This window comes from Gigantopelta aegis, chromosome 12 (assembly GCF_016097555.1).
Source record: "Gigantopelta aegis isolate Gae_Host chromosome 12, Gae_host_genome, whole genome shotgun sequence".
NCBI lineage: Eukaryota > Metazoa > Mollusca > Gastropoda > Neomphalida > Peltospiridae > Gigantopelta > Gigantopelta aegis.
This window is the reverse complement of record NC_054710.1, coordinates 51778788-51850876: the sequence shown is the minus strand read 5'-3', so window position 1 is coordinate 51850876 and position 72089 is coordinate 51778788. Positions and strand designations below refer to the sequence as shown.

General features: G+C 38.4%; 1 protein-coding gene across 1 annotated transcript; it reads right to left on the bottom strand.

Annotated features, from left to right (window-relative positions):
• Positions 1–21326: 21326 nt before the first annotated feature.
• LOC121386148 (ficolin-2-like) lies at positions 21327–35575 on the bottom strand. The gene is made up of 4 exons (XM_041516947.1): positions 35525–35575; positions 31855–31951; positions 22952–23116; positions 21327–21580 (listed from the first exon to the last, which is right to left on the bottom strand). The coding sequence occupies exons 1-4, from the start codon at positions 35573–35575 to the stop codon at positions 21327–21329; spliced, it is 567 nt and encodes a 188-aa protein (XP_041372881.1).
• Positions 35576–72089: the final 36514 nt, after the last annotated feature.

Below are 72089 nucleotides of genomic sequence, written 5' to 3'. Positions count from 1 at the left end.
AATTAGTAAAAAGGTTAATAGTATAATTTAAAAAAATAAAAAAATAAAAAAATTACAAGCCAAAAAAAAAAGAAGAAAAGAATTGACTGCTCGGCCGAATATTTATATAATTTGGAGCATTTTAGAAGGACAGTCCAAAAATAAATAAGAGAAAGAAGAGAGGATCGGACTATTTAATAATATTTAAAAAAAAAAGTAATTTCGACATAAAATTTGGAACGAAGATCTAAATGTTTAAAGTCCAATCTATATGTCCACGTGAGTGGCCTCGTTAAGGCCGTTAGGGTGTGGAGGTTGGCCTACGGCGAACTGATGAGCGGAGAACCGGCAAAGGCGGGGATGAAGTGCTTCCATCTCTGGTCGGCGAGGATGGTTATAACACTCCGGTAGTCGTTGCCGAAAAGGGTCTTGACGATCCTGTGGATGGTATGGCTATCCATCTCTCTAACTAGGACCGCTTGTCGGTAGACTCCTTCTCGGCGCTGAGTTAGTACCAACCCCGTCTTGCCGGCTGTAGACTTGATGGTGTGTAGCTCGTAAGCGCTTCCATCAGGCAGTTGTTTCAGCTCTGGTTCCACTAGTCCGCCCATCAGTAATGCCGGATCCGAGGTGTCCCCCTGCACGAACTTCAGGAAGCCGGACCTGATTTTCCCGATCTGAACTTTCCAGACGGCTTCCGAGTCGGAGGGGGACGGTGCCTGTGAAGGTGGAGGCCTTGCCTTGTCAGGCTGGTCGCTTGTCTTTTTGAGACGGCCCCTGGAAGACGGAATGGTTGAGTGGGCGATCATGTGACGCAACGTCACGATATAGGTCAGCGAACTTAGAATTCTGCTGTCCGGAGTTTGCCGAAGCTTAGCTGAATGTGAGTGCTGTCGGGTTTCTTTCTGTAGTGTGTTTATTAGTGATTGATATCTGATTTTTTTTTTTTAATTAAGCAACTCGAAAATGGTCGATGTAAATGTATTTGACGTCAAACATAGGATTGTTGTGTTTTAGAGCGGAAGTCTTTGACAGCTTTTTGGTTGTCGGCAATTGCCAAAAAAAATACATAGCTTGGTCTCTGACTGTGATGAGCGCGTATTTATGTCCAAATGTCCGTCTAGCTCTCTTACAGTCAGAGTACTCGGGCTAGCTGTCATCCAGATACGGTGTACCATACTATACTATACTATGCTATGCTAAGCTAAGCTATGCTATGCTATAATGAGGTTTCTTCTGTAATATTCCTCTTGGTTCAGGGCAGGCGCATTGCGGCGACGTTGTTGTACATAACAGCTTCTCGGAACCATTGGACCGACAGAAATGCTATTAGCCAATTTAACAGCTTTGTTGCACCAATGTTTGCTGAATTTCTTGACATCGTCACGCACACTTTGAACGGAAATAATATGTTGGTAGCCTTTCACAATGTCAACTGATCTGCCCTGAAGACAGACGGTCAAGATTAGTATGCATGCCACGCAGGACATTGCCACAATGAGTGTCATGATGAATTCGAATTGTGTCATTGCAAGAAAATATCAACCAGCACCATTGATGGTGTCACGATTCCAATCCTTCGGTGAAGTTCTCATCTCGTCTAAGCATCCGTCATTACTTCAAATGCGTCATGCCTTTCAACCCATCGAGTTCGGCAAAGTTCGGCACTGGTGTGGTATGTTTGGGGTTTTTGTGGTTGTTTTTTTTTGTTTTTTTTAATTTCAAAGCGGGGAAAACTGTTTCCGAATGAGTAACTGTTGTCAGCAATTGCCGAAAATTAGCGAACGTGAAAATACGACTTACGACATAAAGCGAAGTGTCCGATATGAAAAATGATACATTGTCGTAAATTTGACTCTTTACTTTGCTTAGTGGATGATGAATAATAATTTCTAAAAAGCCATTTGAAAAGGGCACATCAAAGTACATGTGTGTGTGTGTGGGGGGGGGGGGGGGTGGTACGGAAATTTGTGACCCCCCTCCCCGATCCGCCAATGATCTTTGTTTTGTGGATGATGAATTCATAAAAAGGTCACATTAAAGGATGAGGGTTGGTCACGGGACCTCTGTGATCCCCCCTCCCCCTCCCCCCCCCCCCGGATCCGCCAATGATTTTTTCCAAAATTATGAAAACTAAAAAGATACCATTTTCTGCTTGTTATAGACATTTGGCAGAGGTCAAGGTTAAAAGACCAGTTTTTATTTTAATGTGGCGAAGCGTTGTAATAATATGCCTAAGTTTGAACTATTCTAATGACGTCACTTACAATAACCATATACTGGGTACATGACGTTTCCGTTTTAAGAATTCTGGAAAAATTTGGGGTATACCGGAGGGGGTAATACAACACTGGTATATTATTGCTCTGGCGCCAGCTTTATGCTGGTATTTTATAAACCGCCCCCCCCCCCCCCCCCCCCCCCGGCAGTTTTATACCGGTATAATATTACCGGGGAGGCAGGACTTTGGGGGACAATGCAAAACCTTTACACATGGGTAATAAAATGTTGGGTTTTTTTGCTACATTTTTGCAAAATAGTCTAAGTAGACAAAAAAAACCAACAACAACAAAAAAACAAAAACAAAAAAACAACACCCAAACAAACAAACCAAAACAACAACAAAAAACAAAAAACAACAACAACAACAACATTTATTTAAAAGGTAATATCTAAACTGAACAAATATTAAAATTTCCGGTTAAATAAATATTTAAAAAAAAAAAATAATAATAAAAAAATTCCGGTTTCAAGATAGTTATGTAAATAAATTCCGGATTATAATTTGGAAAGTATTTTATTGTTGTGGTCCATTTGTTTTGGGTCTGTAGCAAAAAACAAACAGTTTGTTCTGTTATGCTTCAAGGATTTAATTAAATACCACATTGCAAAAGAAGTTCTACAGTCTCTTTAGAATAACCAACAATGAAAAGAAAATTAATATTTGTATTACAACACGTCAGCACATTCTAAATTTGGTATTCAACATCAGTGTTTCAGTAAAACAGCATTCATAATTTCCCCCCATGGTCATTTTGACACTTGACCTAGATACTGATTCACAGAAGGTAAACTCATGGCCACCACACAGGCTACACCTACCCGTTACTTTAATTTCAGCATTTTGAATTTCATTTGAGTTAGGCTATTTGATTACACCACCATCACAGCATCCTTTGTTAGTGTTTTTGTGAGTAATTTCAGATATGCTTAGTGTAAAAAAGAAAATGCATCCTACATACATATTACATCTTAGAATAGAAGAGACTAGATGTTTAACGACATCCCAGCACGAAAAATACATCGGTTATTGGGTCTTATAAAACAGATACCCAACTAGTATAGACCGATTAACAAAGGAATAATCAAATATAGATTTTAACAAATGAAGAAAATACAATTTCAGTCTGCCTTGTGCCTAAACACCTGTTTTCGGGAACATGGCAACACACATTAGGTAGGCCAGTCTATTTTTTTTTAAACATTTTTAATTTTTTAAATTATTTTTACTAATTTGTACTCCTTTTATCCAAAAAATAATTATGGGAAACCCCCCACCCCCTTACGCCTTAATGGACACACCACATTTTTTATTAAACATAGTCTAGGTTAAATATTAGTCTTCAAATTGTATATTTGGGGCTGCGGAACAGATATAACATGCACTCCCCCTTTTCCCTGTTAGCAAACTGTATTATATTTAACAGAAGGTAGTATTTCAAGTTAGTGTTGAAAATGGGCAGAATTTTGAAAATAGCAATTAGTAAAAAGGTTAATACTATAATTTAAAAAACAAAAAACAAAAACAATTTACAAGCCAAAACAAAAAGAAGAAAAGAATTGACTGCTCGGCCGAATATTTATATAATTTGGAGCATTTTAGAAGGACAGTCCAAAAATAAATAAGAGAAAGAAGAGAGGATCGGACTATTTAATAATATTTAAAAAAAAAAGTAATTTCGACATAAAATTTTGAACGAAGATCGAAATGTTTAAAGTCCAATCTATATGTCCACGTGAGTGGCCTCGTTAAGGCCGTTAGGGTGTGGAGGTTGGCCTACGGCGAACTGATGAGCGGAGAACCGGCAAAGGCGGGGATGAAGTGCTTCCATCTCTGGTCGGCGAGGATGGTTATAACACTCCGGTAGTCGTTGCCGAAAAGGGTCTTGACGATCCTGTGGATGGTATGGTATTACATTTTTATATAGTGAGACAATAGCATTAAACATTCGACCCTTGAAGTTAGACTCGAGTAACTTCGTCCAAAGAATATTTCTATCTATACAGTCATACGCTTTTCTAAAGTCGATAAACGCCACATATGTAGATTTCTTCATACGTTTTCTGGTTTCTATTATAGATGTTACACTTGAGACGTGTTCTGTTGTGGATCTTCCCCTTATAAATCCATTTTGACAATCACTAATAATTGGATTGTCTTCGGTATATTGCATAAGCCTGGAGTTCAAAACACTGCAGTATAATTTACTGGTAGCACTGGCTAGTGTAATACCTCTATAAGACATAGGGTCTCTTTGATCATTAACAGTAGATTTAGGGATGGGGTTGATGATTCCTTTTCCCCACGCAGTGGGGGAAACACCTTTATCAAAACACAAATTAAAAAGTTTATGAAGGAAGTACACTGAATTATGATCCCGGAGTGCCTCGACTGGGATACCGTCGAAACCAGGGGACTTTCCATTCTTAGCTTGTACCATGGCTTTTCGTATCTCACTTACTGTTATGTCTACATTCATTTCTGTCATTCTATCACCATTTTCTTGATATATTACAATCTCCTCAGAGCCTTTATTACAATTCAACAGGTCTGAATATGCTTTCTTCCACATTTCTAGCACAACATCCTGTTCTGTACTAACCGACCCATCTGCTAATGTAACCTCCATAGGTATTGCCCATCTCCTTTCCCATCCTACTCCTACTTCCCCTATCTGTTTCCAAAACTCATGCTTATCAGTCTCACATAAACGTTCTAGATCTTCTAAAGTTCTACGAATGTGCGTCCGTTTGGCTCGCTGTGTTGCCCTATCAAAGCATTTTCGTTTAGTTACATAGACAGCTTTAAGACGTTTTTTCTGCGGCCAGTTACATTTACACCAGTTTTTCTCAGCTAGGCACATACCTTTCCATAGGTTATCTAAATGCTCGTTCCACTATTCCTTTTTTCGTCGACTTTTCTTATGTCTCATCGAATCATATTTAAAAGTTCTAGTTGGTAGCGATGAATGCATATCCTCCAAGACATACTTGGCAAACGTATGAAAAGCACCATCAACATCATTCTGTTCTTTATCGGATGCTTCTAATCTGTCAATTATACTGTTGATATTTTGTAAACAATCTGCTTATGAGAAGAAATCCCCATTTATCTGGGACGTATCACATTTTATTATGGTGGTGGAGAGATAATTAGACTCATTACATAATGCAGGGGTACCATCAAAATCAACTCTCACATCCCAGATTAGAAATGAATGATCTAATTTCAAAATTGTACTAGGGTCAAATTTCCCAACACAGCCTGCTATATCTACAAAAATGTTCGGTCTTAACACTTCAAAATTACTAAAGTGATGTAGGGTTTCATAAGGACCGATACAATAATCTACAACAGAGATAACCCTCGACGCTAGAAAAGTAAAGTCATTCAATTTGTTATGTCTTCCATTCAACATACAACAATTTGCATTAATAAGGAAATCGATAAACATGCGACCATTAGCGTTAACTGTAACATCTATACTGTCACTAGCAGGTATAACGTCAACACCCTCAATATAATCAATGAGGTCTCCACATCTACTGTTAAAATCACGACACACATATGTAAGTCCTCGACGATAGTAATTATGTATATGCATTAAAAGAGTATCAAAGAAGTCCGTTGCATCAACCGGTCTTGACGAATTGTCCGGTGGAAGATAACACACACATGTAATAAAACTATCATTTTGGTTCAGCCTACTAACAAACTTCAGCCATAAAATACCCTCATAACTATTATCTAAAACGGTAACATTAAAACACTTAATCAATGCACTTTTTACTAAAAACCCAATACCACCGGACCCACGTTTAGCCTTAATATGACGCTGTACTCTGTTTTGGCCAAACCACACATAGCCATTAACATTTAGCGATTTGTCACCAATAAGATGCGTTTCACAAATACCTATAATGTCTAAATTAGAAGAAAGAATACATGATTCACGTAACTGGTAGTTCTCTGAAGGTGGATCACTTGACCAACCCCCAACATTCCAAAACCCACATGGTACCTATTGCGAATTCTGATTGGCTGACCTAGGTAGACCTCTGCTCTGATTATGCGAACCTGCACGTTCGTGCTGACGCCGGTCTCGACGATTGGTCTGCCAGCCACGGTCACATGGGCTGTGTTGATCAACAGAAGCATGTGCATCGCTGTTCCGACGCTCTCGGTGGTTGAAATGCACTCCGTTGTCACCTGGGCTATGCTGATCAACAGAAGCACGTGTACCTCTGTCGCGGTTTCTATCCGGGGTGCGTTGTTCACGTCTGTTGTTTCTGTAACTCCTGCGGTCACTGTCTCTGCCCCATGTTTCGCGCCTGTAGTTGCCTTCAGCTCTGTATAAGCGCCCTCCTGTCAATCTCAGCTGATCCTTGCCTATGGTATCTGCCAACACTTTCATATTTGACTCGTAAATGCGTTGATGAACCGGCTTGTCACTTGTAATGTATATATCCTTGAAATTCTTACTGTCTCTCAGTTTCTGTTTAGCAAGCAGGATAGCCTTTTTATCATCGATCGATTTACATTTGGCAACAATCACTCCTGGATATCTGTTGTTTCGATTCTCTTTTCTTTCTGCACTTTCAACTTGTATATCGCGAATTTTCAAGCCATTTTTTATTAACCCATTCACTTTGTTTACTATATGTTCCGCACTTGATTCAGGCAGGTTCTTTATAACAATGTTTAAAGCGGTATTATCGGTTCTCACAGCATCAGAATAAGACAGACTATGTCTTAATTCTGCAATATCTCGGCCAAGATCATCCTTCACCTTTGAATGATTGCCTTTAAGTGACGTCATCTCTCTGTTTACACTTTGCCTCTAATTGCCATTATCTATTGCACTTTTCATGTTTGTTAGAAGTCTTTCTTCAATATTATCAAACTTAGTGTCGAAATAAACAGTGAGGTCCTTGATGGCTTTCAACACATCACTGACATTTTTTACACATTGTGGGAAATGTTCAGAATTTTAGTTTCTTCGGATTCATCACATTGCTCACTTTTCTTTTTCTTGTTGAGATTTTCCGTAACATCATCGGCAACTGTGAAATGTCGTTTTCGGCTCTCAGACGGATGATTTTCTTTCACTACGCTCTGGGTCACCTTTCTCGTGCTTTCTTCCGCCATTACTGAGTTCACGAAATCTTGTGAGGAGGCAATATCCATCGTCATCACATGAAGCAGAGCATCCAAAGTCCTTTTTTTCTTGTGTCTGCACTAACTCTAGCCAAGCTTTGGAAGACTATGAGCACAGAGATATCTCTCAAACAGACTAAAAAACTAACTTACACTAATAAAAAAGCGCAAAAACATATAGAGCAACAAAAATGTCAGCCTTTACCTCTCACACATGCGCATTTACCTCGGGGAGGGGAATATGTAACCAGGTGTTAAATTATTAATTATCAAAGATTTCAATTAAATATTAATTATAATATATTAAGTATTTTTAAAAACTAATTTGTAGGAGTCGATCTTTAAATATAAAATAGTTAAAGAAAGGTGTGTTGTCTATTTCATCTTTTGTGTTAGAAGTGGAATGTATTATGCTCTACCATTCCAAATGATCAAATGTTTTGTATGGGAGAGCAGCGCTCTACGAAGTGCGATAATATGAACATCCCCATTCTGCAACCACTGCCGGTAGGAGCACTATATCTCAAGTGAAGTTATATCCCGGGGCTGTAGATCCATGCACCAATGGTTGCGACAGAGGAGAAAACCCCCATTCTGCAGCCACTGCCGGTAGGAGCACTATATCTCAAGTGAAGCTATATCCCGGGGCTGTAGATCCATGCACCAATGGTTGCGACAGAGGAGAAAACCCCCATTCTACAGCCACTGCCGGTAGGAGCACTATATCTCAAGTGAAGCTATATCCCGGGGCTGTAGATCAATGCACCAATGGTTGCGACAGAGGAGAAAACCCCCATTCTACAGCCACTGCCGGTAGGAGCACTATATCTCAAGTGAAGCAATATCTCGGGGCTGTAGATACATGCACCAATGGTTGCGACAGAGGAGAAAACCCCCATTCTACAGCCACTGCCGGTAGGAGCACTATATCTCAAGTGAAGCTATATTCCGGGGCTGTAGATCCATGCACCAATGGTTGCGACAGATGCCTAAAGAGAAAATCTTCTACCAATTATTCAAGCACCTTAAGTGAACATCAGCCGTTGGAATTGCTGTGAATGGATTATCAATCTAATTAACAATAGCTCCACTATTACATGTGGATCTAACATCAGCCGTTGGAATTGCTGTGAATGGATTATCCATCTAATTAACAATAGCTCCACTATTACATGTGGATCTAACATCAGCCGTTGGAATTGCTGTGAATGGATTATCAATCTAATTAACAATAGCTCCACTATTACATGTGGATCTAACATCAGCCGTTGGAATTGCTGTGAATGGATTATCAATCTATTTAACAATAGCAACTATTACATGTGGATCTAACATCAGCCGTTGGAATTGCTGTGAATGGATTATCAATCTAATTGACAATAGCTCCACTATTACATGTGGATCTAACATCAGCCGTTGGAATTGCTGTGAATGGATTATCAATCTAATTAACAATAGCTCCACTATTACATGTGGATCTAACATCAGCCGTTGGAATTGCTGTGAATGGATTATCAATCTAATTAACAATAGCTCCACTATTACATGTGGATCTAACAACAGCCAGTTGGAGCTCATGTCCACGAATTAAAACCTTACTTGCAGAATCATGCCAGTGATTTTAAAATAATTTGAAAACATTCCGAATTATCCTGAGGGTATATGATGTGTTTCATGTGAATTACGAATGCCTTATTTAGACCAGTAGAACTAATTTTAATATCCAATATCCAGGTAACATTTCGTGTGTAAATAATAATTTAAATATTGAGCAATCACACTTCGCCTTTTGTAACGTTATTTGGGAGCATATAAATTCTAAAAATATCGGGCGAGTCTATTTTAGTGGCCGCAGTACAGCGAACCATACCAATACGTACGGGATGGGTTATCAGTCTTCAATTTTACATTAAACATTATTTTTATATATATATATATATATATATATATATATATATATATATATATATATATATATAAATCAGTCTTCAGTTTTACATTATAAATTATTTATTTTTATAAAATAAAATATGTTTTAAGGCATTCATAATTCACACGGAACGTCGTATACCCTCAGGATAATTCGGAATGTTTTCAAATTATTTTTAAATCACTGGCATGATTCTGCAAGTAAGGTTTTGATTGGTGGACATGAGCTCCAACTGGCTGCTGTTAGATCCACATGTAATAGTGGAGCTAATTTTAATTAGATTGATGGATTATTTAATTCTGGAAACTTTGAAAGATGATTTCCAAAATGTTTACAGTGTGTGGTTTCCCTTTGTGTTGTTTTAACCAATTATTCGAGCGCCTTTGGTGAACAATCAAACCAGCCATCCATTGGAATTGCTGTGGATAGATTATTGAACTCTGGAAACTTCCAAAGTATTAACACAATGTAGGGTTTTCCTTTGTGTTGTTCTACCGGAATGTTACATGAGAAGTTGACTTGCAGGTTCCTAATGTTCTTTCCACCATGAATCATGGTTAATAAAGTGGTTATACAGATGATGTAGGTATCAGCTCTTGGGTGAATGACGCTCAGGTCTCCCGACAGAGTTGACATTGCGACTGAGAACCTCAAGGGTTAGGGTCAGCTCTTGGGTGAATGACACTCAGGTCTCCCGATAGAGTTGACATCGCGACTGTGAACCCCAAGGGTTAGGGTCAGCTCTTGGGTGAATGACACACAGGTCTCCCGATAGAGTTGATATTGCGACTGAGAACCTCAAGGGTTAGGGTCAGCTCTTGGGTGAATGACACACAGGTATCCCGATAGAGTTGACATCGCGACTGAGAACCTCAAGGGTATGAACAGCAGAGCTGCTCTCCATGGGTCTCTCTTCCATGTATAGATAACGAATATTTATAAGATACATATATTTTTGGACACATAATTGCTATGATTTATAGTCCTTAGCTGTTAACACTTAAAATCAATAGTTTCAAACAAGCTGGTCTGATTGCTAGCCACTAATTAACTAAAAGCTACATTATTGCAGGTGACTGAATAACACTTAAAATCAATAGTTTCAAACAAGCTGGTCCGATTGCTAGCCACTAATTAACTAAAAGCTACATTATTGCAGGTGACTGAATAACACTTAAAATCAATAGTTTCAAACAAGCTGGTCCGATTGCTAGCCACTAATTAACTAAAAGCTACATTATTGTAGGTGACTGAATAACACTTAAAATCAATAGTTTCAAACAAGCTGGTCTGATTGCTAGCCACTAATTAACTAAAAGTTACATTATTGCACAAATGGCAGGTGACTGAATAATAATTAAATGAATCGTACATGTACAGCTAATTATTTGAATTGCATTTGAATATAGCTAAGTGTTGCACTGTGACAATAGTTTTGGTTATCACCGAAGAACCAGCCAGCAGAGTGTATTTATATGTGTCTGATGACTGTTTATGTGTACTTGTGAATGTACATCTATTTTAATAATGGAATTTTTATGTGTAAGGTGTGTGTCACGATTTTTATGCTATTCTCCGAAATAAAGAAGCTGAACTAAAATTCTTCACCTAGACCAGTTGTCTGTTCGGGTGAACTGTGCGTCTGTTCGGGTGAACTGTGTGTCTGTTGGGTGAACTGACATGCATATTGCCATAAACGTTCAGTAATAATACAAGTTTGTTTTTCGATTTACTATATCCTATAGGAAACTTAAACATTCATCATATAACCAGCCAGGGTCTCCATGATCTGAGAATTGACTTGGAAGACTTTGACGGACAGACCAGGTTTGCTCAGTATAACAACTTCTCTCTGACCTCAGCACAAGACTTCTTCCGGTTGACAATTGGTCAGTACAGCGGGGATGCAGGTGAGATTTGTATACGGGATCTCATCTGTGTGTATCGCGGGGTGGGGTGGTGTGGGGGTGGAGTGAATTTTGCCAGGTACGTGTTGTATAAAGACGTCTTGCTAATCGCCAGCCAAACACTTGTTCCAGTTGTTATGATAATCTGGTTTTAAGTTAAATCTGGCTTTGGGTTATGTAATATGGACGTTTTTATCGTCGGGTGAAAATTCAAGTAAAAATATGGAAGATTATGTGTTTCGCTGGCTGGAGAAAATAAAATATAACTGTGGCGGACATATCTCATTATGTCCTATCATGTGTTTAAACAACGACGGCGTGCTGAAATAATAAAATAATGACTTACCTGGAGAGCAAACATGTGTTCGGCAAGGTGGCTGACATTTTGTTTTTGTCTGTTCGTATAGCCAGACCGTGATCTGTGGAGCACCTGTCTGGTGGCTTTTCGTTTTTGGAATGATTTGATTGGTCGGCGAATTAATTTACATCGTAAGTTATGAGTTCTGCACGATGTTCTTGTGGAGTGCATTCTGTTGCACACGTCTTCAGATGCCTATATAAACTGGGAATCAACGCACAATCTTCAGAACTCGAAGTTAGAGTATCTCCTGTCCAGCACCGTCAGAAGTTACCACGTCAACAAAGCATGAAGGAGCGGCGACCGGTCATCTTGTTTAGCAGCCCTTGGCAGTCGTGCATTGAACTTTTCGTGATGGACTGATTTTCGTTTGGTGACTATTAGTTAATAACTTAAACGCCAGAATTCTGTGGGAAAACTTTATGTATTTAAACATATATATTTTATATATAAAACATTTAAACACTTGCTACTTGTTATGTAATTTTGTCAAGAACGTGTGTGCTCAATGTTTTAGCTATTTAGTCAATTTATTAATCGGGCAATTAGTTTATTGCATTGAATAATGTGATATTAAATATCACACAGTCTATATCTAATAATTGTATTTAATTGCATGTGATAACCTGTACACATGGCAATTGTTTAGTACCATGATTGGATAATTCGGATTTATCAATCTTGGTACACGTGACTTCTGCGGTCTATTAAAGTTTTTAATCCAGTTAGTGGTTATTGTGGATCGGGAAGGTCACAAATGGGGGCTCGTCCGGGATCTTTCTTGTAATATATATCATTGGATGGTATTAGGAGATTACAAATTGATCTATTTTGATTATTAGAATAGAGGATAATAGTTGACTAGTTAGAGTTTTATTTTGAGCACACGTTTTGACAATTACATAATCAAGTTCACATGGATAGCATATGGTCAGTAGAACAAGTAGTTGATAATTTTATATCTAGTTTAGATGAAACTGAGATAAATTATTTAACTGTAGCACGGTTGAAAGAAATTGCTGAACACGTAGGATTAGAGTTGGACATTGGTTTGAAGAAAGCTGAAATAAAATCGTTGGTGATAGATTTCTTAAGAAATATGGCAGAAAGTAAAATTCAGTTAGATTCAAAGGTGTATACTGGTAGGGAAATTGGTAGTGTTGAACTTGATAATGAAGATAGTTTAGCTATGTTGAAACTTAAGTTGGACTTTCAGAGAGAACAATTAATGTATGAGAGGGAACAAAGAAATTTGGAGAGAGAAAATGAGAGGGAACAAAGAAATTTGGAGAGAGAAGATAGAGAAAAACATAGAGAATGGGAGACAACACAAAGATCTCTCGATAGGGATATTAAAAGTAGAGAGTTGGATAACTATAGCAAGTTTGATCCACAAAGATATATTAGGATGGTTCCTATTTTTAATGAAAATCAAGTTGATGAATTTTTTGATTGTTTTGAAAAGATAGCTCTTGGGGCTGAATGGCCAAAACGGTATTGGTGTTTATTGTTGCAATCTGCTTTGAAAGGTAAAGCACAAATGGCTTATGCAGCGCTTTCTGTTGATGATTCTTCGTCATATGACTTAGTTAAAGCTGCTATTTTAAGAGCTTATGAAAAGGTGCCTGAGGTGTACCAACAAGATTTTCGAAATCTTAGGATTTCAGGTGGACAATCTTATTTAGAGTTTGCCAAAGAAAAAGAAAGGTTATTTCGGAAATGGTGTAGTTCAAAGTCTGTGAATAATGATTGTGAGAAATTAGAAGAACTCATTCTTATAGAAGAGTTTATGAGAGGTTTGCCATCAGAAGTGGTAATTCACTTACAGGTGCTTGAACCAAGTACATTAGCTGAGGCAGCTATAATGGCTGATAAATTTGTTTTAGCAAACCGTAAACCTGATTTCAGTAATAAACCGAAGTCACAAAGTTATACTTTCAAACAAAGTGGAAGCAGTAGAGATGGTTCAGTTAGGAATAATAATACACCGCGAGATATGGGTAAATCTCAAGATCAGAAAAATTCGGGATCACTCCAGTGTTTTTATTGTAAAAGAATGGGTCACATTAGACGTGATTGCCGGAAATTGAAATATGATCTTGGAAGTGGCAATCGTTCTGGGCACACACATTTTGTATCTCAGTTGTCTGAACCTTTGAATTCAAAATGTCAAATTAAAGATGCGTTATCTAGGGGGGTTAAGAAAAGAAATCCAAGGTTTGAACCATTTCTGACTTCTGGTCATGTGGTTACATCACACGATGGTGATGTGAAACAATCTATAGTGATTTTGCGAGATACTGGTGCTGAACGAACAATCTTACTTGAAAAAGAATTGTTAGATAAGGACAACACATTTTTGGGCGAGTATATTACTTTGTCCACAGTTGAAGGTACTATATCTAGTCCGTTACATACTGTCGAGTTGGATAGTGATTTGGTTAAAGGCAGTATTGTGGTAGCAGCGGTTAGCCATATACCAATTGCGGGTGTATCATTATTGTTAGGGAATGATGTAGCTCAGGAAAGGGTTATTCCTGTACCCATTATGACTGAAATTCCTGAAACTGATGTTGAAACAGAAAAGTTATCTGATGTGATTGATAACATCTTTCCCGCATGTGTTACAACTCGGTCTCAAAACAAAAAGTTGCACAGGAAAATTAGGGTTGAGAATGAGGTTGCCAATAAAAATTGGGATATTTCTGATTTAGGTGATACTTTTATTGGTCATGATTCTGCGCCCGAATTAGGTTCAAATCTGGAAAATGGTTCAGATCGGGAAAAATGTTTTGACCATGAAGTAGGTAACCCAGAAGAAGAAAAAATATTGCAACAGTTACCAGATGACAATGATAGGTTAATTTTAAATCTTAACCATGATCAGTTTATTCTTGAGCAACAAGCTGATAGTGAATTACAAATCCTTTCAAAGGAAGTGTTAGAAAAATCCGAGTTGGATGAAGAACCAGTTGGCTATTATTTCGAAAATGGTGTTTTAATGAGAAAGTTTCGAGATAAACATTCACAGAATAATGATTGGCAGGTGATGCATCAAATCGTTGTTCCTAAAAGTTGTCGGAAAACTGTGTTGAGTTTAGCTCATGATGGTCCATTAGCAGGGCATTCAGGGGTACGTAAAACGTATCAAAGGATTTTGAAACAATTTCATTGGCCGCATTTACATCGTGATGTTGTTTTAGGTATTGTTTAACCTGTAAAACATGTCAGATTGTTGGTAAACCCAATCAAAGTATTAAACCAGCTAGTTTGATACCCATTCCCGCAGTTAATGAAGCTTTCAGTGAGGTTATAGTTGATTGCGTTGGTCCTTTACCTCGCACTGTTCATGGTAAAGAATACTTATTGACCGTTCTTTGCAAAAATACACGGTTTCCTGAAGCCATACCTCTGAGCAATATTAGGGCTAAAACAGTTGTTGAGGAATTGATTAAAATCTTTACTCGATATGGATTTCCGAAATTCATTCAAACTGATCAAGGTAGCAATTTCACTTCGAAATTGTTTTCAGCAAGTGATGGATGAATTGGCCATTAAACATCATTTTTCTTCTGCTTATCATCCTGAAACCCAAGGTGCGTTGGAACGATTTCATGGAACTTTGAAATCCATGATTCGAAAGTTTTGCCTGGAAAAGGGTAAAGACTGGGATGAAGGTATTCATTTGCTGATGTTTGCGATTAGAGAGATACTTATCACGAATCCATGGGATTCACTCCTTTTGAAATGTTATATGGACATTCAGTTCGTGGTCCATTACAAATGTTACACGAGTTTTGGACAAACTCGGAGGTAAAAAGTGAAACTAGTGTGTTGAAATATGCGATTGATTTGCGGGAAAAATTGCAAACAGTTAGAGAAATATCCCGAAATGTGTTATCCGATAGTCAAGATAAAATGAAAACATGGTTTGATAAAAGAGCTAGAGATAGATCTTTCGATGCCGGGGAAGAAGTGTTAGTTTTGTTTCCTTTGGTTAATCAACCATTAAGTGCAAAATTTCAAGGACCGTATATTGTTGAAAAAAAAATCAGTGCGGTTGATTATGTCATCCGTACTCCTGATCGTAAAAAGAAAACTCAGCTTTGCCATGTTAATATGCTTAAAAAATATTATAATCGGGAAAACGTCTTGGCTAATACAATAATTCTTTCAGGGATAGATTCTGATGTTAAGATGAAAGATGATAATTTTAATCCAGTTGAGCCGAAATTGGTAAATTCGAGGATATTGTTTAATCTTCATTTAAAAATCAGCCATTTAAGTGAAAAACAACAAAGTGATGTTCAACAAATCATTTCTGAATTTAGCCAAATTTTCCCAGATGTTCCCAGTCGAACAAATGTTATTAAACATGATGTTGATGTTGGTGATTCCAAGTCAATTAAGCAACATGCTTATCGAGTTAATCCACAAAAACAGGAACTTATCCGAAAAGAAATAGATTATATGCTTGAGAACGGCATTATTCAACCTAGTTTTAGTAACTGGAGTTCTCCTTGTTTACTTGTTCCTAAACCTGATGGTAGTGTACGGTTCTGTACAGATTTTCGCAAAGTTAATGCTGTGACCAAATCAGATTCGTTTCCTATCCCACGAATTGATGACTGCATTGATAAATTAGGAACTGCTAAGTATATTAGCAAGTTTGACCTTTTGAAAGGTTACTGGCAAATACCATTAACTAAACGGGCCAGAGAAATCTCTGCGTTTGTAACCGCTGATGGGTTATTCGAATATCTGGTTTGTCCATTTGGAATGAAAAATTCTCAGGCTACATTCCAAAGAATGATTAATCAGGTCATTTCTGGAGTAGAACAATGTCAGGCTTATGTTGATGATATTGTTGTTTATAGTCATAGTTGGAATCAGCATATTAGTCAAATCAAGGAACTGTTTGGTAGACTTTCTAAAGCCCGGTTGACTGTGAACTTGGGTAAAAGTGATTTTGCTAAAGCTACTGTTGTTTTTCTTGGACATGTGGTTGGTCAAGGGCAAGTAAGGCCACTTGAGGCCAAAGTTGAAAGCATTGATGCATTCGGCGTACCTAAAACAAGAAAACAGTTGATGAGATTTTTAGGAATGGCTGGGTATTATAGGAAATTTTGTAAAAATTTCAGTATAATTACTTTCCCTTTAACAAATTTACTCAAACAAAATGTTAAATACATTTGGACCAAAGAATGTCAAGATGCGTTCAATAGTGTGAAAAACATATTGAAAAGTAAACCTGTGCTTATGGCACCCGATTTTAGGAAACCTTTTCAATTGACTGTAGATGCTAGCGATATTGGAGCTGGTGCAGTTTTGTCACAATGCAATGAACAAGGAGTATTTCATCCTGTCGCTTACTTTTCTAGAAAGTTCAATAGTCATCAAAATAAATATTCAACTGTTGAAAAGGAAACATTATCACTGTTGTTGGCCTTGGATCATTTTGAGGTTTACGTGTGTAACCCAATTGAATCAATTATCGTTTGGACTGATCATAATCCCCTTGTGTTTTTACATAAAATGAAAAATAAAAATCAAAGATTGTTAAGGTGGTCTTTGCAGTTACAGGAATACGATCTTCAGATATGCCATATAAAGGGAAAGGAAAATGTGGTAGCAGATGCTTTATCTAGAATGGAATAAATAATTGAGATAATTGTTAGGTTAGTGGAAAATATAAGCATTAAGAAGATTAGTGTTATGCAATTCCTATAGTGTGTAAGGTTTTGTATATAGATAAGAATTACTGTAGGAATGTGTATATAGTTATTTTATGATATGGTATTTATAATATTGACCATATGAATGTGTTCCCAAGTGTGTATAATGAATAAAAAATATTGTTTTATTAAAACAATATTTTTGAAAAATTGGGGGGAGATGTTATGATAATCTGGTTTTAAGTTAAATCTGGCTTTGGGTTATGTAATATGGACGTTTTTATCGTCGGGTGAAAATTCAAGTAAAAATATGGAAGATTATGTGTTTCGCTGGCTGGAGAAAATAAAATATAACTGTGGCGGACATATCTCATTATGTCCTATCATGTGTTTAAAAACAACGACGGCGTGCTGAAATAATAAAATAATGACTTACCTGGAGAGCAAACATGTGTTCGGCAAGGTGGCTGACATTTTGTTTTTGTCTGTTCGTATAGCCAGACCGTGATCTGTGGAGCACCTGTCTGGTGGCTTTTCGTTTTTTGGAATGATTTGATTGGTCGGCGAATTAATTTACATCGTAAGTTATGAGTTCTGCACGATGTTCTTGTGGAGTGCATTCTGTTGCACACGTCTTCAGATGCCTATATAAACTGGGAATCAACGCACAATCTTCAGAACTCGAAGTTAGAGTATCTCCTGTCCAGCACCGTCAGAAGTTACCACGTCAACAAAGCATGAAGGAGCGGCGACCGGTCATCTTGTTTAGCAGCCCTTGGCAGTCGTGCATTGAACTTTTCGTGATGGACTGATTTTCGTTTGGTAACTATTAGTTAATAACTTAAACGCCAGAATTCTGTGGGAAAACTTTATGTATTTAAACATATATATTTTATATAAAAACATTTAAACACTTGCTACTTGTTATGTAATTTTGTCAAGAACGTGTGTGCTCAATGTTTTAGCTATTTAGTCAATTTATTAATCGGGCAATTAGTTTATTGCATTGAATAATGTGATATTAAATATCACACAGTCTATATCTAATAATTGTATTTAATTGCATGTGATAACCTGTACACATGGCAATTGTTTAGTACCATGATTGGATAATTCGGATTTATCAATCTTGGTACACGTGACTTCTGCGGTCTATTAAAGTTTTTAATCCAGTTAGTGGTTATTGTGGATCGGGAAGGTCACACAGTTGACAGTGGGGATGGAGGTAAGATGTCTACCAGCTGTTCCAGCATCCATGGGTATACTAGCCTTCATGTGTGTGCATAGGGGAAGCAGGGTTTTTGATAACTGATTCATACTTTATTTAGATTTTATGGTTCAGATTATTCATTTCCGTACATTCGAAGTGTTTATGGCCATCCTGGTGTTTTTAATATCACAAAATGCATTTCTCACATTAGTAAAAATGCACGTGCGTCTGAGAAGTGCCAGTTATGGAGACGAGTTTTAGTCTATTTTTAGACGGCATTTCACAATTTCAAAGTCACAATTTCAAGACTCATGTTTCACTCAATTATAACTTTATCCAAATAAATGTGTTACAGGTCTGTAGATTAATTAAACTTAGTGTTAATGTTCACGTGTTGAAACTAGGGTCTGTCCCTTTAACTAAACTTGTGTTAATTTTCACGTGTTGAAACTAGGGTCTGTCCCTTTAATTGATAACACCCCTATCTGAGGAACAACAATTATTCATATTGCATTGCACGGTCGAAAACGAATTACCAAGTTAAATACATAGATGCTGATGGGTTTCTTCCTGTAGTGTATGTATTAGTGATTAATATGTCAAATATCAATGAACTCGAAAATTATCAATGTAATTATATGTAGTATAAAATATAGAGTTATTGTTGTATTAGAGCGGGCATCTTTGCATAACCCGGTGGTGATTCGGTGTTCTCGCTATACAGTTATCTTTGACGGCAGAGAGCATCATAACGGTCCACATGTCCCTCTAACTGTCAAACAGCACAATTTGTTTTACTACTCCACAAACTGTTGCTGCTTAAATGATTACGAGGTGGCAAGTAAACCGAAACTAGAGTAATAGTTTTATGAGCTGTAACGTTTACAGCAACAGCTTGTAAATTAGTATTTAATGTCACCCTACTCTGAGGAATGTATCCCAGCTGATCTGCTTTCAGTTTCGTGAAATGTATGAGGTTAAATCCTCCATTGGTAATATGATAAGATGGTTTCTTGAAGACAAACTGCAATGTTATTGAATTAAAAATCTTAATTCATCAAAATTGGGCCTAAGCGCATGGAAGATCCACTGTATGAGTGAATTAACCATAGCGGAAGTACGGGTATTAGCATTTTTTTTTTCTTTGGATGTGGTTGTGATATTTGTGATTGCGAGTGTTGTGATGAATCACAACTCTCAACACTCACTTCCAAATCCACAGGATGAAAGGAATTACGGATTTCGATGGTACGACCGATCTTCCTTATTTTTACTTGTGGTACCTTTTCTTGACAAAGGTTTTCTAAGACCTGGCTCCTCACCAGATGAACCTTTTGACTACTACCAGTATTATTATTATTATTACTATTACTAATAATACTAGTATTGCTCTATTACTACTGTTTCGGTTACTATCAATTACTATCACCTAAAAAGTAAATACATATATTATGCATCAATATATTTTATTATTTCATATCTCCTGTAAACCATCTTGTCATGTTATTATTCCATACCTCCTGTAAACCATCTTGTCATGTTATTATTTCATACCTCCTGTAAACCATATTGTCATTTTATTATGTAATACCTCCTGTAAACCAGCTTGTCATTTTATTATTTCATACCTCCTGTAAACCATCTTGTCATTTTTATTATTTCATACCTCCTGTAAACCATCTTGTCATTTTTATTATTTCGACCTCCTGTAAACCAGCTTGTCATTTTTATTTCATACCTCCTGTAAACCATCTTGCCATTTTAATTCTATTTACTGTGTATTCTCCTCTAATGCCTGTGGAACGTCCTGCATGTTCTATCCTGCATGTTCTGTCCTGCATGTAATAAAGTTCTGTTCTGTTTAACGATATGCCAGCACGAAAGATCCATCGGGTATTCATTGTCAAACATATATGATTTAACACCAAACGATGTCACCTCTTTGTAGATTGTCTTAGTGATGTTACACCGGCCTCGGTGGCGTCGTGGCAGGCCATCGGTCTACAGGCTGGTAGGTACTGGGTTCGGATCCCAGTCGAGGCATGGGATTTTTTAATCCAGATACCGACTCCAAACCCTGAGTTAGTGCTCCGCAAGGCTCAATGGGTAGGTGTAAACCACTTGCACCCACCAGTGATCCATAACTGGTTCAACAAAGGCCATGTTTTGTGCTATCCTGCCTGTGGGAAGCGCAAATAAAAGATCCCTTGCTGCCAATCGGAAGAGTAGCCCATGTAGTGGCGACAGCGGGTTTTCTCTCAAAATCTGTGTGGTCCTTAACCATTTGTCTGACGCCATATAACCGTAAATAAAATGTGTTGAGTGCGTTGTTAAATAAAACATTTCTTTCTTTCTTTTAGTGATGTTTCAATAAAGCAATTGAAAATTGATCGGTCTGGCTCTTGCGATATGTTGATCGATTATACGTGTCCTTAGTCAATTGCGTGTGAACATGTGTCCATAGTCAAGTGTGCGTGAACATGTTAGCTGATTGTTTCTCCAGTTTAGATGATGGATTCGATATGTTGGGGTTGGTGTTGTTTCCATGTGCACATAAAGAGAAAAATATGTTAGATAGTTATTAAGGTTAAACTTAGGAATGTGTAAGGTATTATCCCGGAGAACACGACACTAGGTGCTTATAATTAAAAGTATTATTATGTTCCCATAATTTTAACCGATTGTGTAAATGAAAGTTGATCAGTTTTGGTCAAACAATTATAACGATGGTCGATTATGGAATCCCAATCGACTCCCAGCAATATAATTGTGAAATCGAAAGTATATCGGTTTAGGCCAAACGATTATAACAATGGTCGATGGTTTGTCTCAGATCTGCGTGGGTCTGATCTTCATAACTGTTTTCTTCAGTGAGTAGAACGCACCTCGCCAAGTGATCCAGATCAGCCCTTGTGCATACGACGAATGGTTCGCCGTCAGGAACTCGCCGTTCAGGTTGGAGGCCACGCAGCCCCGGAACCACCAAGCTCCTTTAAACACTTCGGCGCAGTTTTCAGCACTGGAATCCAGGTCATGGCCTCTCGCCGAGAACTGGTACCCACGGTGCGTGTTCAGGCTGTCCCCTAGAATGAAAGCAGCAACAGTTTGTGGAGTAGTAAAACAAATTGTGCTGTTTGACAGTTAGAGGGACATGTGGACCGTTATGATGCTCTCTGCCGTCAAAGATAACTGTATAGCGAGAACACCGAATCACCACCGGGTTATGCAAAGATGCCCGCTCTAATACAACAATAACTCTATATTTTATACTACATATAATTACATTGATAATTTTCGAGTTCATTGATATTTGACATATTAATCACTAATACATACACTACAGGAAGAAACCCATCAGCATCTATGTATTTAACTTGGTAATTCGTTTTCGACCGTGCAATGCAATATGAATAATTGTTGTTCCTCAGATAGGGGTGTTATCAATTAAAGGGACAGACCCTAGTTTCAACACGTGAAAATTAACACAAGTTTAGTTAAAGGGACAGACCCTAGTTTCAACACGTGGACATTAACACTAAGTTTAGTTAAAGGGACAGACCCTAGTTTCAACACGTGGACATTAACACTAAGTTTAGTTAAAGGGACAGACCCTAGTTTCAACACGTGGACATTAACACTAAGTTTAGTTAAAGGGACAGACCCTAGTTTCAACACGTGGACATTAACACTAAGTTTAGTTAAAGGGACAGACCCTAGTTTCAACACGTGAACATTAACACTAAGTTTAGTTAAAGGGGCAGACCCTAGTTTCAACACGTGGACATTAACACTAAGTTTAGTTAAAGGGACAGACCCTAGTTTCAACACGTGGACATTAACACTAAGTTTAGTTAAAGGGACAGACCCTAGTTTCAACACGTGGACATTAACACTAAGTTTAGTTAAAGGGACAGACCCTAGTTTCAACACGTGAACATTAACACTAAGTTTAATTAATCTACAGACCTGTAACACATTTATTTGGATAAAGTTATAATTGAGTGAAACATGAGTCTTGAAATTGTGACTTTGAAATTGTGAAATGCCGTCTAAAAATAGACTAAAACTCGTCTCCATAACTGGCACTTCTCAGACGCACGTGCATTTTTACTAATATGAGAAATGCATTTTGTGATATTAAAAACACCAGGATGGCCATAAACACTTCGAATGTACGGAAATGAATAATCTGAACCATAAAATCTAAATAAAGTATGAATCAGTTATCAAAAACCCCTGCTTCCCCTATGCACACACATGAAGGCTAGTATACCCATGGATGCTGGAACAGCTGGTAGACATCTTACCTCCATCCCCACTGTCAACTGGAACAAGTGTTTGGCTGGCGATTAGCAAGACGTCTTTATACAGCACGTACCTGGCAAAATTCACTCCACCCCCACACCACCCCACCCCGCGATACACACAGATGATATCCCGTATACAAATCTCACCTGCATCCCCGCTGTACTGACCAATTGTCAACCGAAAGAAGTCTTGTGCTGAGGTCTGAGAGAAGTTCTTATACTGAGCAAACCTGGTCTGTCCGTCAAAGTCTTCCAAGTCAATTCTCAGATCATGGAGACCCTGGCTGGTTATATGATGAATGTTTAAGTTTCCTATAGGATATAGTCAATCGAAAAACAAACTTGTATTATTACTGAACGTTTATGGCAATATGCATGTCAGTTCACCCAACAGACACACAGTTCACCCGAACAGACGCACAGTTCACCCGAACAGACAACTGGTCTAGGTGAAGAATTTTAGTTAAGCTTCTTTATTTCGGAGAATAGCATAAAAATCGTGACACACACCTTACACATAAAAATTCCATAAGACACATATAAATACACTCTGCTGGCTGGTTCTTCGGATATAACCAAAACTATTGTCACAGTGCAACACTTAGAACTATATTCAAATGCAATTCATATAATTAGCTGTACATGTACGATTCATTTAATTGTTATTCAGTCACCTGCCATTTGTGCAATAATGTAGCGTTTAGTTAATTAGTGTCTAGCAATCAGACCAGCTTGTTTGAAACTATTGATTTTAAGTGCTATTCAGTCACCTGCAATAATGTAGCTTTTAGTTAATTAGTGGCTAGCAATCAGACCAGCTTGTTTGAAACTATTGATTTTAAGTGTTATTCAGTCACCTGCAATAATGTAGCTTTTAGTTAATTAGTGGCTAGCAATCAGACCAGCTTGTTTGAAACTATTGATTTTAAGTGTTATTCAGTCACCTGCAATAATGTAGCTTTTAGTTAATTAGTGGCTAGCAATCAGACCAGCTTACTATTGATTTTAAGTGTTATTCAGTCACCTGCAATAATGTAGCTTTTAGTTAATTAGTGGCTAGCAATCAGACCAGCTTGTTTGAAACTATTGATTTTAAGTGTTGTCCTCAACTTAATAGCTAAGGACTATAAATCATAGCAATTATGTGTCCAAAAATATATGTATCTTATAAATATTCGTTATCTATACATGAAAGAGAGACCCATGGAGAGCAGCTCTGCTGTTCATACCCTTGAGGTTCTCAGTCGCGATGTCAACTCTATCGGGAGGCCTGTGTGTCATTCACCCAAGAGCTGATCCTAACCCTTGAGGTTCTCAGTCGCGATGTCAACTCTATCGGGATACCTGTGTGTCATTCACCCAAGAGCTGATCCTAACCCTTGAGGTTCTCAGTCGCGATGTCAACTCTATCGGGATACCTGTGTGTCATTCACCCAAGAGCTGATCCTAACCCTTGAGGTTCTCAGTCGCGATGTCAACTCTATCGGGATACCTGTGTGTCATTCACCCAAGAGCTGATCCTAACCCTTGAGGTTCTCAGTCGCGATGTCAACTCTATCGGGATACCTGTGTGTCATTCACCCAAGAGCTGATCCTAACCCTTGAGGTTCTCAGTCGCGATGTCAACTCTATCGGGATACCTGTGTGTCATTCACCCAAGAGCTGATCCTAACCCTTGAGGTTCTCAGTCGCGATGTCAACTCTATCGGGATACCTGTGTGTCATTCACCCAAGAGCTGATCCTAACCCTTGAGTTTCTCAGTCGCGATGTCAACTCTATCGGGAGGCCTGTGTGTCATTCACCCAAGAGCTGACACTAACCCTTGAGGTTCTCAGTCGCGATGTCAACTCTATCGGGAGGCCTGTGTGTCATTCACCCAAGAGCTGACCCTAACCCTTGAGGTTCTCAGTCGCGATGTCAACTCTATCGGGATACCTGTGTGTCATTCACCCAAGAGCTGATCCTAACCCTTGAGGTTCTCAGTCGCGATGTCAACTCTATCGGGATACCTGTGTGTCATTCACCCAAGAGCTGATCCTAACCCTTGAGGTTCTCAGTCGCGATGTCAACTCTATCGGGATACCTGTGTGTCATTCACCCAAGAGCTGATCCTAACCCATGAGGTTCTCAGTCGCGATGTCAACTCTATCGGGAGGCCTGTGTGTCATTCACCCAAGAGCTGATCCTAACCCTTGAGTTTCTCAGTCGCGATGTCAACTCTATCGGGAGGCCTGTGTGTCATTCACCCAAGAGCTGACACTAACCCTTGAGGTTCTCAGTCGCGATGTCAACTCTATCGGGAGGCCTGTGTGTCATTCACCCAAGAGCTGACCCTAACCCTTGAGGTTCTCAGTCGCGATGTCAACTCTATCGGGATACCTGTGTGTCATTCACCCAAGAGCTGATCCTAACCCTTGAGGTTCTCAGTCGCGATGTCAACTCTATCGGGATACCTGTGTGTCATTCACCCAAGAGCTGACGCTAACCCTTGGGGTGCACAGTCGCGATGTCAACTCTGTCGGGAGACCTGAGTGTCATTCACCCAAGAGTTGACTCTAACCCTTGAGGTTCTCAGTCGCAATGTCAACTCTATCGGGAGACCTGAGTGTCATTCACCCAAGAGCTGATACCTACATCATCTGTATAACCACTTTATTAACCATGATTCATGTTGGAAATAACATTAGGAACCTACAAGTCAACTTCTCATTTAACATTCCGGAAGAACAACACAAAGGGAAACCCTACACTGTGTTAATATTTTGGAAGTTTCCAGAGTTAAATAATCTATCCACAGCAATTCCAATGGCTGGCTGGTTTGATTGTTCACCAAAGGTGCTCGAATATTTGGTTAAAACAACACAAAGGGAAACCCCACACTGTGTAAACATTTTGGAAATAATCTTTCAAAGTTTCCAGAGTTAAATAATCCATCAATCTAATTAAAATTAGCTCCACTATTACATGTGGATCTAACAGCAGCTAGTTGGAGCTCATGTCCACCAATAAAAACCTTACTTGCAGAATCATGCCAGTGATTAAAAAATAATTTGAAAACATTCCAAATTATCATGAGGGTATACGACGTTTCGTGTGAATTACGAATGCCTTAAAACATGTTTTATTTTATAAAATAAATAATTTGTAATGTAAAACTGAAGACTGATAACCCATCCCGTACGTATTGGTATGGTTCGCTGTACTGCGGCCACTAAAACAGACTCGCCCGATATTTTTAGAATTTATATGCTCCCAAATAACGTTATAAAAGGCGAAGTGTGATTGCTCAATATTTAAATTATTATTTACAGACGAAATGTTACCTGGACATTGGAGACTACGCAGTTGTGTTAGCAATCTGATTAAAATTAGTTCTACTGGTCTAAATAAGGCATTCGTAATTCACATGAAACATATCGTATACACTCAGGATAATTCGGAATGTTTTCAAATTATTTTCAAATCACTGGCATCATTCTGCAAGTAAGGTTTTGATTCGTGGACATGAGCTCCAACTGGCTGCTGTTAGATCCACATGTAATAGTGGAGCTATTGTTAATTAGATTGATAAACCATTCACAGCAATTCCAACGGCTGATGTATGGAGAAACAGGTCAAATGCCGATTCGTTTACAAATATATAAAAGGATAATATCATATTGGTGTAAAATTATTTTGGATAAGGATAATAAATTAATCTCTATTTTATATAAGAATTTATTATATAAATATTGTAACGGATATATGTCTCCTTGGTTAGATAATGTTAAACGTATTTTAGATAACTGTGGGCTGAGTTTTGTGTGGCAACAACAAGGTTTCTCAAGTAAGGGATGGTTGATATCTTTAATAGAAACAAGACTTAAAGATCAATTTCGCCAAGAATGGAATAGTAATAAGTTAAATACCTCAAAAGGTAAAATTTATAATTGTATAATTAGACTGATAATTAATCAAGAATTTTATATATTTCTGCCAAAAACTGTATGGACTTCCGTTGCTTAAATTTCGAACTGGTAACCATTCACCTGTAGAACGAGGTCGTTGGAGTAGCATCCCTTACTTGGAAAGATATTGTACATTATGCCAGAATGAGTGTGTAGGAGATGAATATCAACGGCTTTGTTTGAATGTCCACATGTTTTACAGGAAAATATTGCTAATTAAAGAATTGATAACACGACCAAACTTCTATAAGTTTTCTATGTTGTTGCAAGAGAAACGGCTGTCAAGATTACGAAAACTATTGTCTTATAATGACAAAATTTAGACATCAACAGTAAAGATCCAGACTGATAATCCATTCACAGCAATTCGAACGACTGATGTTAGATCCACATGTAATAGTGGAGCTATTGTTAATTAGACTGATAATCCATTCACAGCAATTCCAACGGCTGATGTTAGATCCACATGTAATAGTGGAGCTATTGTTAATTAGATTGATAATCCATTCACAGCAATTCCAACGGCTGATGTTAGATCCACATGTAATAGTGGAGCTATTGTTAATTAGATTGATAATCCATTCACAGCAATTCCAACGGCTGATGTTAGATCCACATGTAATAGTGGAGCTATTGTTAATTAGACTGATAATCCATTCACAGCAATTCCAACGGCTGATGTTAGATCCACATGTAATAGTGGAGCTATTGTTAATTAGACTGATAATCCATTCACAGCAATTCCAACGGCTGATGTTAGATCCACATGTAATAGTGGAGCTATTGTTAATTAGATTGATAATCCATTCACAGCAATTCCAACGGCTGATGTTAGATCCACATGTAATAGTGGAGCTAATGTTAATTAGATTGATAATCCATTCACAGCAATTCCAACGGCTGATGTTAGATCCACATGTAATAGTGGAGCTATTGTTAATTAGATTGATAATCCATTCACAGCAATTCCAACGGCTGATGTTAGATCCACATGTAATAGTGGAGCTATTGTTAATTAGATTGATAATCCATTCACAGCAATTCCAACGGCTGATGTTAGATCCACATGTAATAGTGGAGCTAATGTTAATTAGATTGATAATCCATTCACAGCAATTCCAACGGCTGATGTTAGATCCACATGTAATAGTGGAGCTATTGTTAATTAGACTGATAATCCATTCACAGCAATTCCAACGGCTGATGTTAGATCCACATGTAATAGTGGAGCTATTGTTAATTAGATTGATAATCCATTCACAGCAATTCGAACGACTGATGTTAGATCCACATGTAATAGTGGAGCTATTGTTAATTAGACTGATAATCCATTCACAGCAATTCCAACGGCTGATGTTAGATCCACATGTAATAGTGGAGCTATTGTTAATTAGACTGATAATCCATTCACAGCAATTCCAACGGCTGCTGTTAGATCCACATGTAATAGTGGAGCTATTGTTAATTAGATTGATAATCCATTCACAGCAATTCCAACGGCTGATGTTAGATCCACATGTAATAGTGGAGCTATTGTTAATTAGATTGATAATCCATTCACAGCAATTCCAACGGCTGATGTTAGATCCACATGTAATAGTGGAGCTATTGTTAATTAGATTGATAATCCATTCACAGCAATTCCAACGGCTGATGTTCACCAAAGGTGTTTGAAAAAGTGGTAGAAGATTTTCTCTTCAGGCATCTGTCGCAACCATTGGTGCATGGATCTACAGCCCCGGGATATAGCTTCACTTGAGATATAGTGCTCCTACCGGCAGTGGCTGTAGAATGGGGGTTTTCTCCTCTGTCGCAACCATTGGTGCATGGATCTACAGCCCCGGGATATAGCTTCACTTGAGATATAGTGCTCCTACCGGCAGTGGCTGTAGAATGGGGGTTTTCTCCTCTGTCGCAACCATTGGTGCATGGATCTACAGCCCCGGGATATTGCTTCACTTGAGATATAGTGCTCCTACCGGCAGTGGCTGCAGAATGGGGATTTTCGTATTATCGCACTTCGTAGAGCGCTGCTCTCCCATACAAAACATTTGATCATTTGGAATGGTAGAGCATTATACATTCCCATAATTATGAAGTGAAGTCAAAGCTGATACCACCGAGACTGGTATCACTGCTGGGGTGTAGGAACCGTGCAGTGTGATCTACTATGGTGTATATTTGCTTACTTAGGTTTAGGTATTTTAGAAATGTTTATTTTAAACGGAAGAATCGGGTTGCACAGAATAAGATGCTGATTGTTTGATTGTTTTGTTTTACCAATAAATCATTTAATGACTCTTTTTCACGAAGCATATTCTAAGAAATTGAAATGCACTTGACATCTTGTAAAGAACACATTGTACTCCATTTGTGTCCAATTTTCGTCTTTTACATCTTGAATTAATACTATTTTGCAAATACTTTTTTTTTTACAAATGAAAGGTGTGCCGTCTTTTAAAGTATTATTGCTACCAACTGTTTGTGCTTATCAAGTGTTTCTTTCTGCTGAAAGACAAGCCACCTTTGTATCTTTTCAAAAATTATGTTTGTGGGGTTTATGTTTGTTTGTTTGTTTATGTTTTTTGTTGTTGTTGTTTTTTGTTTGTTTTGTTGGGGGTTTTTTGTTGGTTTTTTTGTGTTTTTTGTGTTGTTGTTGTTGTTTTGGGTTTTTTTTTTTGGGGGGTGGGGGGTCCATTTTAGTTGAATATTATAAGACTGCATATACGCTGTCATGTCAGATGGAAAAAGTACACCCGGCATGGTGAAATTTGGAACGGGGTCAGGCTTCAGTAAATAAATTATTATTGTACATGAACAGACAAAGATGGTTGATCATTTTATTCTAAATAATCTACATTATCGTATTTGCTGTGTTTATAGCATGTGTTAAATATAACTTAACACTACAAATTAAAAAGATAGCTTGTATAATGAAGGTGTCATTATACAAAATATATATTTAAAATTATTGTCCGATGATCTCACATCACCATCTCGCATTAATATGACGTCATACTACCAACGATGTCATTTTAAGCACAAGCATGTGATATCCCATGCGGGATAGAACATTCTTACATAGCTTTCTTTCATGGGATAACTCTGGCCCATATACCTGAGGATGTGAGCAAATAATCTCCAAAGTTACTCATATTTTCTGTTGTTAACCCTATCACAGCTTGAAAATAGTTCTCCATTTCGGGTTTCATATTAAAAGCCTTCTTAACCAAACAGTTTTTAATGCAGTTGAAAAAGGTCTAATGCTTACGATTTGTCTGACTCCATTTACATAATCTTGTAGATGTACTTCTGTTGTCGTTTTCCGGTTTGCTTTGCCAAATAACATTTTAAAAACATTTTAATTGTTTGTTGTTTACTTGGTCTGGTACATTTGGTAAAATAATTAATAAATGTATGGTTTTAATTATTACGGTTTTGCTAACAAAGCCGCAGAACCAATGGAGTTAAATTTGTAGTGGAACATTGTTGTAACATTGGTTTTATCTCCATTAACTTCGGTTGAAAGTTAGTTTGAATAATGTCCTCAGTATTAGCAGAAATATGACTGAAAACATCTTTTGAATATTAGTTTTGTGTATCTAGATGACTTTTTTTTTTTCTTTTATTATTATTATTATTTTTTTAATTATTATTTTTTTTTTTTTTGTTGGGGGGGGGGGGGGAGAATTAGTAGTTGCTGTTTCAAACAATTTCAACAATTATCGCAGTAAATGATTGTTTGGAAAATTAGCAAACATCCGTCATCCATAGAATCATTTCCTATTAACCTGCCAAATTGCTGTCGTGCACAAAATTAATTTCCTAGTGACTTGATAACACATTCAAACGCCAAGGTTATTATGCTAGCAACGGAGGTGTTATCAGAGAGTGGGATAATAACACTTCAACTTATCAGATAGGCTTAGGCTTAAACTGTACTAACGTTCCTATATTAGTTTAAGGATCAGACACGTCCACATCTCCGGCATGGTCACTGGTTTATCTTGGTACAATATCAGATAGGGGTCCTTATGTCATAGGAAGCATGGTCATTGGTTTATCTTGGTACAGTATCATATAGGGGTCATCGTGTCATAGGAAGCATGACCATTGGTTTATCTTGGTACAGTATTAGATAGGGGTCATTGTGTCATGGGAAGCATGGTCATTGGTTTATCTTGGTACAGTATCAGATAGGGGTCATCGTGTCATCGGAAGCATGGCCATTTGTTTATCTTGGTACAATATCAGATGGGGATCCTCGTGTCATAGGAAGCATGGCCATTGGTTTATCTTGGTACAGTTTCAGATAGGGGTTCTCGTGCCATAGGAAGCATGACCATTGGTTTATCTTGGTACAATATCAGATGGGGGGGGGGTCCTCGTGTCATAGGAAGCATGACCATTAGTTTATCTTGGTACAGTATCAGATGGGGGCCCTCGTGTCATAGGAAGCATGACCATTAGTTTATCTTGGTACAGTATCAGATTGGGGTACTCGTGTCATAGGAAGCATGGCCATTGGTTTATCTTGGTACAATATCAGATGGGGGCTCTCGTGTCATAGGAAGCATGGTCATTGGTTTATCTTGGTACAGTATCAGATGGGGGTCCTCGTGTCATAGGAAGCATGGCCATTGGTTTATCTTGGTACAATATCAGATAGGGGTCATCGTGTCATAGGAAGCATGACCATTGGTATAGCTTGGTACAGTATCAGATAGGGGTCCTCGTGTCACAGGAAGCATGACCATTGGTTTATCTTGGTACAATATCAGATAGGGGTCCTCGTGTCACAAGAAACATGATTACAGGATAACTCCAGTTATCACATATGACATACAAGTCTAGTATATGGCATGTACGTGTGGTACGTGACGCTTGTTTACTATATGACATACAAATCTAGTATACGTCATGTACGTATGATACGTGACGCTTGTTTACTATATGCCATACAAATCTGATATGTGACTGCTATTTACTTTTGTGTAGATGAAAAGAGTAAACGGGTAGTACATTATTTTTAAAAAGCGATCGATCCTACTTAACCTTTCCCCAGCATTTTCCCGGAAACAAATAGCTCTGGCTTCTCTTACCTAACCAGAACTCATTGTTCAAGTCTCCAAATCCGTCTCTGTATTCATTCCAGGTTCTGTAGAAATCTTCAGATCCATCCGTCCGTCGTTGAATAACCTAGAAACAAAACCAAAATCGAGTCTGCGCTATTCAACATCTTTGTTTTGCGTCTAAACGTTATAATGTTAGTTCGTGGGTCTCCTGTGAAGTTGTTAAATGTAATTGAAAACAAATATATTATGACAATTACTACTAGTACTTACCAACCAGCCTTACAGTGTGTAAACAAGTGAACAGGACTATAATATTTACCAACCAGACTTCATTAGATGAAAGTTCGCAATACACGTTCATAGGGGCGCCGTTGTCACGTGGTGCAATAGTATAAACTCCACTGGTATGAGTACCTTTCATCATGACGACATAGCAGTCTGACTGAATACCGGAAAAGGCTTCTGATTCTGTAAGTTCGAAGAACCCATAGTCAGACTAATATTTCAATATCCTATCGTCCAATAAAAAAGAAGCATATCTTTTATTTCCGTCTATTTCTTTCTTCGTACACATTTCTCTATATATCTCTCCCTATCGCTTTACATGTTTCTCTCTCTCTCTCTCTCTTTCTGTATATATATTTACTGTTGCATATATCCGACTCTGTACTGTGTATGTCAGTCTATCTGTATGTCTATCTCCCTCTCGTTGTCTGTCAGCACAGTGGTAAGTATATTAGGTCATCGGGTATTGCGGAGGTCAACTTTACCCTGTTTGCCAAAACCTGACCCCACCCGACGGCAGTCAGATTTAATACAGTATTTAAAGACTACGGATGTGTCCACTTCCCAAGTTGCCTTAGCAACCTATTGCCAAAAGGTTGATGATTTGTGTCAATTAGTTTATTTTTAATGTATTACAATCTATTCGCCGGGAAGATAAACCTGCGTGTTAGGTCATCATGTACGTCATCATATATGTACCTGTTATTAAGGACTATTCAACTTTTACATAATGCACTCCCTATTGTACCAAGATAAAATGCGCGTTACGTCATCATATGTGTACCTGTTATTAAGGGCTATTCAACGTTTACATAATGCACTCCCTATTGGGGAGTATATCATGGGCCCTGTTACAGAACAAATTAGGTCATAGCAGTGTACTGTGTTGGGAAGTTTTGAATGTGCTGTCGTGTATTATAATTCTTTTTTCTTGTTTTTTACAATAATTAAATGTCTGATACATTGATTACAATATAGAGTCATCCCATTGGTCCAGCCGTAGCAACGGAAATGTGTTCATTTCTTGATGAATGTAACAATTACGTCGTTGGAGAACTTCAAACCTGGTGACGTAATTTTATAGTGGTAATTTGTCTTACTGAGCATCATTGTTTCAACCAAAGAAACAAATATCAAAATAAATAAGAACTTTTGTTATTATTAGTAAGTATATTTCAATTTTAATTGTAAGATTTGTCTGTTATTTATTTATGCCGATTCTCACAGTTTGCGGATGAGTTGTTTTCTCATACCCCAATAAGCGTAAAAGAAATAACAGACAATACTTAAATAAAGCTGATAAAAGATACGTCCATCTGTTTAATGCCGTAGATACCAGTAGCCAGTTTCATAAATAATTATAAATGGATGCGGCAGCTTAAAATAAATAAAAACATGACTATTCAATATATAAACCTTAAAACTGCGATCTCGCCCAATTATTTGTAAATAAAATCGACTGTGAATATTTGTAAACGATATTTTTATATATCTATATCTACTCTGTAATGCTATTAAAGTTACAGGATCGCAAATGCTGTTCATTCACCTTTATTAAAAATATTGATTCCCCAGTACAGTCAGCAACAGTACAAAACGCCCCACCAAAGGTACACTCAAGCGCAGTCATTTCTTAATAAACATTTAATAAACTTGCCTGCTCGTCCCTACCTTAAAGGCAATGATAGCTGAATCGTGTGACCAGGACAGCGTGCTAGAACCTTAATTGGATATAAGCACGAAAATAAGTTGAAATTAAATTAAATATGGGCAATAAAACGACACATCTCGCTGCCAAGTCTGCTTTGAATTTGCTACGTTACAGTTTTGGTATCCCCTACAGTGATTTTAAATATAATGTGACCAGTTTTTATTATTTTATATGTTCCACCTGGTAACACAATTGGGATAGAGCAGTCGGAAACAAGCTTCGTTCTGACAAGCCAGTCCTGAGAGAGTGGCAGTCATCCTGCAGGCGGTGCAGAAAGGATAACGTTATCTTGTGCCGTGCCCTTACCTGCCATACAGATCTGACGCATTGATTTCTTTTAAAAAAGGACCCTTCTCCTGAGTGAAAGGGTGCCCAGCCATGTTGGCATCAGGGGTAATGAAAAGGCAGCTTTAGCTGCCAAGTCTGCTTTGGATTTACCTCATGCCAGGGTAGGTGTGTCGTATACTGATTTTAAACATAATATAAATCAATTTATCTTTTCGACTTTTTAAAATTATTGGAACGGTGCGGTTGCTGTTAAGCCAGTCTTGAGATAGTGGCAATCCTTCTACAGACAGTGCAGGAAGGATGACATAGTTTCGTGTCGTGCTCGCAGCGGGCATCCTAACTTGATCCATTCGGTTATCGTGGAAAAGTATCTTCCACCTCGTTGTGAGCACTGCCAGTGTACTCTGACGGTGTGCCATATTTTGGTGGAGTGTAATCATCTGAACTAGAAAAATTATATTTGGTCAAAGAAATATGATGGAATCGTTTCGATTCCATCCAGAACTTTTATTGTAATTTCTTCGTGATACTGACTTTTATTCTAAAATTTAGTATTACCTATCTGTGATATTAGTATTTTTGCTCAATTCTGTACACTGTGTTTTAATTTAACTGTTGCCGTTTTAAAATTATGTTGATCATCACTTTTTTGGTGTGCATTTACCATAGTTTGACACCCAATGGTCGATGTGCTTTTGCGGTTGGGTTAAACATCTATTCTATTCTATTATATTCCTCAGTGTGAACAATGCCAGTGTGCATTGACTGTGCGCCAAAATGTTGGTTGATTGTGATCATATGAAGCCGAAGAGAAACGATATATTTGGCCCAAAAAAATGTTTTGGAATCCTTTAAATTCTACCCAGAATTAATTTTAAAACACTTTAATTTTTATACAAAGTTTTAATGTTATACCTATTTCGATATTTTTATTATATTATGCTCTTCCCCACGGCTCTTTACACTGTGGTTTTAAATAATTATGTAAAATGTATTCTTAATGTAAATACTATTTTCATATACTTACCTTTTCTGACACCCAGTAGCCGATGTGTACTTTTTTGCTGGGGTGTCGTTAAACATTCATCCTTCCATCCATTCATTCGCTCTGTCTTTGGATCTCTCACTCCCTTTCTCTCTATCTCGTTCCCACTCCCATCTCTCCTTTTCTCGGCCACTCTTTTTCTAACCCCCCCCCCCCCCCCCCCTCTCTGTAATGTTGTTTTATCATTTGTCTATTTTAAAAAAGAAAACACTAGAGCATGATGCTGTCTTACCGTATGCTTGTGTTCCAGTCTCATTCACGGATGGCATTAAAGAAAAGCTTGTACTGTACATAGAACACAGGCCGTCGTCGTGGTTGAAGACAAACCCTGTACACGTGGCGTAATTGTAACACGTTGTGGAACATACCATTCTGCTGTCAACATTCAGTTCTTTCACTGGTGTTTCTACTGGCTTCATGTTGTCGTACAGTGGCGATATTCGAAATGTTTTGAGACCACAGTTATCTTTTGGAGAAACACCAAATACTACGCACATTAAAAATGCGGTAAACATTATTTTGTTGAAAAAGGAGCACATCATTGATATGAATGTGGCCATCATCAGCTCGTCTGTCAGACTGTCAGACTGTCAGACTGTCAGACGTGGAGTACAAAGTAGAGTTCATCTCTGTTCGCAAACTGGTGAATCCGCTTACTGGTTTTAATTGTTCTGTTTCACGTGACAGATGAACAGACGAGTTTTGTTCGTTTGTATAATCATTTAATAGCACGACTATGTGATTGATCTATCTACGTGAAGACAATACGCTGAACAGATTTTGATTGCGTTATGTTTAACGAGGCAGCATTGATATGTCATTAACGTCTAGGACCATTGTTGGCATACAGGAATCGAGTTAGTTATTGTTTTTAGTAACATTACTAAAGAGAGACATCAATTCGCCGTCCCTGTGAACATATCATCACTGTCTAGGACCATTGTTGGCATACAGGAATCGAGTTAGTTATTGTTTTTAGTAACATTACTAAAGAGAGACATATTGTTTTTAGTAACGTTACTAAAGAGAGACATCAATTCGCCGTCCCTGTGAACATATCATCACTGTCTAGGACCATTGTTGGCATACAGGAATCGAGTTAGTTATTGTTTTTAGTAACATTACTAAAGAGAGACATCAATTCGCCGTCCCTGTGAACATATCATCACTGTCTAGGACCATTGTTGGCATACAGGAATCGAGTTAGTTATTGTTTTTAGTAACATTACTAAAGAGAGACATCAATTCGCCGTCCCTGTGAACATATCATCACTGTCTAGGACCATTGTTGGCATACAGGAATCGAGTTAGTTATTGTTTTTAGTAACATTACTAAAGAGAGACATCAATTCGCCGTCCCTGTGAACATATCATCACTGTCTAGGACCATTGTTGGCATACAGGAATCGAGTTAGTTATTGTTTTTAGTAACATTACTAAAGAGAGACATCAATTCGCCGTCCCTGTGAACATATCATCACTGTCTAGGACCATGTTGGCATACAGGAATCGAGTTAGTTATTGTTTTTAGTAACATTACTAAAGAGAGACATCAATTCGCCGTCCCTGTGAACATATCATCACTGTCTAGGACCATTGTTGGCATACAGGAATCGAGTTAGTTATTGTTTTTAGTAACATTACTAAAGAGAGACATCAATTCGCCGTCCCTGTGAACATATCATCACTGTCTAGGACCATTGTTGGCATACAGGAATCGAGTTAGTTATTGTTTTTAGTAACATTACTAAAGAGAGACATCAATTCGCCGTCCCTGTGAAAATATCATCACTGTCTAGGACCATTGTTGGCATACAGGAATCGAGTTAGTTATTGTTTTTAGTAACATTACTAAAGAGAGACATCAATTCGCCGTCCCTGTGAAAATATCATCACTGTCTTAAAGGGGCATTCCTGAGTTTGCTGCAATGTTTAAGATGTTATCGCCTAACAGAGACTTTTTAACGATTGTAATTACATATTAAATATATTTGTCTGCATAAAATATTAGTGGCTGTATATTAAACGTGTTTCTGATTGTTCTAATATTTGTACTGTTAATTTTCATTTTATTTCTTAAAAAGATTTGTTCGTAAGTACGAAATTATTTGAAGAAAAAATCCAGTTTGGGCTTCTTACAAACATTAAGACAACCCGAAACACACTGAATATACAGACACTGATATTCTAAACAAGAAAATATATTTAATATGTAAGTTTAATCGTAGAAATATTTTATTAGTCAGAAACATCTTACAATGGAGCAAACTCGGGAATGTCCCTTTAACCTTTTTAGAGTCTAAAAGTTCAATTTCCATAGAACAGTGTTGCTCTTAAATGCGGTGTGTTTTGGTTGTGGTTTTGTTTGTTTGTTTGTTGTTTTTCATTATGTTACCCGAAAAGTACTTTATTATGTAAGCTATATAGTCGAAACCCATTCCTCATCAATATGTTGACATATAGTTCAATTATGGTTAAGAACATTTTAATTGCATTTACATGTATGTCCAATTAAGGTTAAAACACGCTGTCCTGTGAACACACCTCAGCTCTCTGGACTGTCTGTCCAGCGTAGAGGGTCAGTGGTTAGATGTCAGTGGTTACTGTCCAGCCTAGAGGGTCAGTGGTTAGATGTTAGTGGTTACTGTCCAGCCTAGAGGGTCAGTGGTTAGATCTTAGTGGTTACTGTCCAGCGTAGAGGGTCAGTGGTTACTGTCCAGCCTAGAGGGTCAGTGGTTAGATCTTAGTGGTTACTGTCCAGCATAGAGGGTCACTGGTTACTGTCCAGCACAGAGAGTCAGTGGTTAGATGCCAGTGGTTACTGTCCAGCGTAGAGGGTCAGTGGTTAGATGCCAGTGGTTACTGTCCAGCGTAGAGGGTCAGTGGTTAGATGTCAGTGGTTACTGTCCAGCGTAGAGGGTCAGTGGTTAGATCTTAGTGGTTACTGTCCAGCATAGAGAGTCAGTGGTTAGATGCCAGTGGTTACTGTCCAGCGTAGAGGGTCAGTGGTTAGATGCCAGTGGTTACTGTCCAGCGTAGAGGGTCAGTGGTTAGATGCCAGTGGTTACTGTCCAGCATAGAGAGTCAGTGGTTAGATGCCAGTGGTTACTGTCCAGCGTAGAGGGTCAGTGGTTAGATGCCAGTGGTTACTGTCCAGCGTAGAGGGTCAGTGGTTAGATGCCAGTGGTTACTGTCCAGCGTAGAGGGTCAGTGGTTAGATCTTAGTGGTTACTGTCCAGCGTAGAGGGTCAGTGGTTAGATGCCAGTGGTTACTGTCCAGCGTAGAGGGTCAGTGGTTAGATGCCAGTGGTTACTGTCCAGCATAGAGGGTCAGTGGTTACTGTCCAGCGTAGAGGGGCAGTGGTTAGATGTTAGTGCTTACTGTCCAGCATAGAGGGTCAGTGGTTGCTGTCCAGCATTAGAGTCCAGCTGTGGTTGCTGTCCAGCATATAGAGTCTGTGGTTAGATCTTAGTGGTTACTGTCCATCATAGAGAGTCAGTGGTTAGATGTCAGTGGTTACTGTCCAGCATAGAGAGTCAGTGGTTAGATGCCAGTGGTTACTGTCCAGCGTAGAGGGTCAGTGGTTAGATGCTGGTTACTGTCCAGCGTAGAGGGTCAGTGGTTAGATGTCAGTGGTTACTGTCCAGCGTAGAGGGTCAGTGGTTAGATCTTAGTGGTTACTGTCCAGCATAGAGAGTCAGTGGTTAGATGCCAGTGGTTACTGTCCAGCGTAGAGGGTCAGTGGTTAGATGCCAGTGGTTACTGTCCAGCGTAGAGGGTCAGTGGTTAGATGTTAGTGGTTACTATCCAGCGTAGAGGGTCAGTGGTTAGATCTTAGTGGTTACTGTCCAGCATAGAGAGTCAGTGGTTAGATGCCAGTGGTTACTGTCCAGCATAGAGAGTCAGTGGTTAGATGCCAGTGGTTACTGTCCAGCGTAGAGGGTCAGTGGTTAGATGCCTATGGTTACTGTCCAGCGTAGAGGGTCAGTGGTTAGATGCCAGTGGTTACTGTCCAGCGTAGAGGGTCAGTGGTTAGATCTTAGTGGTTACTGTCCAGCGTAGAGGGTCAGTGGTTAGATGCCAGTGGTTACTGTCCAGCATAGAGAGTCAGTGGTTAGATGCCAGTGGTTACTGTCCAGCGTAGAGGGTCAGTGGTTAGATGCCTATGGTTACTGTCCAGCGTAGAGGGTCAGTGGTTAGATGCCAGTGGTTACTGTCCAGCGTAGAGGGTCAGTGGTTAGATCTTAGTGGTTACTGTCCAGCGTAGAGGGTCAGTGGTTAGATGCCAGTGGTTACTGTCCAGCATAGAGGGTCAGTGGTTAGATGCCAGTGGTTACTGTCCAGCATAGAGGGTCAGTGGTTACTGTCCAGCGTAGAGGGGCAGTGGTTAGATGTTAGTGCTTACTGTCCAGCATAGAGGGTCAGTGGTTGCTGTCCAGCATATAGAGTCTGTGGTTGCTGTCCAGCATATAGAGTCTGTGGTTAGATCTTAGTGGTTACTGTCCAGCATAGAGAGTCAGTGGTTAGATCTTAGTGGTTACTGTCCATCATAGAGAGTCAGTGGTTAGATGTCAGTGGTTACTGTCCAGCATAGAGAGTCAGTGGTTAGATGCCAGTGGTTACTGTCCAGCGTAGAGGGTCAGTGGTTAGATGCCAGTGGTTACTGTCCAGCGTAGAGGGTCAGTGGTTAGATGTCAGTGGTTACTGTCCAGCGTAGAGGGTCAGTGGTTAGATCTTAGTGGTTACTGTCCAGCGTAGAGGGTCAGTGGTTAGATGCCAGTGGTTACTGTCCAGTGTAGAGGGTCAGTGGTTAGATGTCAGTGGTTACTGACCAGCATAGAGAGTCAGTGGTTAGATGCCAGTGGTTACTGTCCAGCGTAGAGGGTCAGTGGTTAGATGCCAGTGGTTACTGTCCAGCGTAGAGGGTCAGTGGTTAGATCTTAGTGGTTACTGTCCAGCATAGAGAGTCAGTGGTTAGATGCCAGTGGTTACTGTCCAGCGTAGAGGGTCAGTGGTTAGATCGTAGTGGTTACTGTCCAGCGTAGAGGGTCAGTGGTTAGATGCCAGTGGTTACTGTCCAGCATAGAGGGTCAGTGGTTAGATGCCAGTGGTTACTGTCCAGCATAGAGGGTCAGTGGTTACTGTCCAGCGTAGAGGGGCAGTGGTTAGATGTTAGTGGTTACTGTCCAGCATAGAGGGTCAGTGGTTACTGTCCAGCATATAGAGTCTGTGGTTAGATCTTAGTGGTTACTGTCCAGCATAGAGAGTCAGTGGTTAGATCTTAGTGGTTACTGTCCATCATAGAGAGTCAGTGGTTAGATGTCAGTGGTTACTGTCCAGCATAGAGAGTCAGTGGTTAGATGCCAGTGGTTACTGTCCAGCATAGAGGGTCAGTGGTTAGATCTTAGTGGTTACTGTCCAGCATAGAGGTCAGTGGTTAGATGTCAGTGGTTACTGTCCAGCATAGAGGTCAATGGTTAGATGTTAGTGGTTACTGTCCAGCATATAGTGTCCTATCCTAAATGTTGCTACTAAATCCGTTGCTATATTTGTACTACTAAGAAAACATATTCTGTTTGATTGTCCAGTAGACTATGCGTCATAATTATTAAACATTTGACATTTAATAGCAAATGAAGACGTTAATTGGTCAATGTGCTCTAGTGTTGTCGTTAACCAAAACAACATTTCCGATAAAATAAAATAAAACAAAATATATATGTTTAATATATATCCATATATTTAGATATTTCTGACGTTGTTGACTTTTGCTTGTGAAAATAAACAAATGTATGTCATATTCACAGAAATGTTCCTAAAAATAAAGGTAAAACGAGCAAAACAATACACACGATTGAACTTAACCCACTCATTAACATGGCATGTTTCTTAATACCGTAATAACGATGGCGGCGTCACTGTCGTGTACAGTAGATAACTCGTGTACAGTAGATGCCAGCCCATAGCCAATACTGTGTATGTTAAGTAATAACGATGGCGGCGTCACTGTCGTGTACAGTAGATAACCAGCCAATAGCCAATACTATGTATGTTAAGTAATAACGATGGTGGCGTCACTGTCGTGTACAGTAGATACCAGCCCATAGCCAATACTGTGTATGCTAAGTAATAACGATGGCGGCGTCACTGTCGTGTACAATAGATAACCAGCCAATAGCCAATACTATGTATGTTAAGTAATAACGATGGCGGCGTCACTGTCGTGTACAGTAGATAACTCGTGTACAGTAGATAACTCGTGTACAGTAGATAAGCAGCCCATAGCCAATACTATGTATATTAAGTATTAACGATGGCGGCGTCACTGTCGTGTACAGTAGATAAGCAGCCCATAGCCAATACTATGTATGTTAAGTAATAACGATGACGGCGTCACTGTCGTGTACAGTAGATAACCAGCCCATAGCCAATATTGTGTATGTTAAGTAATAACGATGGCGGCATCACTGCCGTGTACAGTAGATAACCAGCCCATAGCCAATACTGTGTATGTTGAGTAATAACGATGGCAGCATCACTGCCGTGTACAGTAGATAACCAGCCCATAGCCAATATTGTGTATGTTGAGTAATAACGATGGCAGCATCACTGCCGTGTACAGTAGATAACCAGCCCATAGCCAATATTGTGTATGTTAAGTAATAACGATGGCGGCATCACTGCCGTGTACAGTAGATAACCAGCCCATAGCCAATATTGTGTATGTTAAGTAATAACGATGACGGCGTCACTGCCGTGTACAGTAGATAACCAGCCCATAGCCAATACTATGTATGTTGAGTAATAACGATGGCGGCATCACTGCCGTGTACAGTAGATAACCAGCCCATAGCCAATATTGTGTATGTTAAGTAATAACGATGACGGCGTCACTGCCGTGTACAGTAGATAACCAGCCAATAGCCAATACTATGTATGTTAAGTAATAACGATGGCGGCGTCACTGTTGTGTACAGTATATCCAGTACTGTGTATGTTAAATAGACATTCCTGAGTTTGCTCCATTATTAGATGTTTCCGACTAATAAATTAGTTCTACGATTAAACTTACATATTGAATATATTTTCTTGTTTAGAATAACAGTGTTGGATAGTCATTGCGCTTCTGGTCGTCTTAATATTTGTCAGAAGCCCAAACTGGATTTTGTCTTCAAATAATTTCGTATGCACGAAAAAAAAATATTTTAGGAAATTTAATCTAGTACAAATATTAGAACGATCAGAAACACGTTTAATGTACAGCCACTAAAGGTTTATGCAGAAAACTATATTTGATATGTAATTACAATCGTTAAAAAGTCTCTGTTAGTCGATAACATCTTAAAAATAGCAGCAAATTCAGGAATGTCCATTTAAGTAATAACGATGGCGGCCTCCATTACAGCCGTATTTATGGGATTTATTTTTGTACGCAGTACTTAGCACGTTGTGTATATTATAGCTGACTGGACCTGAGAACAACAAAACGACACATGCGATGTGCAACATTGGGTAAGTAAAAGGAAGGCGTTTCGTAGTTCAAATCAAAAGAGGTGAAGCGATCTGAACTATTGAAAACTGTAAAAAAGCCCCAGGTATTATTTTATAGATTTTCTGTCCAGTGTTGTATTGTATTATATATTAGACTATCCCATTACTACATGTATTATTCAAGGCAGAATGCAGATGATTAGAAATGTATTCGCACGTGTCTGCGTTCATGACAAGTCTGTCTTTTCAGCAGGACACTCCAGAGAATTGCAACCGCTGACATGTTCGAGATAATGCTTTTCCCCCGAATACTTATATTTTAAAAATACATCAGTTGTCAACAGGATTTTTGTTTTGTTCGATGTATTCAATTGCTTTCACAGACGAACGGATCGATCAGATGGATAGAATCAGCTTTCGCTCGTTAGATACATTTTAAAACAACTCGTTAGTAAATAGTATACCGTAGTGATGGAAATATAGTCATTAAATGCATGTTTACATTAGCTTAGTACACAATTGTATTTCTATATGTTTGCCCTTTTGATTAAACACTATTTATAGGATATTAAACGAGCTTCAATTTCCAATCATGTTTATGTCCCGAATGAAATTAAAAAAAGAGAAGATTTTCACGAGCTTCAGCGAGTGACAATACAAATGAGTTTACGAGGGACGTAAGCAGGATGCGAAACGGTAACAAGTTTAATATCATATTTATTACCCATAATCGATCTTTATATATATATATATATATATATATATATATATATATATATATATCACTGAACAGTTATTGTTTCGTTGACGTTCTTGTAAGGTTGTAGTGCTCCAATCGATGACGTCATCGTGTGACGTCAAAAGTGCTACGTCTCACTTGGCGTTCTAGTGGGACGTATCACTTTGATATGTACCAAGATATTTTTAACTATATGGGTAATACATATGGTTATGTTTTTGTTAATATGTGTTTCCTAGTATGCTATCTGACATTATCTGATATTATTTTTAAATATTAGAAAACACTAAAACCACAAGTATATGTACAGGCCCATTGTCATTATCATATTTATACTGACATGTTAAAACAAAAGTTTGTTTTGTTTAACGACACCACTAGTATGACATCTGTCGTTTGATACCAAGTGTATCTGAAATTACTGACTATTACAGTACCAATAGAATGGAGTTTTGTTGGGGATGCAAACCGTAGTTCTTACTTTTTTGTATGAAGTATGTCTGAAAACTTACCTAAATGACAGACAACATGCTAAAATATCACTAAATGGTTAGGAGTAGCCTGTGTGCCTTTGTGCTGACTGCGGGTTTCCTTTTCAAATGTTTGGCATCAAAATGGCTGTAATGTAAATGTGCTGAGGTGTTGCTATTTAAATATTAGTTTTTTCATTCTTAGTTGGTTGTATTCACGGGACTGCACAGCATGATTTGCAGTGTGTCTTAGTTGGTTGTATTCACGATACTGCAGAGCGTGATTTCCAGTGTGTCTTAGTTGGTTGTGTTCACGAGACTGCAGAGCGTGATTTCCAGTGTGTCTTAGTTGGTTGTGTTCACGAGACTGCAGAGCGTGATTTGCAGTGTGTCTTAGTTGGTTGTGTTCACGAGACTGCAGAGCGTGATTTGCAGTGCGTCTTAGTTGGTTGTGTTCACGAGACTGCAGAGCGTGATTTTCAGTGTGTCTTAGTTGGTTGTATTCACGAGACTGCAGAGCGTGATTTTCAGTATGTCTTAGTTTGTTGTATTCACGAGACTGCAGAGCGTGATCTGCAGTGTGTCTTAGTTGGTTGTATTCACGGGACTGCACAGCATGATCTGCAGTGTGTCTTAGTTGGTTGTATTCAGGAGACTGCAGAGCGTGATTTGCAGTGTGTCTTAGTTGGTTGTATTCACGAGACTGCAGAGCGTGATTTTCAGTATGTCTTAGTTTGTTGTATTCACGACACTGCAGAGCGTGATCTGCAGTGTGTCTTAGTTGGTTGTATTCACGAGACTGCACAGCATGATCTGCAGTGTGTCTTAGTTTGTTGTATTCACGAGACTGCAGAGCATGATTTGCAGTGTGTCTTAGTTGGTTGTATTCACGAGACTGCACAGCATGATCTGCAGTATGTCTTAGTTTGTTGTATTCAGGAGACTGCAGAGCGTGATTTGGTGCGATGATAACATTTGTACAATGTATTTTGCTCGTATGCTAAGACTAATAACTCAGTGGTAACATTTGTACAATGTATTTTGCCGCGAATGCTAATATTAATAACTCAGTGGTAACATTTGCACAATGTATTTTGCCGCGAATGCTAAGACTAATAACTCAGTGGTAACATTTGCACAATGTATTTTGCCGCGAATGCTAAGACTAATAACTCAGTGGTAACATTTGTACAATGCATTTTGCCGCGAATGCTAAGACTAATAACTAGGTGGTGCAATGATAACATTTGTACAATGTATTTTCCGCGAATGCTAAGACTAATAACTCAGTGGTGCAATGATAACATTTTTACAATGTATTTAGCTGCGAATGCTAACACTAATAACTCAGTGGTAACATTTGTACAATGTATTTTGCCGCGAATGCTAAGACTAATAACTAGGTGGTGCAATGATAACATTTGTACAATGTATTTTGCCGCGAATGCTAAGACTAATAACTCGGTGGTGCAATGATAACATTTGTACAGTGTATTTTGCCGCGAATGCTAAGACTAATAACTCGGTGGTGCAATGATAACATTTGTACAATGTATTTTGCCGCGAATGCTAAGACTAATAACTCGGTGGTGCAATGATAACATTTATACAATGTATTTTGCCGCGAATGCTAAGAGTAATAACTCGGTGGTGCAATCATAACATTTGTACAATGTATTTTGCCGCGAATGCTAAGTCTAATAACTCAGAAGTGCAATGATAGCATGTGTACAATGTATTTTGCTGCGAATGCTAAGACTAATAACTCAGTGGTGGAATGATAACATGTGTACAATGTATTTTGCCGCGAATGCTAAGACTAATAACTCAGTGGTAACATTTGTACAATGTATTTTGCTGCGAATTCTAAGACTAATAACTCGGTGGTGCAATCATAACATTTGTACAATGTATTTTGCCGCGAATGCTAAGTCTAATAACTCAATGATAACATTTGTACAATGTATTTTGCTGCGAATGCTAACACTAATAACTCAGTGGTAACATTTGTACAATGTATTTTGCTGCGAATGCTAAGACTAATAACTCAGTGGTAGCATTTGCAATGAAATTGCCGCGAATGCTAAGACTAATAACTCAGTGTATTTTGTAATGCATTTGGTGCAATGTATTTTGTACAATGTATTTTGCCGCGAATGCTAAGACTAATAACTCAGTGGTAACATTTGTACAATGTATTTTGCCGCGAATGCTAAGACGAATAACTCGGTGGTGCAATGATACCATTTGTACAATGTATTTTGCCGCGAATGCTAAGACTAATAACTCAGTGGTAACATTTATACAATGTATTTTGCCGGGAATGCTAAGACTAATAACTCAGTGGTAACATTTGTACAATGTATTTTGCCGCGAATGCTAAGACTAATAACTCAGTGGTATCATTTATACAATGTATTTTGCCGGGAATGCTAAGACTAATAACTCAGTGGTAACATTTGTACAATGTATTTTGCCGCGAATGCTAAGACTAATAACTAGGTGGTGCAATGATAACATTTGTACAATGTATTTTGCCGCGAATGCTAAGACTAATAACTCGGTGGTGCAATGATAACATTTGTACAATGTATTTTGCCGCGAATGCTAAGACTAATAACTCGGTGGTGCAATGATAACTTTGTAAATGTATTTTGCCGCGAATGCTAAGACAATAACTCGGTGTAATGATAACAATGTATTTTGCTGCGAATGCTAAGACTAATAACTCAGTGGTGGAATTTGTACAATGTATTTTGCCGCGAATGCTAAGTCTGTGTAATGATAGCATGTGTACAATGTATTTTGCCGCGAATGCTAAGACTAATAACTCAGTGGTATAACATTTGTACATTTGTATGTATTTTGCTGCGAATGCTAAGACTAATAACTCGGTGGTGCAATCATAACATTTGTACAATGTATTTTGCCGCGAATGCTAAGTCTAATAACTCAATGATAACATTTGTACAATGTATTTTGCTAATGCTAACACTAATAACTCAGTGGTAACATTTGTACAATGTATTTTGCCGCGAATGCTAAGACTAATAACTCAGTGGTAACATTTGTACAATGTATTTTGCCGCGAATGCTAAGACTAATAACTCAGTGGTAACATTTGTACAATGTATTTTGCCGCGAATGCTAAGACTAATAACATCAATGTATTTTGTGCGAATGCTAAGACTAATAACTCATTTTTGTACAATGTATTTTGCCGCGAATGCTAAGACTAATAACTCAGTGGTAACATTTGTACAATGTATTTTGCCGCGAATGCTAAGACTAATAACTCAGTGGTAACATTTGTACAATGTATTTTGCCGCGAATGCTAAGACGAATAACTCGGTGGTGCAATGATACCATTTGTACAATGTATTTTGCCGCGAATGCTAAGACTAATAACTCAGTGGTAACATTTATACAATGTATTTTGCCGCGAATGCTAAGACTAATAACTCAGTGGTAACATTTGTACAATGTATTTTGCCGCGAATTGTACAATAACTATTTTGCCATTTGTACGCGAATGCTAAGACTAATAACGAATGCTAAGACTAATAACTCAGTGGTATCATTTATACAATGTATTTTGCCGGGAATGCTAAGACTAATAACTCAGTGGTAACATTTGTACAATGTATTTTGCCGGGAATGCTAAGACTAATAACTCAGTGGTGCAATGATAACATGTGTACAATGTATTTAGCTGCGAATTCTACGACTAATAACTCGGTAGTGCAATGATAACATTTGTACAATGTATTTTGCCGCGAATGATACGACTAATAACTCGGTGGTGCAATGATAACATTTGTACTTTTATTTGGGAGTATTTTCACTGCATAATGCTAATTACTAAGATATCATTAAATACATGTATTGACAAAATGGGGCCGGGACGTTGCCAAGCGGTAAAGCGCTGGCTTCATGCACGGTCAGTCTAGGATCCATCCCCGTTAGAGGGGCAGGACGGGCCTAACACGTTTATGTTAGTAGAGGATTAGTGCAACGAGAATGTATGTTATATCTCCCTAGTCATTTCATACATTAAACTTCAGTCATTTGTATTAATGGTATAAATATAGGAAAACACTGAAAACACAGGTGTAATTCTGTACAGGTCCATTGTCATTATCATATTTCTACTGACATGTTAAAAAAAAAGTTTGTTTTGTTTAACGACACCACTAGACCGCATTGAAATATTAATCATCGGTTATTAAATGTCAAACATTTGGTAATTTTGACATATAGTCCTAAAAAGGAAACCCGCTATTTTTTTCTACTAATAGCAAATACTATTTTATATGCACCATCCCACAGACAGGATATCACATACCACCGACTTTGATATACCAGTCGTGGTGCACTGACTGGAATAATGAGAAGACAAAAATGTGCATATGTAACATCGTTGTACATTTCATTTGTTATAATTCGGTGGACCCATTGGGCTATTTCTCGTTCCAGCCAGTGGTATGCATTATCCTGTTTGTGGGATGGAGCATATAAAAGATCCCTTGCTGGTAATCGAAACGAGTAGCCCATGAAGTGGCGACAGCGGATTTCCTCCTCTCATATACAGGGCCGTAGCTAGCGGGGGGGGGGGGGCAAAAAAATCCGGAAAACATTATAGAAACTTAAAGAAAATTCTCTTCTTAACTGTTTAAGGAGTTTTAGACTATTAACTACTCAGTTGCCCCCCCCCCCCCCCCTAAACAAAACATTCTAGCTACGGCCCTGATATATGTGTGGTCCTTAACCATATGTCCAACGCCATATAACCGTACATAATATGTGTTTAGTGTGTCGTTAAATCAAACATGTTCTTCCTGCCTTCCTTCCTTATTAGCATTCAAATACTGTGATGTATTAGATCGTCTGCGGCTTACGATAGTGACTCAGTCTTATGGCACATTTTACATTTCACGACTATCGTGTCGTTTTATCTCCCTTGTTTAAATAGTTCTCGAATGTTTATACCTGTGAACTTTCGTCAATTTGACGTGAGTCTCACGCATTTGTACCAAAGATCACGCATTTGTACCACAGATCACGCTCTCACGCACGCGACTGTAATCTCACGCTCATTTAAAACGAAAAACTGAATTCGTGGTTTGTATTTTAGAGCCGAATGGAATTGCATGCTGATTAAGCAGGTCTCTGTAGTCATTATCTACTAATAGTTGTACAGCATATTGAGCCTGCTCTCTGTTCAGTACCACATTACCTACTAATAGTTGTACAGCATATCGAACCTGTCCTCTGTTCGGTATCACATTACCTAATGGCTGTACAGCATATCGAACCTGTCCTCTGTTCGGTACCACATTACCTACTAATGGCTGTACAGCATATCGAACCTGTCCTCTGTTCGGTACCACATTACCTACTAGTAGTTGTACAGCATATCGAACCTGCCCTCTGTTCGGTACCACATTACCTACTAGTAGTTGTACAGCATATCGAACCTGCCCTCTGTTCGGTACCACATTACCTACTAGTAGTTGTACAGCATATCGAACCTGCCCTCTGTTCGGTACCCCATTACCTACTAGTAGTTGTACAGCATATCGAACCTGCCCTCTGTTCGGTACCACATTACCTACTAGTAGTTGTACAGCATATCGAACCTACCCTCTGTACGGTACCACATTACCTACTAGTAGCTGTACAGCATATCGAACCTGCCCCCTGTTCGGTACCACATTACCTAATGGCTGTATAGCATATCGAACCTGTCCTCTGTTCGGTACCACATTACCTACTAATGGCTGTACAGCATATCAAACCTGTCCTCTGTTCGGTACCACATTACTTACTAATAGTTGTACAGCATATCGAACCTGCCCTCTGTTCGGTACCACATTACCTACTATTATCCTGTTCAATTATTTAGACCCAATTTTTTTGCAAATGTTACGTTTATTTCCTATTCGATATTTGTTTTCTTTGCATTTACATGAAAACAAACCCAAACCCCGACAGGTTTTATATACAAATCATCATATAAAATGCACGAAGTTGACTTAATTCCACTTTTTAAAAATCTCTGTGTGTTCGGAATGCACGTTATTTCTCCTATAAATAACTTAGGTCATTTGCATATCAAAAGATTGGGATCTGAGGCTACGTGAAGGCCATTATAGCTTGTTTCACTAAATCAAGGTTATTATTGTTTTGCAGTGTGTAACAGCATTGCATTGTCTAATCTTTCCGTTAAACATAGATGTAAACAAACAGAACATGTAACCCTTTCTTGTAGGTGCATTATATTTAATCAATGTAGCTAATGTATTATGTATTTTTATTTTATTATATCAATTATATATTAGCATACCATACCTAACCTAACACAACTGAGGTGTAGCACAGTAATAAACACAAATCACCTCACACACCGCAGAAATGTGCTTTCCAAATTTATAAATAAATTTAATGCAGGGCCGGACCCAGAAGACCAGGGAGGGGGGGGGGGGGAATAAAATGTCAAAGGCCACCAACATCAAATAATAATAAAAATGTTATTTAATTTGCTAAATTGGGAACTCATACGTATATATATATATATATATATATATATATATATATATATATATATAGTATTTATGGTGGTGCTAGGGGCTGGGGTTTGGGGGTGGGGTGTTACATTTGTAATGCAAAAAACCAAAGGGCTATTGTTCGGACTCGTATGGGTTCAACCACTTTTTCATCCCGCAGACACAGCCCTGAATGTCCAAAATACGATAGCATTGCTTGGTCAATAACATCATTATTTCGATCTATGACTGCACGTGCTATTGTAGCAATGTGTAAACCACGTACAATACAAGTTAGGTAGGGTATATAAATTCATTGAAAATGTATTAGTCGACATTCTTGTTATTGTTATTTGAGGAAAAATATGGGTAAATCGAAAAACACTTCAGTTGATGTAAAATCGTGTATTAAGAACGTTTTCGATTATTGTGAAGATGAATATCAGCGCGGTAGACCTAGGTATGCTTCTTATCGAATTGTCGATCGAGTTGCCGCTGCACTTAAAGTTTCGGTTTCAACAGTAAAAAGAACTGTGAAAAATCTAAGCTCTACGAATCCGAGCACAGAAATCACTGTTAAAAAACGCGACCGAAAACTCATCGATTTATTTGATAAAGATGTTATTAGACGACGAGTATACAGATTTTATAGAGAGGGCGAATTACCTACATTACATAAGATTAACGTGGCTTTAAGGGAGGAATGTGGAATCAACATATCCATATCAACTTTACGAAGAACACTCCATGACCTCGATTTTAAATACCAACATATGTCTACAACCGGAAAAGTGATTTTTGAGGACGCCAATATATCAGACAGGAGACTGTCTTATCTCCATGAAATATCCAGTTTACGAGAACAGGGGTATTTAATAGTGTATCAAGATGAGACCTGGGTGAATGTCAGCCACACAACATCCCACCACTGGACAGATATCCACCCGAGCACAAGTACCGCCAATCACCTGCCGAAATCAGACGCTGCTGATAGAGTTCCTAAACTCTGTTCGGTGACTGGGAAGGGAAAAAGACTTATTATTTGTCATGCTGGCTGTGATAAATATGGATTGATAGATGGCTGTGAATTGATCTTTGAGGCTAAAAAACACAGACGGAGACTATCATGGTGAGATGAATCACGACAATTTCATCAAATGGTTTGAAGAACAACTTATGCCTTCTCTACCAGAACCTTCTGTTATCGTCATGGATAACGCAAGCTACCACAACAAATTAACTGAGATTACACGATGTCCTGCACTAAACGCTAAAAAGGAAGAAATTCAGTCGTGGCTACGAAACAAAAATATACCTTTTGAGAGTAACATGACAAAGCCAGTTCTTTATGAAATTGTGAAAAGTAACAAATGTGCACAGCAATTTGTTACTGATGATATTGCTGAACGCCATGGGCACTTGTGTCTAAGACTGCCGCCAAGACATTCTGAACTCAATCCGATAGAACTGATCTGGAGTCAAGTCAAAGGGCATATAGCTCGTCATAATGATGGTAAAATGACCACGGTGCGGAGAGAACTTGCACATGCATTGAACTCTGTCACACCTACACACTTCTCTGACGCAGTTAAACATGTAATAAAGATCGAAGAAGATTTTAGAAAACAAAATAGTTTTATAAGAAATAAAATACCCCCTGTGATAGTCCCCCTTAACGAAGATAGTGATGAAGAAATGAGTTTGTCGACTGATTAAGTTATTTCTCCATACCCATCAGGAGTATTACTTTAATGTATGCATGAACTCTTTAACACCAAAAACAATTTATTTCCATATCATTCACTATCAAACAACCTAACAACCTATAAACTAATCGACTAGAAATGCATATAGACTACACATACATACGAGAGAAATGTTTATTTAACGACACACTCAACGCATTTGATATACGTTTATGTGGCGTCAGACAAAACGGTTAAGGAGCATTATGACAGTGAGAAAGAAACTCGCTACCGCCACATGGGCCACTGTTTCCGATAAGCAATTTTGATAAACAATAAGGGACGTTTTATATGCACCATACCATAGACAGGATAGCACATACCACAGCCTTTATACATCAGTTGTGGTGCACAGGCTGGAACTAGACACAACCCAATGGGTCCACCATGTGGGATCGATCAGTCGACCTACCATGAGCGAACGCTTTACCTCTGAGCTACGTCCCGCTCCATATACAAAAGAAGCTTTAAGTGGGGTTGGGGTTGTGCAGAGGGTCACGCCTCCACCAATCGCATGCATACCATATTCTTCTCTCTCTCTCCCTATAACCATATAACCATAGATTATAATATGTTGAGTGCGTCGTTACATAAATGACGTCTCTCTCTCTCTCTCTCTCTCTCTCTCTCTCTCTCTCTCTCTCTCTCTCTCTCTCTCTCTCTCTCTCTCTCTCTCTCTCTCTCTCTCTGTATGTATGTCTCTCCCTTCAGCGCGCGCGCTTGTGTATTCCACAATATAATTATAATATTTGATACATATTTTTTTTTCAAACTGAGGTTTCGTCACTTGAACTCCCCACCTGAATCCGCGCCTGCTTCATGTTTACAGATATTTTCTTAAATATAGGTCATACTACGATTTGTGCGGATAGGACGATAGAACCGAACATTAGTTTGAAACGCACTATAGAATGATGCTTTTGATATGCAAATGACCTTAGTTATTTATAGGAGAAATAACATGCATTCCGAACACACAGAGATTTTTAAAAGTGGAATTAAGTCAACTTCGTGCATTTTATATGATGATTTGTATATAAAACCTGTCGGGGTTTGGGTTTGTTTTCATGTAAATGCAAAGAAAACAAATATCGAATAGGAAATAAACGTAACATTTGCAAAAAACTTTGGGTCTAAATAATTGAACAGGATAATAGTAGTTGTACAGCATATCGAACCTGCCCTCTGTTCGGTACCACATTACCTACTAGTAGTTGTACAGCATATCGAACCTGCCCTCTGTTCGGTACCACATTACCTACTAGTAGTTGTACAGCATATCGAACCTGTCCTCTGTTCGGTACCACATTACCTACTAGTAGTTGTACAGCATATCGAACCTGTCCTCTGTTCGGTACCCCATTACCTACTAGTAGTTGTACAGCATATCGAACCTGTCCTCTGTTCGGTACCACATTACCTACTAGTAGTTGTACAGCATATCGAACCTGTCCTCTGTTCGGTACCACATTACCTACTAGTAGTTGTACAGCATATCGAACCTGTCCTCTGTTCGGTACCACATTACCTACTAGTAGTTGTACAGCATATCGAACCTGCCCTCTGTTCGGTACCACATTACCTACTAGTAGTTGTACAGCATATCGAACCTGTCCTCTGTTCGGTACCACATTACCTACTAGTAGTTGTACAGCATATCGAACCTGCCCTCTGTTCGGTACCCCATTACCTACTAGTAGTTGTACAGCATATCGAACCTGCCCTCTGTTCGGTACCACATTACCTACTAGTAGTTGTACAGCATATCGAACCTGCCCTCTGTTCGGTACCACATTACCTACTAGTAGTTGTACAGCATATCGAACCTGCCCTCTGTTCGGTACCCCATTACCTACTAGTAGTTGTACAGCATATCGAACCTGCCCTCTGTTCGGTACCCCATTACCTACTAGTAGTTGTACAGCATATCGAACCTGCCCTCTGTTCGGTACCCCATTACCTACTAGTAGTTGTACAGCATATCGAACCTGTCCTCTGTTCGGTACCCCATTACCTACTAGTAGTTGTACAGCATATCGAACCTGTCCTCTGTTCGGTACCCCATTACCTACTAGTAGTTGTACAGCATATCGAACCTGTCCTCTGTTCGGTACCCCATTACCTACTAGTAGTTGTACAGCATATCGAACCTGTCCTCTGTTCGGTACCACATTACCTACTAGTAGTTGTACAGCATATCGAACCTGCCCTCTGTTCGGTACCACATTACCTACTAGTAGTTGTACAGCATATCGAACCTGCCCTCTGTTCGGTACCACATTACCTACTAGTAGTTGTACAGCATATCGAACCTGTCCTCTGTTCGGTACCCCATTACCTACTAGTAGTTGTACAGCATATCGAACCTGCCCTCTGTTCGGTACCCCATTACCTACTAGTAGTTGTACAGCATATCGAACCTGTCCTCTGTTCGGTACCACATTACCTACTAGTAGTTGTACAGCATATCGAACCTGTCCTCTGTTCGGTACCACATTACCTACTAGTAGTTGTACAGCATATCGAACCTGTCCTCTGTTCGGTACCCCATTACCTACTAGTAGTTGTACAGCATATCGAACCTGTCCTCTGTTCGGTACCCCATTACCTACTAGTAGTTGTACAGCATATCGAACCTGCCCTCTGTTCGGTACCCCATTACCTACTAGTAGTTGTACAGCATATCGAACCTGCCCTCTGTTCGGTACCACATTACCTACTAGTAGTTGTACAGCATATCGAACCTGCCCTCTGTTCGGTACCACATTACCTACTAGTAGTTGTACAGCATATCGAACCTGCCCTCTCGGTACCCCATTACCTACTAGTAGTTGTACAGCATATCGAACCTGCCCTCTGTTCGGTACCCCATTACCTACTAGTAGTTGTACAGCATATCGAACCTGCCCTCTGTTCGGTACCCCATTACCTACTAGTAGTTGTACAGCATATCGAACCTGCCCTCTGTTCGGTACCCCATTACCTACTAGTAGTTGTACAGCATATCGAACCTGTCCTCTGTTCGGTACCCCATTACCTACTAGTAGTTGTACAGCATATCGAACCTGCCCTCTGTTCGGTACCCCATTACCTACTAGTAGTTGTACAGCATATCGAACCTGCCCTCTGTTCGGTACCCCATTACCTACTAGTAGTTGTACAGCATATCGAACCTGTCCTCTGTTCGGTACCCCATTACCTACTAGTAGTTGTACAGCATATCGAACCTGTCCTCTGTTCGGTACCCCATTACCTACTAGTAGTTGTACAGCATATCGAACCTGTCCTCTGTTCGGTACCCCATTACCTACTAGTAGTTGTACAGCATATCGAACCTGTCCTCTGTTCGGTACCCCATTACCTACTAGTAGTTGTACAGCATATCGAACCTGCCCTCTGTTCGGTACCCCATTACCTACTAGTAGTTGTACAGCATATCGAACCTGTCCTCTGTTCGGTACCCCATTACCTACTAGTAGTTGTACAGCATATCGAACCTGTCCTCTGTTCGGTACCCCATTACCTACTAGTAGTTGTACAGCATATCGAACCTGTCCTCTGTTCGGTACCCCATTACCTACTAGTACAGCATATCGTGCCCTCTGTACAGCATATCGAACCTGTCCTCTGTTCGGTACCCCATTACCTACTAGTAGTTGTACAGCATATCGAACCTGTCCTCTGTTCGGTACCCCATTACCTACTAGTAGTTGTACAGCATATCGAACCTGTCCTCTGTTCGGTACCCCATTACCTACTAGTAGTTGTACAGCATATCGAACCTGTCCTCTGTTCGGTACCCCATTACCTACTAGTAGTTGTACAGCATATCGAACCTGTCCTCTGTTCGGTACCCCATTACCTACTAGTAGTTGTACAGCATATCGAACCTGTCCTCTGTTCGGTACCCCATTACCTACTAGTAGTTGTACAGCATATCGAACCTGTCCTCTGTTCGGTACCCCATTACCTACTAGTAGTTGTACAGCATATCGAACCTGTCCTCTGTTCGGTACCCTGTCATTACCTACTAGTAGTTGTACAGCATATCGAACCTGTCCTCTGTTCGGTACCCCATTACCTACTAGTAGTTGTACAGCATATCGAACCTGTCCTCTGTTCGGTACCCCATTACCTACTAGTAGTTGTACAGCATATCGAACCTGTCCCTCTGTTCGGTACCCCATTACCTACTAGTAGTTGTACAGCATATCGAACCTGTTCTGTTCGGTACCCCATTACCTACTAGTAGTTGTACAGCATATCGAACCTGTCCTCTGTTCGGTACCCCATTACCTACTAGTAGTTGTACAGCATATCGAACCTGTCCTCTGTTCGGTACCCCATTACCTACTAGTAGTTGTACAGCATATCGAACCTGTCCTCTGTTCGGTACCCCATTACCTACTAGTAGTTGTACAGCATATCGAACCTGTCCTCTGTTCGGTACCCCATTACCTACTAGTAGTTGTACAGCATATCGAACCTGTCCGCTGTTCGGTACCCCATTACCTACTAGTAGTTGTACTCTGTTCGGTACCCCATTACCTACTAGTAGTTGTACAGCATATCGAACCTGTCCTCTGTTCGGTACCCCATTACCTACTAGTAGTTGTACAGCATATCGAACCTGTCCTCTGTTCGGTACCCCATTACCTACTAGTAGTTGTACAGCATATCGAACCTGTCCTCTGTTCGGTACCCCATTACCTACTAGTAGTTGTACAGCATATCGAACCTGTCCTCTGTTCGGTACCCCATTACCTACTAGTAGTTGTACAGCATATCGAACCTGTCCTCTGTTCGGTACCCCATTACCTACTAGTAGTTGTACAGCATATCGAACCTGTCCTCTGTTCGGTACCCCATTACCTACTAGTAGTTGTACAGCATATCGAACCTGTCCTCTGTTCGGTACCCCATTACCTACTAGTAGTTGTACAGCATATCGAACCTGCCCTCTGTTCGGTACCCCATTACCTACTAGTAGTTGTACGGTAACAAGTTTAATATCATATTTATTACCCATAATCGATCTTTATATATATATATATATATATATATATATATATATATATATATATATATATATATATATATATCACTGAACAGTTATTGTTTCGTTGACGTTCTTGTAAGGTTGTAGTGCTCCAATCGATGACGTCATCGTGTGACGTCAAAAGTGCTACGTCTCACTTGGCGTTCTAGTGGGACGTATCACTTTGATATGTACCAAGATATTTTTAACTATATGGGTAATACATATGGTTATGTTTTTGTTAATATGTGTTTCCTAGTATGCTATCTGACATTATCTGATATTATTTTTAAATATTAGAAAACACTAAAACCACAAGTATATGTACAGGCCCATTGTCATTATCATATTTATACTGACATGTTAAAACAAAAGTTTGTTTTGTTTAACGACACCACTAGTATGACATCTGTCGTTTGATACCAAGTGTATCTGAAATTACTGACTATTACAGTACCAATAGAATGGAGTTTTGTTGGGGATGCAAACCGTAGTTCTTACTTTTTTGTATGAAGTATGTCTGAAAACTTACCTAAATGACAGACAACATGCTAAAATATCACTAAATGGTTAGGAGTAGCCTGTGTGCCTTTGTGCTGACTGCGGGTTTCCTTTTCAAATGTTTGGCATCAAAATGGCTGTAATGTAAATGTGCTGAGGTGTTGCTATTTAAATATTAGTTTTTTCATTCTTAGTTGGTTGTATTCACGGGACTGCACAGCATGATTTGCAGTGTGTCTTAGTTGGTTGTATTCACGATACTGCAGAGCGTGATTTCCAGTGTGTCTTAGTTGGTTGTGTTCACGAGACTGCAGAGCGTGATTTCCAGTGTGTCTTAGTTGGTTGTGTTCACGAGACTGCAGAGCGTGATTTGCAGTGTGTCTTAGTTGGTTGTGTTCACGAGACTGCAGAGCGTGATTTGCAGTGCGTCTTAGTTGGTTGTGTTCACGAGACTGTGCTAAGACTAATAACTCAGTAATGTATTTTGCCGCGAATGCTAAGACTAATAACTCAGTGGTAACATTTGTACAATGTATTTTGCCGCGAATGCTAAGACTAATAACTCAGTGGTAACATTTGTACAATGTATTTTGCCGCGAATGCTAAGACTAATAACTCAGTGGTAACATTTGTACAATGTATTTTGCCGCGAATGCTAAGACTAATAACTCAGTGGTAACATTTGTACAATGTATTTTGCCGCGAATGCTAAGACTAATAACTCAGTGGTAACATTTGTACAATGTATTTTGCCGCGAATGCTAAGACTAATAACTCAGTGGTGTATTTTGCCGCGAATGCTAAGACTAATAACATTTGTACAATGTATTTTGCCGCGAATGCTAAGACTAATAACTCAGTGGTAACATTTGTACAATGTATTTTGCCGCGAATGCTAAGACTAATAACTCGGTGGTGCAATGATAACATTTGTACAATGTATTTTGCCGCGAATGCTAAGACTAATAACTCGGTGGTGCAATGATAACATTTGACTAATAACTCAATTAACATTTGTACAATGTATTTTGCCGCGAATGCTAAGACTAATAACTCGGTGGTGCAATGATAACATTTGTACAATGTATTTTGCCGCGAATGCTAAGACTAATAACTCGGTGGTGCAATGATAACATTTGTACAATGTATTTTGCCGCGAATGCTAAGACTAATAACTCAGTGGTGCAATGATAACATTTGTACAATGTATTTTGCCGCGAATGCTAAGACTAATAACTCAGTGGTGCAATGATAACATTTGTACAATGTATTTTGCCGCGAATGCTAAGACTTAACTCGGTACAATGTATTTTGCCGCGAATGCTAAGACTAATAACTCGGTGGTGCAATCATAACATTTGTACAATGTATTTTGCCGCGAATGCTAAGACTAATAACTCAATGATAACATTTGTACAATGTATTTTGCTGCGAATGCTAAGACTAATAACTCAGTGGTAACATTTGTACAATGTATTTTGCCGCGAATGCTAAGACTAATAACTCAGTGGTGCAATGATAACATTTGTACAATGTATTTTGCCGCGAATGCTAAGACTAATAACTCAGTGGTAACATTTGTACAATGTATTTTGCCGCGAATGCTAAGACTAATAACTCAATGGTGCAATGATAATAACTTGTACAATGTATTTTGCCGCGAATGCTAAGACTAATAACTCAGTGGTAACATTTGTACAATGTATTTTGCCGCGAATGCTAAGACTAATAACTCAGTGGTAACATTTGTACAATGTATTTTGCCGCGAATGCTAAGACTAATAACTCGGTGGTGCAATGATAACATTTGTACAATGTATTTTGCCGCGAATGCTAAGACTAATAACTCAGTGGTAACATTTGTACAATGTATTTTGCCGCGAATGCTAAGACTAATAACTCGGTGGTGCAATGATAACATTTGTACAATGTATTTTGCCGCGAATGCTAAGACTAATAACTCAGTGGTAACATTTGTACAATGTATTTTGCCGCGAATGCTAAGACTAATAACTCAGTGGTAACATTTGTACAATGTATTTTGCCGCGAATGCTAAGACTAATAACTCGGTGGTGCAATGATAACATTTGTACAATGTATTTTGCCGCGAATGCTAAGACTAATAACTCAGTGGTGTAATGATAACATTGCTAAGACAATGTATTTTGCCGCGAATGCTAAGACTAATAACTCGGTGGTGCAATGATAACATTTGTACAATGTATTTTGCCGCGAATGCTAAGACTAATAACTCAGTGGTGCAATGATAACATTTGTACAATGTATTTTGCCGCGAATGCTAAGACTAATAACTCAGTGGTAATAACATTTGTACAATGTATTTTGCCGCGAATGCTAAGACTAATAACTCAGTGGTGCAATGATAACATTTGTACAATGTATTTTGCCGCGAATGCTAAGACTAATAACTCAGTGGTAACATTTGTACAATGTATTTTGCCGCGAATGCTAAGACTAATAACTCGGTGGTGCAATGTACAATGTTTTTTGCCGCGAATGTAAGACTAATAACTCGGTGCAATGATAACATTTGTACAATGTATTTTGCCGCGAATGCTAAGACTAATAACTCAGTGGTGCAATGATAACATTTGTACAATGTATTTTGCCGCGAATGCTAAGACTAATAACTCAGTGGTAACATTTGTACAATGTATTTTGCCGCGAATGCTAAGACTAATAACTCGGTGGTGCAATGATAACATTTGTACAATGTATTTTGCCGCGAATGCTAAGACTAATAACTCGGTGGTGCAATGATAACATTTGTACAATGTATTTTGCCGCGAATGCTAAGACTAATAACTCGGTGGTGCAATGATAACATTTGTACAATGTATTTTGCCGCGAATGCTAAGACTAATAACTCGGTGGTGCAATGATAACATTTGTACAATGTATTTTGCCGCGAATGCTAAGACTAATAACTCGGTGGTGCAATCATAACATTTGTACAATGTATTTTGCCGCGAATGCTAAGACTAATAACTCAGTGTGCAGATATACATTTGTACAATGTATTTTGCCGCGAATGCTAAGACTAATAACTCAGTGGTGGAATGATAACATGTGTACAATGTATTTTGCCGCGAATGCTAAGACTAATAACTCAGTGGTAACATTTGTACAATGTATTTTGCCGCGAATGCTAAGACTAATAACTCGGTGGTGCAATGATAACATTTGTACAATGTATTTTGCCGCGAATGCTAAGACTAATAACTCAGTGGTAACATTTGTACAATGTATTTTGCCGCGAATGCTAAGACTAATAACTCAGTGGTAACATTTGTACAATGTATTTTGCCGCGAATGCTAAGACTAATAACTCAGTGTAATGAAAACATTTGTACAATGTATTTTGCCGCGAATGCTAAGACTAATAACTCAGTGGTGGAATGATAACATTTGTACAATGTATTTTGCCGCGAATGCTAAGACTAATAACTCGTGGTGGTGGTGATACATTTGTACAATGTATTTTGCCGCGAATGCTAAGACTAATAACTCAGTGGTAACATTTGTACAATGTATTTTGCCGCGAATGCTAAGACTAATAACTCAGTGGTAAGACTACAATGTATTTTGCCGCGAATGCTAAGACTAATAACTCAGTGGTAACATTTGTACAATGTATTTTGCCGCGAATGCTAAGACTAATAACTCGGTGGTGCAATGATAACATTTGTACAATGTATTTTGCCGCGAATGCTAAGACTAATAACTCAGTGGTAACATTTGTACAATGTATTTTGCCGCGAATGCTAAGACTAATAACTCAGTGGTAACATTTGTACAATGTATTTTGCCGCGCGAATGCTAAGACTAATAACTCAGTGGTATGATAACATTTGTACAATGTATTTTGCCGCGAATGCTAAGACTAATAACTCAGTGGTAACATTTGTACAATGTATTTTGCCGCGAATGCTAAGACTAATAACTCGGTGGTGCAATGATAACATTTGTACAATGTATTTTGCCGCGAATGCTAAGACTAATAACTCAGTGTGGTGCAATGATAACATTTGTACAATGTATTTTGCCGCGAATGCTAAGACTAATAACTCGGTGGTGCAATGATAACATTTGTACAATGTATTTTGCCGCGAATGCTAAGACTAATAACTCGGTGGTGCAATGATAACATTTGTACAATGTATTTTGCCGCGAATGCTAAGACTAATAACTCGGTGGTGCAATGATAACATTTGTACAATGTATTTTGCCGCGAATGCTAAGACTAATAACTCAGTGGTGCAATGATAACATTTGTACAATGTATTTTGCCGCGAATGCTAAGACTAATAACTCAGTGGTGGTGCAATGATAACATTGTACAATGTATTTTGCCGCGAATGCTAAGACTAATAACTCAGTGGTAACATTTGTACAATGTATTTTGCCGCGAATGCTAAGACTAATAACTCGTGTGGTGCAATGCTATAACATTTGTACAATGTATTTTGCCGCGAATGCTAAGACTAATAACTCAATGATAACATTTGTACAATGTATTTTGCCGCGAATGCTAAGACTAATAACTCAGTGGTAACATTTGTACAATGTATTTTGCCGCGAATGCTAAGACTAATAACTCGGTGGTGCAATGATAACATTTGTACAATGTATTTTGCCGCGAATGCTAAGACTAATAACTCAGTGGTAACATTTGTACAATGTATTTTGCCGCGAATGCTAAGACTAATAACTCGGTGGTGCAATGATAACATTTGTACAATGTATTTTGCCGCGAATGCTAAGACTAATAACTCAGTGGTAACATTTGTACAATGTATTTTGCCGCGAATGCTAAGACTAATAACTCAGTGGTAACATTTGTACAATGTATTTTGCCGCGAATGCTAAGACTAATAACTCAGTGGTAACATTTGTACAATGTATTTTGCCGCGAATGCTAAGACTAATAACTCGGTGGTGCAATGATAACATTTGTACAATGTATTTTGCCGCGAATGCTAAGACTAATAACTCAGTGGTGGTGCACATTTGTACAATGTATTTTGCCGCGAATGCTAAGACTAATAACTCGGTGGTGCAATGATAACATAACATTTGTACAATGTATTTTGCCGCGAATGCTAAGACTAATAACTCAGTGGTGCAATGATAACATTTGTACAATGTATTTTGCCGCGAATGCTAAGACTAATAACTCAGTGGTGCAATGATAACATGTGTACAATGTATTTTGCCGCGAATGCTAAGACTAATAACTCAGTGGTAACATTTGTACAATGTATTTTGCCGCGAATGCTAAGACTAATAACTCGGTGGTGCAATGATAACATTTGTACAATGTATTTTGCCGCGAATGCTAAGACTAATAACTCGGTGGTGCAATGATAACATTTGTACAATGTATTTTGCCGCGAATGCTAAGACTAATAACTCAGTGGTAACATTTGTACAATGTATTTTGCCGCGAATGCTAAGACTAATAACTCAGTGTGCAATGATAACATTTGTACAATGTATTTTGCCGCGAATGCTAAGACTAATAACTCAGTGGTAACATTTGTACAATGTATTTTGCCGCGAATGCTAAGACTAATAACTCGGTGGTGCAATGATAACATTTGTACAATGTATTTTGCCGCGAATGCTAAGACTAATAACTCAGTGGTAACATTTGTACAATGTATTTTGCCGCGAATGCTAAGACTAATAACTCAGTGGTAACATTTGTACAATGTATTTTGCCGCGAATGCTAAGACTAATAACTCAGTGGTAACATTTGTACAATGTATTTTGCCGCGAATGCTAAGACTAATAACTCAGTGGTAACATTTGTACAATGTATTTTGCCGCGAATGCTAAGACTAATAACTCAGTGGTAACATTTGTACAATGTATTTTGCAATGCTATAATAACATTTGTACAATGTATTTTGCCGCGAATGCTAAGACTAATAACTCAGTGGTAATGATAACATTTGTACAATGTATTTTGCCGCGAATGCTAAGACTAATAACTCAGTGGTGCAATGATAACATTTGTACAATGTATTTTGCCGCGAATGCTAAGACTAATAACTCGGTGGTGTGGTGCAAGATAATAACATTTGTACAATGTATTTTGCCGCGAATGCTAAGACTAATAACTCAGTGGTGCAATGATAACATTTGTACAATGTATTTTGCCGCGAATGCTAAGACTAATAACTCAGTGGTGCAATGATAACATTTGTACAATGTATTTTGCCGCGAATGCTAAGACTAATAACTCAGTGGTGCAATGATAACATTTGTACAATGTATTTTGCCGCGAATGCTAAGACTAATAACTCGGTGGTGCAATGATAACATTTGTACAATGTATTTTGCCGCGAATGCTAAGACTAATAACTCAGTGGTGCAATGATAACATTTGTACAATGTATTTTGCCGCGAATGCTAAGACTAATAACTCAGTGGTGCAATGATAACATTTGTACAATGTATTTTGCCGCGAATGCTAAGACTAATAACTCAGTGGTGCAATGATAACATTTGTACAATGTATTTTGCCGCGAATGCTAAGACTAATAACTCAGTGGTAACAATGATAACATTTGTATTGTATTTTGCCGCGAATGCTAAGACTAATAACTCAGTGGTGCAATGATAACATTTGTACAATGTATTTTGCCGCGAATGCTAAGACTAATAACTCAGTGGTAACATTTGTACAATGTATTTTGCCGCGAATGCTAAGACTAATAACTCAGTGGTGGTGTATTTTGCCGCGAATGCTAAGACTAATAACTCAGTGGTAACATTTGTACAATGTATTTTGCCGCGAATGCTAAGACTAATAACTCAGTGGTGCAATGATAACATTTGTACAATGTATTTTGCCGCGAATGCTAAGACTAATAACTCAGGTGCAATGTATTTTGCCGCGAATGCTAAGACTAATAACTCAGTGGTAACATTTGTACGATGTATTTTGCCGCGAATGCTAAGACTAATAACTCAGTGGTAACATTTGTACAATGTATTTTGCCGCGAATGCTAAGACTAATAACTCAGTGGTAACATTTGTACAATGTATTTTGCCGCGAATGCTAAGACTAATAACTCAGTGGTGCAATGATAACATTTGTACAATGTATTTTGCCGAATGCTAAGACTAATAACTCAGTGGTAACATTTGTACAATGTATTTTGCCGCGAATGCTAAGACTAATAACTCGGTGGTGCAATGATAACATTTGTACAATGTATTTTGCCGCGAATGCTAAGACTAATAACTCAGTGGTAACATTTGTACAATGTATTTTGCCGCGAATGCTAAGACTAATAACTCAGTGGTAATGATTTGTACAATGTATTTTGCCGCGAATGCTAAGACTAATAACTCAGTGGTAACATTTGTACAATGTATTTTGCCGCGAATGCTAAGACTAATAACTCAGTGGTAACATTTGTACAATGTATTTTGCCGCGAATGCTAAGACTAATAACTCAGTGGTGCAATGATAACATTTGTACAATGTATTTTGCCGCGAATGCTAAGACTAATAACTCAGTGGTGCAATGATAACATTTGTACAATGTATTTTGCCGCGAATGCTAAGACTAATAACTCGGTGGTGCAATGATAACATTTGTACAATGTATTTTGCCGCGAATGCTAAGACTAATAACTCGGTGGTGCAATGATAACATTTGTACAATGTATTTTGCCGCGAATGCTAAGACTAATAACTCGGTGGTGCAATCATAACATTTGTACAATGTATTTTGCCGCGAATGCTAAGTCTAATAACTCAGAAGTGCAATGATAGCATGTGTACAATGTATTTTGCTGCGAATGCTAAGACTAATAACTCAGTGGTGGAATGATAACATGTGTACAATGTATTTTGCCGCGAATGCTAAGACTAATAACTCAGTGGTAACATTTGTACAATGTATTTTGCCGCGAATGCTAAGACTAATAACTCGGTGGTGCAATCATAACATTTGTACAATGTATTTTGCCGCGAATGCTAAGTCTAATAACTCAATGATAACATTTGTACAATGTATTTTGCTGCGAATGCTAACACTAATAACTCAGTGGTAACATTTGTACAATGTATTTTGCTGCGAATGCTAAGACTAATAACTCAGTGTGCAATGAAATCATTTGTACAATGTATTTTGCCGCGAATGGTAAGACTAATAACTCAGTGGTAACATTTGTACAATGTATTTTGCCGCGAATGCTAAGACTAATAACTCGGTGGTGCAATGATAACATTTGTACAATGTATTTTGCCGCGAATGCTAAGACTAATAACTCAGTGGTAACATTTATACAATGTATTTTGCCGCGAATGCTAAGACTAATAACTCAGTGGTAACATTTGTACAATGTATTTTGCCGCGAATGCTAAGACTAATAACTCAGTGGTAACATTTGTACAATGTATTTTGCCGCGAATGCTAAGACTAATAACTCAGTGGTAACATTTGTACAATGTATTTTGCCGCGAATGCTAAGACTAATAACTCGGTGGTGCAATAACTCATTTGTACAATGTATTTTGCCGCGAATGCTAAGACTAATAACTCAGTGGTAACATTTGTACAATGTATTTTGCCGCGAATGCTAAGACTAATAACTCAGTGGTGCAATGCAATGATAACATTTGTACAATGTATTTTGCCGCGAATGCTAAGACTAATAACTCGGTGGTGCAATGATAACATTTGTACAATGTATTTTGCCGCGAATGCTAAGACTAATAACTCAGTGGTAACATTTGTACAATGTATTTTGCCGCGAATGCTAAGACTAATAACTCGGTGGTGCAATGATAACATTTGTACAATGTATTTTGCCGCGAATGCTAAGACTAATAACTCAGTGTACAATGTATTTTGCCGCGAATGCTAAGACTAATAACTCAGTGGTAACATTTGTACAATGTATTTTGCCGCGAATGCTAAGACTAATAACTCAGTGGTGCAATGATAACATTTGTACAATGTATTTTGCCGCGAATGCTAAGACTAATAACTCAGTGGTAACATTTGTACAATGTATTTTGCCGCGAATGCTAAGACTAATAACTCAGTGGTGCAATGATACAATGTATTTGCCGCGAATGTACACTATGTATTTGTATTTTGCCGCGAATGCTAAGACTAATAACTCAGTGGTAATGATAACATTTGTACAATGTATTTTGCCGCGAATGCTAAGACTAATAACTCAGTGGTGCAACATTTGTACAATGTATTTTGCCGCGAATGCTAAGACTAATAACTCAGTGGTGCAATGATAACATTTGTACAATGTATTTTGCCGCGAATGCTAAGACTAATAACTCAGTGGTAACATTTGTACAATGTATTTTGCCGCGAATGCTAAGACTAATAACTCGGTGGTGCAATGATAACATTTGTACAATGTATTTTGCCGCGAATGCTAAGACTAATAACTCGGTGGTGCAATGATAACATTTGTACAATGTATTTTGCCGCGAATGCTAAGACTAATAACTCAGTGGTGCAATGACATTTGTACAATGTATTTTGCCGCGAATGCTAAGACTAATAACTCAGTGGTGCAATGATAACATTTGTACAATGTATTTTGCCGCGAATGCTAAGACTAATAACTCGGTAACATTTGTGTATTTTGCAATGCTAAGACTAATAACTCAGTGCAATGAACATTTGTACAATGTATTTTGCCGCGAATGCTAAGACTAATAACTCGGTGGTGCAATGATAACATTTGTACAATGTATTTTGCCGCGAATGCTAAGACTAATAACTCGGTGGTGCAATGATAACATTTGTACAATGTATTTTGCCGCGAATGCTAAGACTAATAACTCGGTGGTGCAATCATAACATTTGTACAATGTATTTTGCCGCGAATGCTAAGACTAATAACTCAGTGGTGCAATGATAACATTTGTACAATGTATTTTGCTGCGAATGCTAAGACTAATAACTCAGTGGTGGAATGATAACATGTGTACAATGTATTTTGCCGCGAATGCTAAGACTAATAACTCAGTGGTAACATTTGTACAATGTATTTTGCTGCGAATTCTAAGACTAATAACTCGGTGGTGCAATCATAACATTTGTACAATGTATTTTGCCGCGAATGCTAAGTCTAATAACTCAATGATAACATTTGTACAATGTATTTTGCTGCGAATGCTAACACTAATAACTCAGTGGTAACATTTGTACAATGTATTTTGCTGCGAATGCTAAGACTAATAACTCAGTGTGCAATGAAATCATTTGTACAATGTATTTTGCCGCGAATGGTAAGACTAATAACTCAGTGGTAACATTTGTACAATGTATTTTGCCGCGAATGCTAAGACTAATAACTCGGTGGTGCAATGATAACATTTGTACAATGTATTTTGCTGCGAATGCTAAGACTAATAACTCAGTGGTAACATTTGTACGATGTATTTTGCCGCGAATGCTAAGACTAATAACTCAGTGGTGCAATGATAACATTTGTACAATGTATTTTGCCGCGAATGCTAAGACTAATAACTCAGTGGTAACATTTGTACAATGTATTTTGCCGCGAATGCTAAGACTAATAACTCGGTGGTGCAATGATAACATTTGTACAATGTATTTTGCCGCGAATGCTAAGACTAATAACTCAGTGGTAACATTTGTACAATGTATTTTGCCGCGAATGCTAAGACTAATAACTCAGTGGTAACATTTGTACAATGTATTTTGCCGCGAATGCTAAGACTAATAACTCGGTGGTGCAATGATAACATTTGTACAATGTATTTTGCCGCGAATGCTAAGACTAATAACTCAGTGGTGCAATGATAACATTTGTACAATGTATTTTGCCGCGAATGCTAAGACTAATAACTCGGTGGTGCAATGATAACATTTGTACAATGTATTTTGCCGCGAATGCTAAGACTAATAACTCGGTGGTGCAATGATAACATTTGTACAATGTATTTTGCCGCGAATGCTAAGACTAATAACTCAGTGGTGCAATGATAACATTTGTACAATGTATTTTGCCGCGAATGCTAAGACTAATAACTCGGTGGTGCAATGATAACATTTGTACAATGTATTTTGCCGCGAATGCTAAGACTAATAACTCAGTGGTAACATTTGTACAATGTATTTTGCCGCGAATGCTAAGACTAATAACTCAGTGGTGCAATGTAACATTTGTACAATGTATTTTGCCGCGAATGCTAAGACTAATAACTCAGTGGTGCAATGATAACATTTGTACAATGTATTTTGCCGCGAATGCTAAGACTAATAACTCGGTGGTGCAATGATAACATTTGTACAATGTATTTTGCCGCGAATGCTAAGACTAATAACTCGGTGGTGCAATGATAACATTTGTACAATGTATTTTGCCGCGAATGCTAAGACTAATAACTCGGTGGTGCAATGATAACATTTGTACAATGTATTTTGCCGCGAATGCTAAGACTAATAACTCAATCATAACATTTGTACAATGTATTTTGCCGCGAATGCTAAGTCTAATAACTCAGAAGTGCAATGATAACATGTGTACAATGTATTTTGCTGCGAATGCTAAGACTAATAACTCAGTGGTGGAATGATAACATGTGTACAATGTATTTTGCCGCGAATGCTAAGACTAATAACTCAGTGGTAACATTTGTACAATGTATTTTGCTGCGAATTCTAAGACTAATAACTCGGTGGTGCAATCATAACATTTGTACAATGTATTTTGCCGCGAATGCTAAGTCTAATAACTCAATGATAACATTTGTACAATGTATTTTGCTGCGAATGCTAACACTAATAACTCAGTGGTAACATTTGTACAATGTATTTTGCCGCGAATGCTAAGACTAATAACTCAGTGTGCAATGAAATCATTTGTACAATGTATTTTGCCGCGAATGGTAAGACTAATAACTCAGTGGTAACATTTGTACAATGTATTTTGCCGCGAATGCTAAGACTAATAACTCGGTGGTGCAATGATAACATTTGTACAATGTATTTTGCTGCGAATGCTAAGACTAATAACTCAGTGGTAACATTTGTACGATGTATTTTGCCGCGAATGCTAAGACTAATAACTCAGTGGTAACATTTGTACAATGTATTTTGCCGCGAATGCTAAGACTAATAACTCAGTGGTAACATTTGTACAATGTATTTTGCCGCGAATGCTAAGACTAATAACTCGGTGGTGCAATGATACCATTTGTACAATGTATTTTGCCGCGAATGCTAAGACTAATAACTCAGTGGTAACATTTTGTACAATGTATTTTGCCGCGAATGCTAAGACTAATAACTCAGTGGTAACATTTGTACAATGTATTTTGCCGCGAATGCTAAGACTAATAACTCAGTGGTGCAATGATAACATTTGTACAATGTATTTTGCCGCGAATGCTAAGACTAATAACTCAGTGGTGATAACATTTGTACAATGTATTTTGCCGCGAATGCTAAGACTAATAACTCAGTGGTGCAATGATAACATTTGTACAATGTATTTTGCCGCGAATGCTAAGACTAATAACTCGCCGTGGTAATAACTCGCAATGATAACATTTGTACAATGTATTTTGCCGCGAATGCTAAGACTAATAACTCGGTGGTGCAATGATAACATTTGTACAATGTATTTTGCCGCGAATGCTAAGACTAATAACTCGGTGGTGCAATGATAACATTTGTACAATGTATTTTGCCGCGAATGCTAAGACTAATAACTCAGTGGTGCAATGTATTTTGCCGCGAATGCATTAACTCAGTACAATGTATTTTGCCGCGAATGCTAAGACTAATAACTCAGTGGTAACATTTGTACAATGTATTTTGCCGCGAATGCTAAGACTAATAACTCAGTGGTAACATTTGTACAATGTATTTTGCCGCGAATGCTAAGACTAATAACTAGGTGGTGCAATGATAACATTTGTACAATGTATTTTGCCGCGAATGCTAAGACTAATAACTCGGTGGTGCAATGATAACATTTGTACAATGTATTTTGCCGCGAATGCTAAGACTAATAACTCAGTGGTGCCGCGAATGCTAAGACTAATAACTCATGGTAACATTTGTACAATGTATTTTGCCGCGAATGCTAAGACTAATAACTCAGTGCAATGATAACATTTGTACAATGTATTTTGCCGCGAATGCTAAGACTAATAACTCAGTGGTAACATTTGTACAATGTATTTTGCCGCGAATGCTAAGACTAATAACTCAGTGGTGCAATGATAACATTTGTACAATGTATTTTGCCGCGAATGCTAAGACTAATAACTCAGTGGTGCAATGATAACATTTGTACAATGTATTTTGCCGCGAATGCTAAGACTAATAACTCAGTGGTGTACAATGTAAATGCTAAGACTAATAACTCAGTGTAACATTTGTACAATGTATTTTGCCGCGAATGCTAAGACTAATAACTCAGTGGTAATGCTAAGACTAATAACATTTGTACAATGTATTTTGCCGCGAATGCTAAGACTAATAACTCAGTGGTGCAATGATAACATTTGTACAATGTATTTTGCCGCGAATGCTAAGACTAATAACTCGGTGGTGCAATGATAACATTTGTACAATGTATTTTGCCGCGAATGCTAAGACTAATAACTCGGTGGTGCAATGATAACATTTGTACAATGTATTTTGCCGCGAATGCTAAGACTAATAACTCGGTGGTGCAATGATAACATTTGTACAATGTATTTTGCCGCGAATGCTAAGACTAATAACTCGGTGGTGCAATGATAACATTTGTACAATGTATTTTGCCGCGAATGCTAAGACTAATAACTCAGTGGTAACATTTGTACAATGTATTTTGCCGCGAATGCTAAGACTAATAACTCGGTGGTGCAATGATAACATTTGTACAATGTATTTTGCCGCGAATGCTAAGACTAATAACTCAGTGGTAACATTTGTACAATGTATTTTGCCGCGAATGCTAAGACTAATAACTCAGTGGTAACATTTGTACAATGTATTTTGCCGCGAATGCTAAGACTAATAACTCAGTGGCAATGAAAACATTTGTACAATGTATTTTGCCGCGAATGCTAAGACTAATAACTCAGTGGTAACATTTGTACAATGTATTTTGCCGCGAATGCTAAGACTAATAACTCGGTGGTGCAATGATAACATTTGTACAATGTATTTTGCCGCGAATGCTAAGACTAATAACTCAGTGGTAACATTTGTACAATGTATTTTGCCGCGAATGCTAAGACTAATAACTCAGTGGTAACATTTGTACAATGTATTTTGCCGCGAATGCTAAGACTAATAACTCAGTGGTAACATTTGTACAATGTATTTTGCCGCGAATGCTAAGACTAATAACTCGGT

Excerpts from the sequence above, each read along its gene's own strand:
- LOC121386148 (XM_041516947.1), bottom strand. The coding sequence starts at position 35,575 with ATGAAGCCAGTAGAAACACCAGTGAAAGAACTGAATGTTGACAGCAGA. Across the intron at positions 31,952-35,524 it reads TGAATGTTGACAGCAGAATG|GTTATTCAACGACGGACGGA; the intron begins GTATGTTCCACA and ends TTTTGTTTCTAG. Across the intron at positions 21,581-22,951 it reads TCAGTACAGCGGGGATGCAG|GGGACAGCCTGAACACGCAC; the intron begins GTGAGATTTGTA and ends CTTTCATTCTAG.